The sequence below is a fragment of the Cupressus sempervirens genome, chromosome 7 (assembly GCF_028749045.1).
Source record: "Cupressus sempervirens isolate cs-2001-9-10 chromosome 7, ASM2874904v1, whole genome shotgun sequence".
Taxonomy (NCBI): Eukaryota; Viridiplantae; Streptophyta; class Pinopsida; order Cupressales; family Cupressaceae; genus Cupressus; species Cupressus sempervirens.
Genome location: NC_143124.1, coordinates 671,782,320 through 671,854,408, shown reverse-complemented (window position 1 = coordinate 671,854,408; position 72,089 = coordinate 671,782,320). Strand labels below are relative to the sequence as shown.

Below are 72,089 nucleotides of genomic sequence, written 5' to 3'. Positions count from 1 at the left end.
ACACTGTTGTATTCACTTCTCTCCAGAATGTTTTAGAAATATCATCAAATAGCATCGCTCTAGCTACCTCTGCTAAAGACTTATTTCTACTCTCAATAATCCCATTCTGCTCAGGTGTTCTAGGTGTAGATAGTTGTCTTTTGATTCCATTTTCTTCACATAATATGTTAAATTCTTGAGAGGTAAATTCTCCTCCTCTATCTAATCTCAAACATTTAATCTTAACACCAATTTCATTCTCAAATCTATTTTTAAATATCTTGAACTTCTCAAAAGATTTTGGTTTCTCTTTAATAAATGCTACCCACATCATTCTATTAAAACCAACAAGAAAAGTCATAAAATAATAAAATATCTTTCACCATAGAATCTTTTTGTTCTTGCAAGACCACTCAGATCCATGTAAACAATCTCCAATTTCTCTGTAGTAGAGGAACTTCTTTCTATGAAAGGACACTTTCCTCTATTATCCAAAATACATTCCTTGCATACAATGTTAGTAGCCTTAACAATCTTAGGTAGATCTCACACTAAAAATGTACTACTAACCTCCACAATATTATCAAATTTTATATAACAAAATCTTCTATGCCACAACCAACTATGATCAAATTTTCCTACCAAACATGTCATCTCAGTAGGATTCAATTGAAATGTATTACTTCTAGATCTAGTGCTAGCTCCAATTATCTTACCATCTTTGTCTTTTATAGTGTAGGTCTTCTCAGTAAACTACAATTGATAAGCTTTGTCCACCAACTATCCAACACTCAATAAGCTATGCTACAATCATCAACAAAATAGACATCATGAGTGTTAGCTTTACCATCAAGAGTAATGGATCCAATTCCTATAATATGATAGGTTGCATTATTACCAACTCTAACAATTCCTCCATCATTATTCTTGAACTTAACAAACTTATTCATCTCACCAGTCATGCCATGTGAATAACCACTATCCATTATCCAATTAGATTTCTTTTCCACTTGGGTAACTACAATTTTGTCTTCTCTAATTTCTCTACAAGATCATCTTCCTTGATAGCCAAAAATCTTAATTCATCATGACTTTCACTTTTACCTTTATCATTATATTCTTCATCTTCATTTGTATACGAACAATTTCTATCTCTATCTCTTCTAGGGTTAAACTTTACTTTATACTTTTTCTCTCTCTTACGACATTTAGATGCATAATGACCAAATTCATTACAAGTCCAACATTTAAATATTTTCTTACTATCTTTTTCTCTTCTCACCAAAAGGGCTATTTCTTCCTCAATCTTCTTGTCCTCATTAACTATATTGCTACTAGCAAAATCTCCATGGGTGGTTGCACTCGTGAAATTAGGTCAAATGTTTAGGGCACTAAAGACTATTTTGACTCTTGCAAGTTCACCAAACTATCTTAGATATGCTTCTATTGGTTTAAATCTTCCAAGTAATGTTTCCTTGGTGACATCCTTAGTGTAGGGCATCACTAGCTATATCATCTGAGCTATAGGTTTGAATGGTGGTGTCAAAATTTTCAAAATATTCCATATAACTTCATCATCATCTTTGGTTCCACCATGAGATCAAATTCCTACAACCATTTTTGTTATTCTACCAATATAACTTCTTATAGATTCATCTTTCATCATCTTACCATCTTGATATGCACATATCCAACTTTGTAGCATCATTCTTTTAGCATGATCATTACCTTCAAAAGTAGATTCTAGTACTTTCCAAATTTCATCAAATGTTTTGAGAGACTTTACCTGACTATATTTATTCTCTGGAAGGGCTAATAGTATATATTCTCTTTCTCTCATGTTACACATGAACATATCTCTTTCTTCCTCACTACAATCTTCTAGCTTTGATTCTTCAACAATTTTCTTCTTTCCTTTTGTCAAGATCCAATATCCCAAACCCATGCACAATAGATGAGTCTTCATCTTCTAATTCCAACTATCATAGTTGGCCCCATCAAATCTAGGACTATCCTTTCTAAAAAGATTAACCATCTATCTCCCAAATTTTTTAAGCTTATTCTTCAAGGACCTAAGGCTCTAATACCAATTGTTAGAGTATATAGTCCACTAATGGTGGGGGGGGGGTGTGGTGTGAATCAATTGTCCAATTAATATCACAAATAAAAAATTTAAAAAATCTTAACCATATGAGTAATGTAAACTAAAACCACAACAAGATACTCATACACAATAACATCAAGTATGTTAACTAGGGAAACCCTTGATCAGAGGAAAAACCCCAGTGGGGATGGTACCCACAGATGATGTACTAATATAAATATTCCTTGTTAACAGATAGACCCTATTAGGAGTCTGTTACAACATTCAGTACATATGAGTCCCTATTGGGAGACTTTGAATCCCTATTAGGAGATTCCAACCTTGTTAGAAGTTGTGGAAGATAGCTAGACTCACTACCCAAAAAACTTCAACGACAAGACCAATGAACCCACTATCCAAATGATCTTTTTATTATTCATTATAGAATAATAGAACTAAATTGTACTTCCTTTCTCTATATTTTTCTCTTTCAACCAAAATTCTACTCCCTCTAATCTTGTAACCAGATCATGAAATGCACATCCAATAATCCCTTGGATCATTTACATGCATTCAATCAACACTTTGCTCCTTTTCAAATTTTGCAAATACAATGCACAATAGATACTTGATACACTTACAATGAAAGAACAAATCTTTCCTTTATACCATACCTTCATAATAATTCCTTGAGTTGGCCTTAAGGCTTTCAAAATTAATTAAAATAAGATATATAATTAATTACAATTACAATAACATTGTCAACTCACAATCTATATAAAACTTTACATGTGCAGCTCCATGTCTTGTGCACTCACTGACATCATCACCTGACTATCCCATGTCACTGGCTGACTATACATCAGCTCTTTATATCTTGGCTAAAAGATATAATTCAAACATTCAAAACTACCAAACGAATGCTTTATTTCTATGTTGCTCACAGTAAATCAAACACAACTATCATACATCTTTGATTCTGACTTCGTCCTCTCAACAACATCATCAAGACACTCTCAAGAACATGTTCTTAACTATGTATCACATAACCCTTACTTAGTTATTGCACAACATAATAACTTTGATTTTTATTCTTCCATTCTCTATAGAAACACTGCTATTTTGACATCAATGACAAACATAGTCATGAATGTAACATATCAATACTCTTCAATGCTTAGGATACTCCCTCAATATAGTATCATCAGCATTCATGCTAATAATAAGTCCTAAATATGAAATGAGCATATATATATGAGTCTAAAACATGAAATAAACATGTACACATGAAGTCGTAAACATGAAATGCACATACATGTATATATCATTTATATATAATGAGTTTATACGCATATAAGTCCTAAACATGAAATCATCCTTTCTACAATGCAACGCAATAAATAGTAACTTAGTCCTACATTTCAAGACTCAACTATAACTACAAAGACATCCCTTGCACACAAGAAATTTACACACATATTGGTGAGATCTAAATTGTACAATTTTGACTTTAAAGTACATACACACTAATTATTTAAAAAAATAAAAAATACTTATCAATTTGAACTAGTCCAAAGATATAGTCACAATCAATAGAAATCAAAGTAATTACATCATAGATATCATCTTCATCTCTATTAACTATATCAATAACAAGAAGTGGTACCAAAGTCCATGGACCTACATATCCATGATCCTAATTGATGCATTATAAATGATTCTCAACAATGCAATAACAACATAAAATGAATATTTCCTCATGTTAAATGTCTAATTATAATAATTAGTACTCATAAAAAATTGTAAGGATCATGTTTTTCTATCCTCTTGCAACCATACATAGTTTTTCTATCCACACCCGAACATAAAAATTAGAGACAAATAATGAATAAAGTACATGTATAACTTTTAAAGAGAAATTTAAATATATGTATTTAAAAATATACATCTGTGCACATGTGTACCTATTATCTCTCAAAAAATTCTATATGGTACTCCTTGACTCGTTCTTGATGATGTGCCAACTGTTAATTTAAGATATAAACTAAGAATACAAAAAATAGAAGAAGAGATTGGATATATCATGGTTCACCACAACTGTGGCTATGTCCACACTAAGAGTAGAGCAAATATATTAAGTAGTCATTGTAGCTTGTAGCTTACATACATAGGTCTTTGCCCTTATATTTATGCAACAGTCTTCATCAAAAGATGAAGAGACGAATAAGAGGAATATGAAATGAATAGACATGACAATTGGACTTCACATCCAACAATCTCCCATTTGAAGTTCAACTCATGCCAAGTTCATATTTGAATATCCTCCCACTTAAACTATGCTTTCCCTTACCAAATCTCATGGTAAGAAAGTTGTCAAAAGACAATCTTCATAGCCGGAATGCTAATCAAATTTAACTATCCATACAACATTAGTAGATTTATAATCACACAACCAGCCCATACAATAACTCACCAAATATATCATCTTCCAACAAAAATCACCAAAAAAGTCATTGATGTGCAAAAAACTAGAAGACCATTATAGAGAAATTTAAATTGCATGAGTAATGTCAACTATAAGTTGACTCAATCTACCAATCAACACATAGAAGGCATGGCATTAACTTGAAATGATCTACAAGCTGCAACCAACCTACTTCAAAATGACATCTTCCAAGTCCTCATGAAAATGCCACATATTATTGTTAAAAAAAAATGAAGTACAAAAACAATAGATGACCTTAAAAAACTCTTGGAAGGAACACTAACACAAATCATAACTCATTCTTCTACCAACACCATCAAGTGACCAGCTGTGTGAAGTATGATCTCCTTTACCTCCCCATATGAGAACATTTACAACACCCAAACACCATGAATGAAAGCTCCTATAAACAAGAAGATCAAACTCCAAACATTCCAAAATTAGGAACAATATCAACCATCTCCTAACTACATAAGGAGATAAATTTTTCGAATAGACCAAGCATGGGGAGTGAGAATGCTCCTCCAAGATACACCAAGTCTCGATGACTCTTCTCCAAGAACAATCTCCACTAAGTCTATAATGAACTCATGCCCATCCACAGTTGTAGGCTATTTGGACTTCATGCTAAAACCTCCAAAGAGAAATTATCTCAACAAATGTTCTCTAAACCAAGAGAACTATAGCCTCACCCAAGCCTCTTAGTTCTCAAGAGCACCTCCATGCTCAATCTGCCAAAGTACCTAATACCAAGAGTGCTAACTGAGATCAATTGTAAAAAATCCCACTACACGTCTACATAACCTAGGAAAACAACATGACAACTTGAACTCCACAAATTAGAACCTCATGCTCTAAAGAGCATAACCTACCATGAGAACCTGTATCATGTCAATGCTCTAATCTAGAATCAAGAGCTCACCATGACAATACATCTCCAATCACATGGAGGAAAACATCTCATGACAAAAAAATTATTTTTATTTTAAAAAAATCCCATTGCATGATGATAGTAAACTTTCCATGGTATCAAAAAATAATAAAAATGATACCAAATATCACACTAAAGCTGTAATTTCCCCATAATTTGAACAAGCATAATGAAAACTGACATCTCCCATTAAAATTTTGAGAAGTCTCCCTTAACTATCTCCTTATATAGGGCTACCTTGTTTGTCTTCTTTGTGGTTCAAGCAAACATTGTTCTTTCTTCTGTAGTCTTCTTTTCAACAGACTTCATTTCCTTTTGCTCTACTCTCCAGAATCTTACATGTTCTAATACCAATTGTAAATTTAAGAGACAAACTAGGAATACAAAAAATAGAGACAAGAGACAAGATATATTGTGGTTCACCACAACTATGGCTACGTCCACACTGAGAGTAGAGTAAATATATTATTTAGTCATTGCAGCTTGCAGCTTACATACATAGGGCTTTGCCCTTATATTTATGCAACAGTCTTCAATAGAAGACGAAGAGACAAATAAGAGAAATATGAAATGAATAGACATTATAGTTGGAGTTCACATCCAACACCAACCTCATTTGATGTAAAATGTGTCTTGCACCATTCAAAAAAATCATGTGCATTGTTTATGTGACCTCCCTTATAATTCATTTGATACTTTCATAGAGCGTGTTTGATGCAAGATCCAACACCATCATGTTCATATTTTCCATGTCCACTTTAAAATAAATTCCATACATGCAATATGTTTTCACTATGATGATATCTATGAAGTTCATAAAATGGTCTAAATAATTTGAATTGTGCACTATTGGAATTCTTTAGAATAACTAGGGGGTGGGGATGAATCAGTTATCCAAGGTCCAGATGTCAGATGTACAAATAAAATTTTTCAATGCTTAGTAGATCCATATCCATAAAACCTTGTCATGGATGCATCCATTAGATCATACAATACTTAAAATTTGTAGATTATTGTCCTAGGTCAAAACAACTTTGCAAAAATGTAAACATGAAACATAACAGATTCAACAACACATTTGACACAAGGATTTTATGTGGAAACCCAATTTGGGAAAAACCACTAGTAACATACTACTAATTCTCACTCTTCTGAAGTAATCCCCTATGAAAGGCCAACCTTGCTAAAGGTTGCAATACATACTGTTAAATTTGACGTGGTTAAAGGATTTCAATCACCCTATTAGGAGTAAGCCTTGTTAGAGGACTTTAGACCATTCCATTAGAATCTCACCCAATTAAAGGATTTACAAATGACTGTTAGGTCATGTAATGCCCTGCTCGAGAACCCAAGAGAAATAAACCTAATATGTTACAATGTTTACTGAACTATTTTTTTTTTAAAGTTTAAACAACATCAAGATAAAATTAATGTGGAACCAATAAGAACGTACATATCAAATACACATTTGCAATTATAGATACAGTTTCAATTCCTCAAGGATTCCTTTACGTTGAGTCACATTTAATAATTTTAAATTAATTAGTTTAAGTTCCAAGTACAATGTCTCAAGACCATAAAGGAATAATAGATACATAATCGCATAAGCAAATACATAAGTATAAACAATACAATGAAAGTATATCCAATTAATAACATCCACTACATATGTCATAGGGTATGTGAGAATAGATACAATACATCAGAATACATGATAACATATATACATCATCTGAAAAGAAGTCTCTGCGATAAGAAATAAGAATGATAAAGGTACATATTTTGCAACGAACATCCAATAGCTAGCAATGTGAAGGGGAACCCAAATGGTAAGAAGACACTACCTCCTGATCACGTGGTTACCTAGTCAGGCTTCCACTCCCACCGTGCAGGGAAGATAATGAACGATCCACATATGGCTAATCAAACATAAAACATTCCTAGGCAAGGTACCCCTAATAGCCAAAACTACCTCAAAGGTAACACATACTACTCAACAAGATAAAATAATCCAAAAGTAAGAACACTCACTCCAATACCGACACCACATAATCAAACATCATACATGAACCAAGTATAAACCAAATACCAAGGTCATAAGATAAATTCAACAAAAGATAATCACCTCAAGTCAAAAGCCACACATCAAAAGCACAACATCATGAATCATCAATCCTCATCAATGAAAGTAAATATCCATTATAAACACAACCAACAATAAGTACACCACCAGAGGTACACATAATCTACAAAGGAGACTCGGGCTACATACTAGGGAGTGTCATCACATGGCTACTTGAGTTACCCTAGATTGATCTCTTAATAGACCTTGGACCCTCAAGCGTTGGGTTACCCTGGACTAGTTACTCTGAACCCCGAACCCTCAACATCACACATATGGAAACCAGAAAGCCCTCTCAAGAAGACGAGGCACTCATCTCATTCCCATCCTTAGTCTATACAAGCACTCAACGCATGGGTGGATCAAATCTCTAACTTATCTTTTTAGTGTGTCCCCCTCCCCCCCCCATAAATTTTAATTACTAGATTATTACTTATTACATAACTTGCATTAGGTTACCCTGGCACTGACCACTTTGGTTCCCGGACCCCTATTGTAAGCCACTCCCAAGTCACGTACCTAGACAACCTCTCCTAAGCACATAAAAACACAGTTGTGTCCCATACCACAACACCCATAAAGAACAAACTCGATTCCTTAACAGGCAACCTAATAATAAGATGGTTCTCCCATCCAAATACACATAAATGCTCCACCAAGTAAACGTCATAAACATAATTTTTAATTTGAATCACAAAACACATCATGACATCCAGCCATGTAGATGGTATTAAAGAAATCTCACAAAGCCTCTGGTGTACATCCTAGACTGGTCAACATCTAATCAACTCGTAAATCCCAAAGCATAGTCAATACAAGCAAAACTGAATAGTTCATAGTTTGGGTTGCAAGTAAAGCTTCAATTTTGTGTTCAATGTACGTTTCCAAGTGTACAAGATTCTTAGCTTATTAAAGTTGTTATTATCGATAATTTAAATAAGTTCAATACATGATTCAGATATCTTTCTTTTATTAATTAACCTTAGTTAAATAAGACTTTAACTAAATTAATTAATACATATATATTTTTAAACAAAAACCATTCTAATATTATTTAATTATTATTTACTCAATAATATAAATGACAATACTTGTTAATTAATTATTAAAAAAATTATAAATTTTTATAACATTTATTAATCAAATTCATTAATTAAAAATTCACTAAATTTTATTATAATTAAAAGTAAAATTATTTATTTAATAATAAAATTTTAATAATTAATAACAATATAAATTTCATTTCATTTAAAACTTAATAAAAATGATTTAATTTAATTCATAATATAAATTTAATAAAATTTATTACCTAACAAAAATTTTATATATATAAAAAAACGCAATCTAAATTTTAATGCGAATTGGTTAAAACAATCGCATGCCTTTAATAAGGCCTCTGTCGGTGGCAGGCCTGCGGTAGCTCGCCTACGCAGTACCTACGTCAGCAGGGACTACCGGCGACCGTACGCCAGGGGCAAGTGGCGGAGGTCATGGCCCCCACTTATATATATATATATATATATATATATATATTTTTTTTTTTTTTTTTTTTTTTTTTTAAAAAAAAATTTAATTTTTTTTTAAATAAAACAAAAAAAACCATTCCCCCAATACAATTAAATTTTAATAATATGTGTATATATATATATATATATATATATTTAACATATCTTGCAAATATGGTCTAATGGAAGAATTTCTATTAACCATATATATAATATAATTTACAAAGTTCAATTTCAATTTTCGATTTCTTCCCAAACCATCCGATAAAAAGGGTTTGTCTAACATTCAAATTTCTCAATTAAAATTTACTTTTAAACTTCAAACCCTATTTCAATTATCTAATAGATTCTTGTATTGTTTGATTTCTTATTCAATCTTATGCAATCCTCTAAAATAAATTCAACGAAGTATCCATCTAAGCCATGTACAGATATTTCTCAAACAAGAACAATATTACATACCCGAAAAATAACACATGCAAAAGACACGGAGCAGACAGAAACTTGAAGGGTGAAAACCACTATACAGTTAAGCCACGAGATCCTACCTGGATCTTATGCTAACCTCTGACAACTAGATGCAAATTCCTACCGCAAGCAAAATCTTTCAAGCCACATAAAATTCCTTTCTTCCCAAACCCTTCGAGTTGCTCTCCATAAACTTGTGTGTGCCCTGAAACCTCTATGTGCAATAATGACCCGAAAACCCCTAATATAGAATCTAATTACCTTTTAGGGTTTCTATCTCCACAATCTCAAAAATTATAATTATTTATTTAATTCATTCATTCATGCACAATTAATTTTCTTTTTAATTAAGATATTCTTTTATTATTCCTTTCATGCACGTTAAGTGAATCATTAAATTACTTTATTTAACTTTCCACTTGACTTTGCTTTAATAAATTTATAACTTTAATCTCATGTGCAATTTATTAAAATATCTTGATCAAGTGCACATATTTTATCTTTTAATTAATTTCTTATATTTTAAACTCATTCATGCGAACTTAAAACATATTCATAATTTAAATATCTTTTTATTTCTTAATTTATTTTTGAATGTTTAATTTGATAAATATTTATTAACTTAAATAACAATAATATTTAGCATTTATTTAAAAATGAACTCTAAATATATTATTATTAAATTAAATAAATATTATCATGTTCTAAATTTAATCTTATAGCTTTTATCTTCCAATTCAATTCTTTATATTTAATTAATTTCTCAATTAATTAAATAAAATTAAATATTAAAATGTCATAATAATCTTTATTAAATTAAATCATTAATTTAATCTTTTAATTAGACTTAATTAACAGAAAATTCACCAAAGACTCACAAAACAACATACGCAAAAAATACTCACGGGTTTTAAAAAGGGTAGACAGTCTGTTACGAGTCCTCCTTGCAGGACAAGTATTATAGGCTATGGCTAGGATTGGACCCGATCATTATCTTCCCATTCTCACCATTTGAGTATTTGTAATAGGGCACGCTCATCCTGGCAATTCAGGGAAGTCGATGCCCAGTACCTGCATCCTGCATAAAAGACAAGCATGTACATGTATATAATATATCTAAACTAAATAGACAATGGCGGGGAGTGGTTCATCATGTAGATCTCGACTAGCAGGTGACTACGACTCCCTCCCTTAACCACATCAAACATGTCAGACAGAAAGATAAAACCACACATGCACCATACACATGCAAGTATGGGGTAAGTATAAAAATCACAAATCTAAGATGAAATGCATACATATAATAATGCATCTCTATCAATACAACATAATCATCATTAAAGACATCATGTTAACATTTTTATGAAAGAAAACACATTTACTAACCAGGATCATCAAAATATCATTAACAACACATGAATGAAATCAACTAAGCAATAATAACTGATACATTTGTAATCAAAGTCATGAAATAATATCATAATATTACAAATCTAGTATCTCTAAAACTGATGCCGAGTATGCAACAAAAGCACCAACTCTTCTTCCAACTCCGATCAGCACCTTAAAATGCTTCCAACCTCTAAACAACAACTAGGCCTTCTTCCAAGGTTAATGACTGACCCAATGGCTTCTAACATTGGTAGACTCTACCTCAAAGTGGACTCCACTTCACAAGCCCAACCCTCAAACATAGGGTTCACAAACAACTTGGGACAATCACACCTATTATGGATTCCCTAACACCAAATAGGCTTAAAATAGAAGATATTTCTTAGATTTGGTTAGAACTCCATTCCTATGATAGAAATGGTTCTTACTAACTCAAAACAACAAGAAAAACCCCCACTTTGAAGTTTCTCAACACCCAACACTGAAAATTACAAATTGTTACCAGCACTTTTATTAGAACAATTCCTAGTTTCAATGGTCAAACTCCCAAAAAATACAAAGAACAATACAATATTTTCACATCACCAAACACCCTTCAACTACTCCTATGAGATTCCAAAAGATCAATTACCAACTCTACTCCAGCATCAAGTTATGCCCGTTTTGTGTCACAGTCCTAAATGGCTAGTTTAGGTTGGGTTACAAGGAAAGCATAAATAAATGGGTTCAAAGACTTGGTTAAACCCCTTGGATATCTTCTACACCTTTTATTTTTCCTTCTACACCCTTCACTTGGGTCAAATCAATCAACTTGGGAGCGTGATCCTTCGTTTTCCTTCAAAACTAGACTAGACATAAGACTACGTTCAGCCTAGGGCTTGCTGGTAAAAATAAGTGCCCAAATCCTACAGCCCTGAAACTCTTCCATATTTAAGTCACCTCTCCTAACTTGCATTCCACAAAGCGGCATTTAAATCCCATGGTGGGTTTGCAAGTTAGGAGGCCATCTTGTTGAAACCCTCAATGTGCAGCAATTTCAGACCTACCTCTACTAAAACAGGTATAACTTTTAACCCAGAATAGATAAAAATTTCACACCAATTGAATTAGAATGCTGACTCAGTCCTCTTTCCAAAAATATAAGATTTGTACCACTACCAATCCGTACAGTCCGTACGGAATTGAAAAAATAGAGAAAATTATAGAATTTCTGAGTTTTATTCACCAAATGTTGTCCACCCGTCCGTACCATGGCCTTCCCCACGTGTGGAGACCTTAAATAAGTGTCTTCAAACAGTTATAACTTCCATTTGGATGGTTGGAAGACCATACAACTTCCTTTTTTAAGTTTGACAACAAATTTGCAAAAATTGCTCTTTAGCAACTTTTTGCATTTTGCAACTTTTTGCACCTTTGCATTTTTTTTACACACCTTCAATTCAAACGTGTCCTAATGACTCAAATCCACCTAAAACATCCTAAAAATAGTAAAATACTCAAGAATTCATAAATAATGACTCCTTGGTTACAAATGGTCACTTGGCTTATAACCACACCAATGTGCCATTGTACCTTACAATTGAGTCTTCATTACAAATATGGACCAAACTTCATTCCTAACAACTCTAACGTACTAAACACCTTGAATTCATGCCTAAGAGCCTTAGGTTCCCTGCACCATACTCCCTAGGCCAAAAGAAACTCAAGTCTCTTGAGTTGCTAATGTGAACACGTTGTATCCCATCTTCTTTATAGTTGATTTAGGCAGCCAACTTGCATCTTCAAGTGGTCTACCTATCCATTTGATGAGGTAGTCCATGTACACCTTCCTCCTAGTCCTTTTTCCTTCTCTTTTATCCAAAACACTTTCTATAGTGACTACCCCTGCCTTGGGAAGAGAGTTCATGATCTCTTTATCTACTGTGGTTGATTCAATGCCACTGGTTTCAGTCTGAGAACCTCTATAAGGATATAAATCAGAGACATTAAATGTATTGGAGAGCCCTATGTCTGGTGGCAACTCCACCTTATAGGCATTGTGTCCACATTTTTGCAAGATCCTAAAAGGACCTATTTTCCTCATCATCAACTTAGTAAACTTACCTTTAGGAAGCCTCTCCTTTTTAAGGTTCACCATAACCAGATCTCCTATTTCAAATTGAAGATCTCTCCTCTTAGTATCTGCTGCTTCCTTATACTTCATTGTCATTTTTCCTAGCCTATCTTTGACCTCTTGATGAATTTCCTTCATCACCTCAGCAAAATCACATGCTTGAGCACTGGTTCTTTCCATAGATTTGACATCTCTGACCTCCATTACCCCTCTAGGATGAGTGCCATAAACAATTTGAAATGGGCTCAATCCGGTTGTCCTATTCATTGAATCATTATAAGAAAACTCTGCTTGTGCTATGACTGAGTCCCAAGATTATCCATGTTCCTTAGTAAGGCATCTTAATAGGTTGCCTAATGATCTATTAACCACCTCCGTTTGGTCATCCGATTGTGGATGGTATGCTAATGAAAATGAGAGGTTTGTACCAAGTTTTCTCCACAAAGTCCTCCAAAAGTGCCCAAGAAACTTAGAATCTCTATCTGAGACTATGGATAATGGTAATCCATGTAGTCTTACTACTTCCTTGAAAAAGATTTCTGCAATATAAGAGGCATCATGACTGGTTTTACAAGGCAAAAAATGTGCCATCTTGGAAAATCGGTCTACTACAACACAAATACTATCATAGCCTTGCTTGGTCCTTGGCAATCCAAGTATAAAGTCTAAACTTACAGCATCCCAAGGCCTATTTGGTATTGGTAATGGGGTGTACAGTCCTGCATTAGAAGTCTTCCCCTTTGCCTTTTGACAAATCACACAAGTCTCTACAAACTTTCTTACATCAGTAGGCATCCTAGGCCAGTAATAAAATCTTCTTACTAGTTCAAGGGTCTTGTCCAATCCAAAATGACCAGCTAGACCCCCACAGTGCTTCTCCTTTATAATGTTCTCCCTCAAGGATCCTCTAGGGATGCATAGCTGACTCCCTTTGAAGAACAATCCTTCTTGCAGCATGAAATCTGCATAAATGCTATGGTACTGCCTTGTCATATCCCTGCAGACTTGATGAACTTCTTTGAAGTCTTCATCACTTTCATACATGTCTTTTATGGAGTGGAATCCCACATTCTCCAACCTCATTTCTTGAATGGTCAAATTCCTTCTACTAAGGGCATCAACAACCTTATTTGCCTCCCCTTTTTTTATGCTTAATAGTGAAGGTGTATGATTGAAGGTACTCCATCCATTTCACATGCCTATGGTTCAACTTTTCCTGTCTATTCAAGAAACTCAATGCATGGTTATCTATATAGACAATAAACTCCTTGGGCAATAAATAATGTCTCCATTTTCTTAGAGACTGAACCATAGCATACAATTCTAAATCATATGTAGAATATCTTTGTTTTGCTTCATTTAACTTTTCACTAAAGAAGGCTATTGGCTTACCTTCTTGACTTAGGACTCCTCCTATGGCCCTATTACTTGCATCACATTCAATAGTAAATACCTTCTTGAAATCAGGTAGAGCAAGGATGGGTGCCTCTGCAACCCTTTTCTTCAATTACTCAAAGGACTGATCAGCATCTCCTGTCCATGCAAATTTACATTTTCTTCCACCCTTGATTGTATCAATCATAGGGGCACACACATTACTGAAACCTCTAATAAACTTTCTATAAAAGCTTGCCAAACCATGAAAGCTCTTTACCTCACTTGCATTCCTTGGTGTAGGCCAGTTGAGGATTGCTTCCACCTTTTCTGGATCCATCTTGAGGTTGCCCTTGGAGATGACAAAACCTAGGAACACCAACTCTTCTTTCATGAAGACACATTTATTCAAATTTATCTTCAATTCCTTCTCCCTGAGTTTCTTCAAAACCAATTCCAAGTGTGTTAGATGTTCCTCTTTAGATTTGCTAAAAATCAATATATCATCAAGATATACAACAATAAAATGATTGATGAAAGGTTCCAAAACTTCATTCATGAGTCTCATGAATGTACTAGGGGCATTAGAAAGGCCAAAGGGCATCACCATCCATTCATAAAATCCCTCATTAGTTTTGAAGGCAGTTTTCCATTCATCTCCTTCCCTTATTCTGATTTGGTGCTAACCGCTTTTCAAATCAATCTTGGAATAGTACCTTGCCCCTCCTAGGTGATCCATCAAATCCTCCATCCTAGGCATTGGGAACCTATATCTGATGGTTATCTTGTTTATGGATCTTGAGTCCATACACAACCTCCATGTACCCTCCTTTTTGGGTGCCAACAAAGCAGGGACTGCACAAGGGCTGATGCTCTTTCTTATGAACCCTTTTTCAAGCAACTCCTCAACTTGTCTTGCTAATTCCTTGTTTTGTTCTGGTGTCAACCTATAGGCAGGCTTATTAGGCAATGTAGAACCTGGAAGAAAGTCAATACAATGACTTACCTCTCTAAATGGTGGCAAGGTATCAGTAGCAGGGTCTGAAATAACTTCCTTGTATCTATCCAAAAGCTGCCTCACTTCCTTGGGTTCCACATTCCTTATTCCTAATCTGCCTTCATCCTTTTTATCCTCTTGTCTTGGCTTTACTAAAATGGCAAAGCATGGGGTGTTCTTCACCTTGAGAGTCTTCAAAAACTTCTTCTCCCCAACCATCATTACACTAGATGCATGTTGGGTCTCCTTTCCATCTTCTAGCAATGGTGTCATAGTGTACTTCCCATTTTTGGTGATGATGTAGACATTTTTCCTCCCATCATGCTTGGAATTGACATCATACTGCCATGGCCTACCTAACAACAAATGACAAGCATCCATATCTACAACATCACAAACAATTTTGTCCTTGTACTCCCCAATTTGAAATTCAACATTAACTTGTTCATTAACAACAACTTGCTGCTCCTTACTTAACCACAAAACTTTGTAAGGGTTAGGATGAGGTGACCTCTTCAATCCAAGCTTATTTACCATCTCTATTGATGCAATATTATCAGTTGAACTGGAATCAACAATTACCTTACACACTTTACCTTTTACCTTGCACAAGGTCTTAAATAAGGTCTTCCTTTGGGGAGGTTCTTGTTCTGCAACTGTCTTCAGCAGGGTTCTATTGAACATTAAAGATTCCCCTCACTCTGGATCAGCATTCCCTCTTGCTCCTTGGTCACTTTGTGCATCCTCTTCTTGAGCCAAGTGGATTCTTCTATCTCCTTCTTGACTGTTGTTGCCCCCTTTCTCTAGACACCTAGAGGATCTATGCCCTGTTTGATTGCAGGTAAAACACCTTCCAGTGAATACCCCTGGAGTCCTTCCTCCAAATCTTCCTCTCCCATTAGGTCTCCTACCTCTAAATCCTCCTCTAGGATTGGATTCTCCATCTGATTTTTCTTGACTGCTGCTAGGTTCACCTTGAGATCTATTAGATGAACCTCTGCCCCCAAATCTTCCTCCACCTCTGTTATTTCCTCCTCTCCCTCTTCCATGGGAATCACTTCTCCTCTTGAGTTTCTTCTCAATCTTGAGGACCATTTGATAACATTGGTGGATGGTCTTAGGATTGAACAAAACTAGTTCATCCTTGATGGAGTACTTGAGCCCATTCAAGTATCTTGCCAACTTTTTCTTTTCACTTTCAAGAACTTGAGCCCTTAGAGTGAGTTTATGAAACTCCTCTGTGTATGCTCCTACATCCAAGTCCTTTTGCCTGAGACTTTGCAACTTTTGATGCATTAGGACCTCATAGTCCTCTGGTACAAACTATTTCTTGATCTCTGATTTCATTCTCTTCCACGTGGCTATGGGTGCCTTCTCTTCCTCTATTCTCTCATTTTGAAGAAAATTCCACCAACTAAGGGCAGATCCTTTCATCTTAGACTTAGCCACCTTTATCTTTTGGTTTTCCGGCACATTATCACATTCAAAGTGATTTTCAAGTGCTTCAATCCACTCCATGCATTCTTCTGGATTCAACTTACCACTGAACATAGGTAGGTCTGATCTTTGATCCTTTCTTCCTACCCTTTCTAGGGCCTCCAACATGGCTCTTTGATCTACAGGCATTTCATCTCTAACCTGCCTAGGCTCTCTAACTTCAGTCCTTTCTTCTTCTCCTTCAGAGTCTTCCATGACTCCTCTAGCCATCTTGCCCTTCAATTTTTCCAATTCTCTTCCCTTACTGCTCTACTTTCTGCCATTTGTTCTTTGACCAACTTGGCCAATTCCACATTTGTGATCCTAAGAGGTATCTCCCTCTCTCCTTCCTCATTATCTGACATCTTTCCTCTCTAATCAGACTCTTAGTGGCTCTGATACCACTCTGATGCAGAGTATACAGCAAAAGCACCAACTCTTCTTCCAACTCCGATCAGCACCTTAACTTGCTTCCAACCTCCAAATAGCAACTAGGCCTTCTTCCAAGGTTAATGACTGACCCAATGGCTTCTAACATTGGTAGACTCTACCTCAAAGTGGACTCCACTTCACAAGCCCAACCCTCAAACCTAGGGTTCACAAACAACTTGGGACAATCACACCTATTACGGATTCCCTAACACCAAATAGGCTTAAAATAAAAAATATTTCTTAGATTGGGTTAGAACTCCATTCCTATGATAGAAATGGTTCTTACTAACTCAAAACAACAAGAAAAACCCCCACTTTGAAGTTTCTCAACACCCAACACTAAAAATTACAAATTGTTACCAGCACTTTTATTAGAACAATTCCTAGTTTCAATGGTCAAACTCCCAAAAAATACAAAGAACCATACAATATTTTCACATCACCAAACACCCTTCAACTACTTCTATGAGATTCCAAAAGATCAATTACCAACTCTACTCCAGCATCAAGTTATGCCCGCTTTGTGTCACAGTCCTAAATGGCCAGTTTAGGCTGGGTTACAAGGAAAGCATAAATAAATGCATTCAAAGACTTGGTTAAACCCCTTGGATATCTTCTACACCTTTTATTTTTCCTTCTACACCCTTCACTTGGGTCAAATCAATCAACTTGGGAGCGTGATCCTTCGTTTTCCTTCAAAACTAGACTAGACATAAGACTATGTTCAGCCTAGGGCTTGCTGGTAAAAATAGGTGCCCAACTCCTACAGCCCTGAAACTCTTTCATCTTTAATTCACCTCTCCTAACTTTCATTCCACAAAGCGGCATTGAAATCCCACGGTGGGTTTGCAAGTTAGGAGGCCATCTTGTTGAAACCCTCAATGTGCAGCAATTTCAGACCTACCTCTACTAAAACAGGTATAACTTTTAACCCAGAATAGATAAAAACTTCAAACCAATTGCATTAGAATTCTAACTCAGTCCTCTTTCCAAAAATATAATATTTGTACCACTAACAATCTGTACAGTCCGTATGGAATTGAAAAAACAGAGAAAATTGAAGAATTTCTGAGTTTTATTCACCAAATGTTGTCCACCCGTCCGTACCATGGCCTTCCCCACATGTGGAGACCTTAAATAAGTGTCTTCCAACAGTTATAACTTCCATTTGGATGGTTGGAAGACCATACAACTTCCTTTTTTAAGTTTGACAACAAATTTGCAAAAATTGCTCTTTAGCAACTTTTTGCATTTTGCAACTTTTTGCACCTTTGCATTTTTTTTACACACCTTCAATTCAAATGTGTCCTAATGACTCAAATCCACCTAAAACATCCTAAAAATAGTAAAATACTCAAGAATTCATAAATAATGACTCCTTGGTTACAAATGGTCACTTGGCTTATAACCACACCAATATGCCATTGTACCTTACAATTGAGTCTTCATTACAAATATGGACCAAACTTCATTCCTAACAACTCTAGCGTACTAAACACCTTGAATTCATGCCTAAGATCCTTAGGTGCCCTGCACCAAAAACTAATCAAAGCATAAAATCAACCTAAAGCAAATTGACAATGATAACAGAAATGCGAACTAGGGGCAGGCACTACAGGTCAACCTTAATCCAAAGGATTTACTCTAGACTAATACAATGGTTAGAAAGTAACAGTAAGGCTTGATCTGATAATAAATTACAACTCACTTGTAGATTAGAGATCTCTATTTTAGTCCTCCATTTTGCTTGGCATTCACACAATTCAGCTCTAATAGCTTGTTCACTCTTCAAGCATGCATACTCTTAATCCTTCTTTCTTTGCATGCCAAGTGCACTCACTTCTATTCAACCACTAAATGAGTCAATACCCTAGGCTCCTTTTCTTCCTTAGGTTCTCACATATGACAACCTTTTCTTATAACCATCTTTATAAATAGAGAATTAAGATCTTTTTTCGCTCAACCACAATCATCCAATTTTAGGGTTAGGTAGGATTAGGTAGGATACAATGAATCTACCCACTTTTCCATTTGGTTCCTTTAGAAACTTCTTCTTTAATCTTCCTTGAATTTTTCACAAAATTGTTTACCTTGAATTCTGTGTTGCCAACTCATCATAGTTATCTTCCACGTGCTTTACACAATTCAAGAAAACAAAATAGTCATCTTAGATCCATCAAATCTTTGATTTAACATAGATAATGGTACTCAACATCAATATGTTGTCACTCGCTTCTATATTGTTTTTCCACTCAGCCAACACTAGTTCACTCAGTGAACACTAAAGTAAACTGATCCTTGACATCAACTAAAATTTACTTGGCATATACTGACAATCACTCAACTTGCACTATTTTTCATTGGTGCTTGGCATCTCTAGATTTTCACTCGAATTCCACTGATTTTTTATTGGCTTGCACTAACTGCTTGACAAGGCTCAACAGACACTTTTCATACTTGATCTTCTTTCAGTCATAACTTGAGTAATCTTTTGTTTCAAACTTTAAGTAGATAATTAATACACTATAGTACCAATTTCTTACTTGGTCTTAGTGCTTCTTTAACATACCGAATAACTCAACCTTTCTCTAGGTGTTATTGTTATCTCCTCTTCTCAAATCCTCTTCATCAATAAGCTAAATGATATCTTTTAGACCAAAAGAAATTGTCTCACCAGTAGGTATTAGGTTTGACATCATTGAAAAAATAATTATTTTTCCATTGTAGGTTCTTCACTTCAAAAAAATATTATATCAACATACATCACACCCATTTCTTGAAATAGTATAGTACATAATAAATGTCATGTTATTTATCATCACTTATGTAAAAGTGATATTCTTTCTTGATGACTCATGCTTCATATGTGCTTTGTATACCATCCAAATCTAACTATACATGCCCATAATACACTTTTACCATAATAGTAACTTGACCTAAACAAATAGTAATATGATTGAATAGGCTTTTGATGAATGAAATAATAGTTTTTTGTAAAATCAACAAGTGATCAAATGGTTCCAAGTGGACAATTATCTCTAAGTATTTGAAATTTTTGTGCTTGTTACTTTGCAAAAAATACATGATGAATACATGGTTGAATGAAACTTTTAAATCTATCAATAAATACTCCAATACTTATCTTCTCTTTAGCATATTCTAATCTTTTCAATTCTTTCCCAAATTTGGTTTCATTCCTTACATACTTACATAACACTTGTAATTTGTCATTTTTATGGCATCAATATCTTCATTTTTCAAAGGAAAAAGAGCCAAATTATTACATGTTTCACATATTCCCTTTTAAACAATTTATTTGACCAACTAGATCATCTCTTTTGTCACATAATATAGATGAGATGAACTCATTTTGTCTGCTATCTAGGAGGAGCATTTTTATAACCAAAAGTATCTTCGAGAAAATTTTGGTAAATCTGATAGTGGAGATCAAATTTAATATGATAATGACAATAATACATTTCAAAAACTTTCTTTCTCCTAACATAATATGGCTTCAATCTTTCAAATAATGTTTGTCCAAACTTTAAACCATGATTTGAACTACAAAATAAACCATACACTTCATTTTATGTTGTGTCCAACCAATATTTTGTATGATTTTCATAATGATTAGCTCCAACCCCGTGTCTAAGAACTTCTCTAGTATTTGATGAAAGACAAGTATTATCATTCCAAAATAATATTACCAAAAAAATTATTCTATATACCATCAATCCTATCACAAAAAAGAGCTCTAGACATAATTGCCCAATTTCCTTCCAAAGTGTTACCATCCAAAATCATTCTCCTCTTAACATATTTGTGATATTATTTTTCTACTAAAATCAATTTGTGATGAAACTCAAGATATTTTTCTATTTTAATGGATTCCAACATAACTCTTCTTGTGATGGTCTTATCTTTACTTCGAGTGTTCTTCCCGATACATCTTAAACCTTTCCTAGAATTTTCAATAATATCACTTTGCATTTTAGAAAATTTTCTCTTTTTTGATGTTGTGTCTACACCCAAGAATTTTAACAACTCTTGCAAGTCTTTTTCCAAAAGAACATGAGAAAGTACTTGGCCATTTTCAAGTGTTTCTAAACCATCAAATTTTCTTGTTATTTCTTTTACTATCTTATTAAAATCTCTCTTTTTGGAAAGACTAAGTGTTTGATATCAGCAAGTGATTTCAGTTTATTCATATCCATTACAACTAAGTGATCTAAATTTCTGTTGCTAATATTTTTCTTTACATTTGTAGCTCGTATTATTTTTTCATCTATATTGATTGGAGCAACTGATCTTGACCCTTCTCCAATTTTCGTTGCTTCATGTCCTCAATTATCATGTCCCAAATCTTCTCCAACATCTATTTTCTCATCTTGTGATTGTTTTTGGCAAGATACATGCACATAATTGAATGAAATTATAATATTATTTTTAAAAAATATGAAAATAGACACATATGAATGTACATGTACATACCTTTTCTCCTTTGGTGATAATTTACTAATGTTTTTTAATGATTTCTCTATTTTACAATATCTTATTAGTTTCTTGTCAATTTACTTTGTCTTCCTTTCTTTTGTCCCATCTTTGTTCTTTACAAAACTATCAAATTTCCTATACAATGAAAAATTCCTATATTTTATAGTTTCCTTCCAATTTCTTCCAAAATAATGAGTTTGAATGTAATTTTGAGTTGATTTAAAAACTCAAAATTGATATCCATTTATATCATTCACCTAAAAAAAAAAAACCTAGTAGATAGGGGCTTCGTACAAAGCCCCCTTGGGCCACCTTCTAAAAATGCAGTCCACTGCCAAAAATTTCCCTAGGGGCTTCATTCAAAGCCCTAGGGCTACATGCATAGCCCAAGGAGTCTTTGAAAAAATCCCCTTTGTTGGAAGCCTATCCAAGGGCTTCATTGGAAGCCACCTTCATTCGAAGGTCTCAAAATAGAATTTTTTTCAAACTTCTTGAAATTTTTATTAGATTTTTCCTTTTTGAGGGCACAAACAAGGGCTAAATACATCCATATTTTGAAACTAAATATACCAGATTGTTGTACTTTGAATAAGATTTCTAATGGCTATAATTTTAGTAAATATTGATTTTATCGTGATGTTTTGTTCTTAATTTTATTAAATATAGGTTGTTTTCCCATTTTACAAATCTCTTTTTGAAGCTTTGGGAAAATGCAAAATGAAAGAAATTTTTTTTTTTTTTTAAATGTGATACAAAGGTATATGTGTTACCTTTCTAACAAAAAAATGAAAAAATTCATTTCAATTTACATAAATGAAATTATATCACTCAAAATCAACCCATGTCAAAATTATCGTTAACGTCACTTTATCATTGAATAAAATCTAAAAAATTTAACAAAATTCAATGAAACTAACTAGAGTTTCTAGGTATTAATGTTACTATTCTATCCTTGAAAGAATTTTTTTATTATCATATTTAAAAATAAAGTTATGTTGATCAAAAGAGTCATCACTCTTTAAAAATCTTGATTTTCATATGAACCACTTGTCGAAGGAGAAATAAAAATGGACTTCAATCACTTTGGCAAAATAATTTAGAAATAGTGTTAGAAACTAGAAGGAAAATCATTCAAATCACTAGTTTACATGATGCTCAAATCATTTATGATTTTTTAGTAATACACATTTGAAAGTAAAGTTTTTTTTTTTTCAAATATCTCTTTTAGTGTCAACATGGACCAAAAAGTGAGAACTAGTAGAAGTAGAGATTATTTACATTCTTCTCATAAATAGGTACACTTCCTTCATTTCTCAAACCAGTTAACTTGTGAATTAGATCATTGGTTATCATAATAGGAATATCTCCAATCCATAGCATATCATCATGAATTCTACTAAGTATAACCCTTGTCCACTCAAGCTTCTCAACTTCCTCATTAAACATGTGTTGTGTGATATTCAATTGACCTAAATGCTCATAACTTTGTTTGGATGACTTATCATTTTTGTTAAAATAATTCATTTCCTTGTATATGTCACTATCACCAATTCACCTTAATTTATAGTGTATGTAAGCATGCATGTCCTCTACATGCAAACCCATATTCAGAATTTATGAAAATGTACCTGCACAATCATCTCTCAAAGATACAACTAGGTGTTTCTTAAATTAATACCTAGGATGTTCTCTTACAATACATACTAAAGATGTAGCCATATCTCCAATTCAATTCTAAATACAAAAAAAAAATTATGACCTTGAAGATAATATAAATACCATTTACTTGACGATTAGGGATTTCAGAAAAAATCATCTAAATTCACAAATTTGCCTTCAAATTCTTTGGCTAGGTCTTTGATCTCTCTTAGTGTAAAAATGGTGATAATTTCATTTATTTCTAACCCTTAAATATTAAAAATATATGATCTACAATAAATACATAATGCATACAACTAAAAAAGTTGATCATTATACTAGTAACCTTCAATTCTTTTATGCTGTCACATATGATCATAAAAATTTCTATGAACTTAGATATAGACTTTATATAATTGTTCCAAGATTATGATAACCTTGCAAAAATTATTTCCACCATCTAGGAGTCTAATATATTTATGATGTGATATCCCTTGCTTAGGCTTAAATAGAGATAGTTCATGCTAATATGGAGGGTTCAATACTTGGTACTATTCCCATCTTTTCTTCTGGTGAATTTGTTGTCTTTTCCACCCATACTTGAGTGTTTTCTTTCGTTCCTTCTCTTACAAATGTCTTAACAATTCTTTCTACTTTCTTTTTGTTCCCATTCTGATCATTTCTTACATTTTTCATGTCCCTTCTCATATTTGGTGTTCTCATGTTAGATGTCCTCATGTTGTTGTTAAAACTATTTAATATGCAAAATCTTGTTGTATGTCCAAAGTTAATACAAATATAGCATGCCATAACTCTGTGTCCATATCTTGTTCTAAATTAATTAGTATATAGTTTGCAATCTCTTGCAATATTTCCAAAGTTGCTACACTTGTAACACATAACTCCATTGGTAATAATGTTATTCATTCCCAAAGGTCTACTTGTTGCATTGTTAGTCCTTTCATGCATTCTTATATTTAATCTTGAATTAGGTTTTCTATATTCAATAGATATATGCCCATCAATAGTGCAATTATAACAATAATGAGAAAAGGGTTTAGAATACTTACCTGTGTAGTCCTTCATGTGTCCAGGTTGGTTGCATGCAAAACATATTCCATTGAATCATCTCCTTGGCTCTCTAGGTTGTTCAAGTTTATTTGGCACTTTATTACTCAGTTCTTATTGTTGGCTAGGTTTTTTATTCACAATTCATGTTATTTTGTAGCTTTGGATCCTTTAGATGATTCTCCTTCAACATATCCAGTTCTTGTCTTATTTCTAATGGGTATTTGTGCCATAATTTATTCACAAAGTTTCTTTATGCTTGTTTACAACTTCTCAATATGTTTCTTGGTTTTCCTAAGCTCTCCTTTCACAATAATATTATACTTCTTAAGTTTTGCAAACTTCAATTTTATACTCAAGTTTAGATGTTTCCTTAGTAAGTTGTGATCTCAAATTTGAATTCGCATATCTCAAATCTAATTGATTCTTTTTCTCATCTTCCATCATGTTCATCTTTAATGATACAATCTCTAATTCATTCTTCAAAATTTCATCCTCATTATTAAGACTTTTAGTTGACTCATAATCCTTGATTTGTTCAAGTGATTCCTTTTTCTTAGATTTTGTTCTCTCAATCTAATCTTTCAACTTTTGAATAAAGTCTTATGCATCCTTATGATTGATTTTCAACTTGTTCCTTTCATCATTGACTGAATCTAATTCCTCAAGAATTACTTCAAGATTATTCTCCAAATGTACTGAATCCATTGTGGTCACCCTCAAGTCATTAAAATTCTTCTGAGTAATTGTACTAAGAGAGGGGAGGGGGAGGTGAATGAACTATGCACTTAAAAAAAATTTCTACCCAACTATCGACATCATTTACAAATCATAAACTTACATATAAAAGTAAATTGAGAAGTAAAACCCTACCCAACATAAAGAAACTAAAAACACCATATTTTCTTAACTAGTGAAACTTTGACCAAGGGAAACCCTAGTGGGAATAGTACATAGAAAATGATCCACTAATCAAAAGAATCTTGTGAAATATGTCAACCCTATTAGGAGTCTATTACATTTGTATAGTGTATCTATCCTTATGGGAGGACTAGTCCTTGTTAAAAGTGTCAACCCTATTAGGAGTTGTTGTTACAATAAAAAATATAAGCTAATCCCACCACCAAACATGTGTATACAAATTTACAAGTTATATGTATAGATACAGAACCTTGACTATGTTGATATCTTCAATAAATAATTTTTCCTTGTACTTCTCCTTCACAAAACATCACACAACTTCTCTTCTCTTTTGATATCATCAATATCACATCTATATATTACATACAAAGTGCACATATAACAATCATATCATTACAATATAATTCCATTTTTGAACGCTAAACAAAAAGATCTTCCTTTATACCAAAAAGTTTGAGCTGATGGTCTTATCCTTTTCCACATGTTACAAACCATTACATAAATTTCTTCCATGCAAGAGGTAAACCTCTAATATGTTGTCCCAACATTATCAAGAAATTATTTTGACAACTCAAAATAATTCCTTAACCAAAAACTTGATATTCTAAATGTTATCATGTTCTGTGTTGTTAACCCTGTTACTGAAAAACTTCTCAAAACATACTCAAATCATAACATAAACTTTAGTGGCCTTTCACACATCATCAATGATATCCATACTACCTTTTGTTAATCTTGCATAACATAATGTTCCTTTTGTAAATCTCAACGAATGAAACTATAATACTATTCCTTGTTTACCAATATTATACTTTGATAATTTTCTAAGTATTCTTTATACCAAACTTTATCATCTAACTTATCTACCTCAAAAATTGTGTTATGTTCCCATTCATGAAAACCCTAACAACTATCCTTAGCCAAATTATGAAAAAAGTCTTAAATTCATATTCGTATTTTATTTTTTGGTTATTATAGTTTGGATTAATAGCATTTGATTTGGAAGTTGAGCTATTTCTAGTGTTGGTATTCTCTTTGGTTTTGGTATGTGTTTTGTATTTGGTATATGGTTTTGGTATTGATTGTTTGTTATTATTTTGTCATTTTTTATCTTTTCTTTACCAATATAGTTTGTGGTACCCTCAAGGAAGAGATCTTTCAAGATCCTTGTCTAGGATTTGTTTATGTGATTTGATATCCATATATGGATCTTACATTATCTCCCCTACACAATGGGATTGGTCCTGACTAGGTCACCATGAGGTCGGAAGGTAGTGACTTCTTACCATTTAGGTTTTTCCATAGATGAACACAAACATTGGATGTTCTTTTGATGCATAACACCATTATCATTGTTATTCTTGTCTTAGAGACATTCTATTTAGTTGATGTGTTTATGTATCTTGTACCTTCTACCTTGAGATTCTACAAGATGATGTATTGTACTTGTATATTATTAAATTACATACCCTAAGATATATGCAATGGATATCATTTATATGGACGTACTTCATTGTATGAGTCCTACTTATGTATTTGCTTATGGTTCCCGATTATATATCTACTATTTCATCATGGTTATGGACATTGTACTAATGATTAATTTTAATTAATAAAACTTTAGTACATGTGATTCAACACAAATGAACCCTTGAGAAGTGGAAACTATATTTTTATTGCTTATGTATATCCTATGTGTACATGTAATATTGTTTTTGCATTGTTATCTTGATGTTGCATAAAATTTTAAGAGAAAAATAATGTTTTAGTAAGCATTGTAATATAATATGTTAATTTTTCTTGGGTTCCCTAGTGGGGTGTTACATAATTCATATTTTCCCTTTTCCATTTTTATGTGTTGTTTGGGAAGAGATCTTTGTGGCCTTAGTTTGTCTTAAGAACCTGTGTAGGCTTTGATTCTATCTCCTTGCTTAAGAGAGTGGACCCCAATGGTTTTACGTGGCTGGGTGGAGAAAATGTGAAGATATTTTTGTGGTTTCATAGATGACTTGCAATCAATCCTTGCTTGAAGTTGTTGAAGATCATTTCATTATATCTTTCATTTCAAAATTTGAATTACAAAAGTGATGATTCAATGTAGCTTCTGAAATGATGATATCTAATGTAGTCATTATGTGAGCTCTTGGAGAAGGCTATACACTCTATGTAATTTGTAAAGTTATGGGAAAAGGGTATCCATAGGAAAAAATAAATGGATATAATATAATATTTAAATATGCATTATCGAATGATGATTCAAGAGGTAGTAGATCAAACAAGGAAATGAGCTTCGCTAGGGTTTGTACAACCTCCATCTAAATCCTTACTAGTTTGCACCATCTTTCATAAAATATTTACTACAAGAATAAGATTTCATTTATAATGAGTTCAGCCTTCTCTAGCCTAGTAGTTGATGCTGGTGTTAGAGTTTCTATTGCTACTAGAGAGAATGGCTCTGCCGACCAATTGATGCAAGTTTGTTCCCAAAGTGTTTCATGAGGTAATTCCTCTCTTGATATTATTTTGAATGTTAAGGAGTTTGATAGTGCATGCACATGGCTAGAACAAAAAACCCTCATTGGGTATTTTTTTGGGTTGTACTCCTTCTGAAAGCATGCTCCAAGAATGGGTTTCCAATGTTTGGACACCTTAAGGTGTTCTCCTTGAAGGCGTTCAAAACCTTACCAAAGTCTTTTCCCTTTTTTTACTTTGGCAATGTGGGCCAAGTTGAACATGTTTTTTTGTAAGGCCCCTAGACTGTTAGGTCCTCCCTCTTGGTTTTTCAATGTTAGTCATGAGATTTTACTATTTTAGATCATCGAAAGCTTAAGGTACCCATTTGGGTAGAGTTCCCTGGGCTTCCCAATCCTTGCTAGTTTTTTTTACCTACTATTGTGAAAACTGTCGAGAAGGTTGTGTGCCTTGAACTAGACAAGTTTTTCAATGCTCATCCCCAACATAGGGTTTGTATTGAGGTCAACCTATCTAGGGACCTCAAGGATAAAGTGAAAATCTGGATAAGTGTTACCACCTTTACTTAGAAGGTGCTTTACCTTAACCTTCTAAATACTTTCTATCGGTGCTGATTGTGCTTTGTCTCTAGGAAGTTAAAGTTTTTAGGTTTCTTCTTACATCAGATTGTTGCATTATTTGGTTAAATAGTGCCATTTTTTCTTGTTAGTATAAAACTAGTTGAGGTGGTGTTGTTACTCTTCTCTCACCTCATTTAATTTCCTCTATTATTTTGCATGGTTCTGACCCTCTGCACAAGGTGGTTTGGATCTTGTTGCCTTTTCAAAATCATTCTTTTGGCACTGTTAACATTTATGCTCCCAATTATGTTGATCATTCATGCCTGTAGCATGCGTTGGTGGATCATTTGCCACCCATGACATGGCTTTTTCATGGGAATTTTAAGATGGTTGAGTTGGCCTCTAAAAAGAAGGGCCTTCTACCCTTTAGATGAGGAGATGGTGAATGGGAGGCCTAGTTTTACATGTGGAACAAGTTAGGCCTTTTTTATCCTAATGCCAATCACTGCCACCCAGATGGGATTTGGCATACTTGGTCCAATTTTTGAGCTAGGTCTGACAAGGTTTTCAAGAGACTTGACAAGCCTATGATTTTTGCATAGTCCTTATTTTCCTTTTCTCAAAAGCATGCCCTATCTATCACTCCCCTACTTGATGTGACATTGTTAGATTACTTCCCCCATTCACTTTTCTATCACCTAGTAGATAGCTTAGCCTTGCCTAAGTAAAACCCAATTTTACCTCAACACTTCCTTGCTGTCCTATCTACCAACTATTGCATGCATCCTATGTGTCTAGAATCTTAAGCCTCAACCCCACACTCATTCAAGATAGATTCAATTTTGGAATGACAATATCCTCCATACTATGAGATTTCTTCGCATTTACAGTAGACAACTAGCTATTTACCTTAGGAGATCTTATGAAGCCACTACTCTCAATTTGCATCCAGCCTCAAAGGCACTAGCCATGAATCCATTTGATATAGATCTCTAGGTTTAGCTTACCAACCTTTGGCACTAGAAATAGGTTGTAAATAGTTATGCTTCTCAGGGAGCTCAGATCAAGGTCCATCTCCATTAGTTGGAGGTCGGCAATCAAGCTTCCAAGGAATTTTTTAGTGCTTTGAGGGCTCATCACTTTATGATGGGTATTAAATACATTCAATAAGATTAGTAGGTTTTCACCAACCTATTGAATATTCTCTAGGCTTTTTTATGTCATTATGAGGAAGTTTTTACGGCTCAAGGGCCCTCTATTGCACACGATCAAGTGTTACAAGCCTACCTTGATGTTACTTCTAATAGGCTTGCTCCTAAACAATATGCCTATTGTGAGAAAAATCTAACTCTTGTAGACCTAAGGAAGCTATCCTTTACATGACTAATGACAAAACCCCTAGATGTGATAGCTTCCTTTGTGAATTCTACAAGGTGCTTTGGGATGACATTGGCCCTAATTCGCTTCATGTTTACCATGAAGTATATAAATCTAATTCATTGGGAAACATCATTTTAAAGGGAATATTAAATTCATACCTAAAGTTGACGATCTTGAAGAAATTTGCAACTGGAGGCCCATTGCTTTGTTGAATGTCTCCTACGAGATCATTTCCAAAACCCTCTCTCTTAAAATTTGACATTTTCTCCTCAGATTGTTGGACTTGAACAAACTGGCTTTATCAAGTCTCACTATATCTTGGACAACATCATTGTTGTTTGGGAAGGTATGGAATAGGCCCAACAATCCAAACAACAAACCTTATTCTTGAAGATTGATTTCTCCAAAGCTTATGATCGAATTGAATGGCCTTTTATTTTAGCTATGCTTCAAGCTTTGGGTTTTGGCCCAGTCTTTCAATAGTCAGTGTAGATTCTTTTTGGGGATGCCTCTACTTGCATCAGTATCAATGGTCAATATTCTAAATCTTTTGGGTTCTTCATGTCTATCCATCAAGGTTTTCCTCTTGCCCCTTCTCTCTATGTTTTGGCAACTTAGGGCTTTGGCTATCTACTTGCTAATGCCATTTCACAAGGTCTAGTGTATGGCATTTCCCTACCTAATTCGACCACTCAACTGGTTAATGGTCATTTTCTAGATGATTCTTTCCTTACTTTGATTGAGGATGAGGAGAACATTGCCAATGCCTTGCAGTGTTTGGATACTTTTTTTCTTGCTTCAGGGTCTGATATCCAATGTCACAAAACCCTTTACTACCAACAATCCCTTTTGCTAGGCACACAAGGCTTGTAGCAATATGTGTGGAAATGGGTCCAACATGGTGAAAAAAAAAATTAATTTTTGGACATTCCCTTTGCTCTTCAAGTATCTCCTATGGAGTTGTGGAATGATGTGCTTGCTTGAATTGAGAAGAAGCTAGAATATTGGCTCACTAAGCCCCTTTCCCTTGCGAGAAAGTTTCAAATATACTCTAAAGTGATTATTGCTATGCATGTGTACTATTCTTCACATTGGGCTCCCTCTAAAGCCTCGTACCTTAAGTTTGAATGTCTTCTCTGGGACTTTTTTGGGCCTCTAATACTATGCATCATTGCTTTCATAGAGTTTCCTAGAACGTCTGTTGTTTGCCCAAATATTTTGATGTCCTTGGATTGCTTTCCACCTACAAGCAAGGAATAGCCTTTGTGTCAAGTGGATCATACAGGCTCTCACAAGAGATGAGGCTTGGAAAATTTTGTTAGGAAACTACATTTCTTTAGGATTTCTAGTTAACCGACCAACTTGGAAGGGGATTGGCTTTCAAACCCTTCTTGTGATTTCTGAACCTATTCAGATTCAGGGCACTTTTTTTGCTAAGAGCATTTAAAAATCCTAGGAATCCATCAAGCCATGGGTTTTTTGGTCTAGTTGTGGGTTCAAAGATAGACTCTCAATGAGCCAACAAAACCTTTGGTGGTCACCCTTGTTTGCCACTCAAAGTGTGCCTTTAGCCAAGATTCAAGGAGCTAATGCTTTGCATTTATTTTGTAGGGGTATTAAAATGCTCAAATATTTATTCTCAATAGTTACTATGAGTCTTCTCTCATGGGAGTATCTGTAGGTGCAGTATAAGCTTATCCATTTAGATCGATAGATAATTGATCTTCTAGTTTATATGATCCCTCCCAATTTGTTACACAAGCTTGGAATTCACTCATCCTACCCTTGGTGGAAAGATTGGAAGTGGTATCCTATCACTCCAATGACTAGTTACAAGCCTAGGCTAGGGTATTGGTGGCCAGTGTCCCATCTTCCAATGGTTGATACTCTCAACTAGGATTGGCATTTTCATTCTTCTCATAAGACTTGGAGTCTTAAATTTACCACTGCCTGGCATACCATCATAGAGCCAAAGATTGCTCGCTTTGATTGGTGTCTCCTTTTCTAGGGCTTTCCTTTAGGTCCTCAGCTTTGACGTCTGGGAGTTCCAAATCCTAGATTTTATGTTTGTGGTTAGACTAAAAGCTTCCTACATATTTTTTGGTTCTATAGATGAGCACAAAATTATTGGCTCTAGATTTATGATTTTTTCAAGCCTTTTCATCCAGAGGCTTTCACTTGGCCTATGGTAGTTATGGGTGATGCTCCTAGACTCCCTTTAGATACATGCTCAGATTTGGCATGCTTTTATAATGGAGATATTGTTTACAATTTGAAAAGATCACAATGTTGTTTTATTCTCTCACAGCTTTCTTGATATTCATGTTGCCATGTACTATAAAGAACATATATGTAATAATGGAATGATGTAGATACAAGTACAAACTAACAAAGTCATGCTGGAAGTGGCTCACTTGTAGGAGGTACTTGCTTACTGGGGAAATGTCCCTTGTACAGTTGCCCAAGTGCCTCAAGATGCTTTATCTGATGATGATACTCCTCCTCATGGTCACCGATGAGGCTATAGAAGTTTTTCTCACCACTCGTAGACCCCCAAGTCATAGCCTCACACCACTCTCCTAGTGGTGGTTTTTGTGGTCATCACTGCTCAATCCTACCTCCTCAAAGGTTGGGATTGAGTTGGTCCCCAGTGGCTCACCCTGCTACTACTAATGCAGGTTGGTCGTATGCTCATTGTAACCCCAAGTGGACTTTCCCCTAGCTAGATTTAGCCATTTCTCCACTCAGGACTGAGGAAGATAAAGACAAGGATGCTGATAAAGATGTAGCTACTGCCGATGGTTGGGCTCCTCCTGAGCCAACCAATAACCCCAAGGATTTATGGGGTTTTGATGACAAAGACCCTCCTTCTACTAGCACTGCTCTTGCAACTTGAAGGTTTTATGTTTTTGCTTTTATATATTTTTTGATGAAAAGTTGATCTTCGACCTTGGGCCATTTGAACTCACAAGGTGATCTTGTATCCCATAACCCCTTTTTGTAAATATGTATCTTTAAATTTTAATTAATGGAAAAGGTCAATTCATCAAAAAAAAAGATGCATTATCTAGATATTTTCTTTGAAACTCTTACATGATGTTTAAATAATTCAAATGAAGTAAATATGAAACAATGTATGCTATGAAGTCCTTGTATAATTTGCAAATATAGACTTGAATGTTGTAGATAGTTTATGGCAAAATCTTAAGCACATTTTATTCAAATGTGGGATTCAATAAGGAAAGACAATAATGGTTCCCTAATAAAAACACTAATCTATAAGGAAAATAAGTTGAGTATTCGCACATGTAATTTAAGAAAAATAGGATAATCAAATATTTGATCAAGAATATGTGATTTAAAAGTTTATAATCTTTAATAATCTCTTTCCCTATAAATATGTGGTATGTACATGGCTACGAATGCATGAGAATATTACTAGTCATAAAAAGGATAAGAAAAGATGGATAAAAGTAAATAATGAAACCTGTAGATGATGACTTCATTTATGTATTGAATAATGTAGTAATGAATTGGATAACTTATAAAAATAGTTTTGATAACAACATTAGGGAACCTAGAGGGATATAGTAATACCTAATCTTAAACTTGAAAATGTGATATACATATTTAAGTAAGTAAACTTTAGAAAAGGAAAATTAGTTATATTCTTAACAACTTTTTGACCTTAAAGCCTTTTAAGATGTTACTAATTATTCTTAGAATCAATCATAATTTGTAATTATATCATAGTATCTCACTTATTCTATTTTTTAAAATTTTATTCTCAATTATCTTCATTTTTATCCTTTCTCTAATACTGTATTGTTTCTACTCCTTGGTCTATCCCCCAATTATATTATACTTTTTTCCATATATGATATATAGAATGCATTATTAAGACCAATATCATGATCCACCCCAAATTTAGATATTTATCTTGAAGGTATACCTTGGGAATCAACACAATGTATGGTTACATAGTGTTTAATGTTTACAAGTAATGTATACTACTATCCAAGAAAATACGTGTCATTAGTTCTAACATGGTTCTATGTACAATCATTGCTATAGTGTACAAGATTTGAAAAAAATAATAATAATAAAAATGGCACAAGTGTCAAATAGTTTTCATATTGATCTAAAATAAATTGAAAAAAATATATGCAGTGATCAATATGTAGCAATCAATTGAATATTTTAGACACAGTAACTTGTGCAACTTCTAATTACCTAATTGTAATTATAGTTTTGAGGTCCTAATCTTGAATATATGTGTGTGGTGACATGAAAAGCCTCAAAATTGATTTCAATACTATTATAATTCTTGCAAAATCAATTAAAAAAATAGAAATTTTAAAATAATAAAAGAAATATGTTTTTGATACAAAATTACTAAATTACACCTTAGATACTCGTACATCACATATGATAGATATTGATCATGGATTTTATGCTTCATAGAAAATAAATTGATCTAATAATTACATATACTTACATATAATATATGGCACCCTCTATCTTCTCAACCATTATTTTAGGTTTTAATGGAGGATGACGTGGTGGTGTGTGTACAATTCCCTTCCATATTTGAGTAATATGAATCAAAATTTCTTAAAATTACACAAAAACTATATTTAAAAACAATTCAAATGCAAATTGATAGATTAATTATTTTTTAGAATTAGACACATTACTAAAAGAAACAAGAAATATAACATTAAACCCAAAAACATTCTTTATACTATGAATTAGAAGTAATAAATTTATAAGTTGTATGCCTATGTTATATAGTAAACTTGATTCATTTAGCTCATGGGTGAAAGAACATAAGGTGAATTTCATTTCTAGACAAAATACTTTAGTCTGAAAGTCATAGTTTTACATAAGTGCATAGGTGAAGCTATTGGGATTTCAACATTATGACATAATTACAAAATGAGAACAAATAAATTATAGTTTATTTATTGTGCCAACACCACATGCATATTTAACTAGAGGGAAAATATAAAGCCAAAAAAGTACCTAAAATAATATTTTGTATTAACATGAAGATGTGTAGTACTATTTACAAGAACCAATTTCTTTGTCTACCATCTACATTTCCACTTCATTTTGTATGAAGTGAAAATAATCAGCTTACAATTTATCATTCATTAAAGCAAACACCAATGTAAAAATAAGATAATATAATACAATATAGAGCAATAAGACACAATTACATCACCAATTGCCAAAACTCCATTGTTACACACTCACCTAATTCTTCCACTGCAACAATCTAATCTTATTCATTATATGTACATGACTTAACTAAGTTGCAACATGGAAGTTATATATTTCAACACTCTAATACATTGAGTCCCCAATCATGCATCCAACATGACCTTTATCCTAACTAGTAGGGGTTTGGCTCTAGGTAGATATTGTGTAGGAGATCTTGATACTAATACAAGATACCAATACAATATATCAATGGACCTTAGTGGACAAATATCACCATGACAAATAGATGATAATACACTCAATTGTCATGTAATGATTACATCAACTAAAGTTAGAGCATTGATCATAAAAATAAGATAATATATTAAAATATAGAGGAATAACATGTAGGAAGAATATATAAGCAACTATCTTCATTTGATAAAAACTCCATAATTGTAAGTAACCACATATATTCATTCACTCTCTACTCATTGTTAAGAAATTCAATTTATATTCTCACGCAAAATATTTGTAGGCCTTAAGTAAGATGCAAGATGACATTATAATTCTAGTTTATAGAGTTCTCAAATGTGCCTATAACATCACGAATGTCCTAGATGGTAGTGTTTTGATTGTAGGTACAAGTTGTAGAAGGCATTGCTATACAATAGTACAAGATGCTAACAAAATATAATGATAGATCTTGATTATACAAAAGTCACCATGCCAAACAAGATTGTATCACACATAGTTTTGCCAAAATGACATAGAATGATAGATCTTGATTGAAAAAAGTCCACCATACTAAATAAAATTGTCTTACACATAGTTTTGTCAAAATAACATAATTTAATGATTAAAAAACTAAAAACTATAATTAAAGCCTAATTTCTTCTTCGTGCTATGTAACATCACAATCTTTGACAAATGGCTCAATACAAAACACTATTTTAAACCTTTCTTCTCATTTTCTTTTAAATGTGGTGTTTTCTAATTTAATTTAATTAAATTAAAAAGTAAATAAACAAATAACATAATTGAAATATCTTTTTAGACTCACCATAGAAAGTAAAAACTAGAAACTTAATGGTTAATAGAAAGAAAATTCCAATGAAAAGGTGGTGGCCATCTTTACAGTTCCCTATTTTCATGTGAGAAAACCTTCTTTATTAAACAAACTACAAAAAGAGTCCCAAAAAGTAAAAACCAGAAACTTAATCGTTAATAGAATGCAAATTCCAATGAAAAGGTGGTGCCCATCTTTACAGTCCCCTATTTTCATGTGAGAAAACCTTCTTTATTAAACAAACTACTAAAAAAGTCCCAAAAAGTAAAAACCAAAAACTTAATTGTTAATAGAAAGCAAATTCTAATGAAAACGTGGTGCCCATCTTTACAGTCCCCTATTCTCAAGTGAGAAAACTTTCTTTATTAAAAAAACTAAGAAAAAAGTCCCAAATCCCTTACCTAAACAGTAGAGTTCAATGTTAGTAAACTCTCTTAACGCAAAGATGTGTAAGTTTATTCTATATGTTTTATCTGTTTATCAAGCATTAGTGAACAATGGAGATAGAGAACACAAATTAAGACAAGTGATTATCAATGTGGAAATTAAATGACACGAAGGCTAAAATTTGATGTCTTTTATGATATTGCTACATAGTTGAATTCTGATAGTAATATCACAATTTAATTTGTTGTGGAAAAATATCTTCTCATTATCTAATGATGTCTTTTGTTTTATTTTTTATTTCTAAAATTTCTAATATAAGATCTACAACCCAATTGGTGTAATTATAGATATGAATTAAAGAAATAAATAGTAATAAAATGTCCATTCATGAAAACCATCGTGTTGTTATTGTAAGGAGCAGCAGAAAGCGTTGCGCCAAGGCTCCATCACACACCTCAAGAAAGCTTTTGGTTTTCCTCTTTTAATTTTTGGCCATCCTTAAACATCACACACTAAAAAAATTAAGCTTACAAAAACAAGTCAATTTTGACTATTTAACAGTTTTAACTTAGAAATTAAGCCTTAATATATAATATTTAAATCATCTAATTTCTAACAACTTAATCACAGGAAGGGCCATCATTTTTTATATAATACCTTGCTGAATCTCTCATAAACTTAGCATCTTTTGCCTGTTCATATGGTACCGTGTGCAACACTCTCCAGATTTTAGGTTTTCAATCATAATCGTGAGAGATAATAAGTAAGAGTCAGATTGTTCAGTTTTTTCTCAACTACAGTATTTTTGAATTCGACAGACCGAACTCTTTGATTAAATTTCTAGAAGCATTGCTTCAGCCCAAAGTAACTTTAAGATTCCTTCATAAACATCTCGATCAAGGCAACTTCTACAAGTAATGTTGAAATGTGGAAGTTTCTAAACATTGTTTAGAATTTAATGGAATTGCACCCAGCATAGTCTAGTAGAGCATGACGCTTTTTGCTCAAGGGCGCTCTCAAAACAATAAATTTCCATTGTACACCAAATTTATTAATGTAGTAGCAGCTATGGTAATGCTATGTTTTTTCAAACTTTCATAAACAAAATTTGCAGGTGCTATTGAACTTTCGAATCAACATTTTCTGATGCATTCTAGTGGGTTGATCTGCATGATCAAATTGTAGTATATCAGACTGTTATTCAACATATATAAGATCTGGGTATTTTAATAACTGAGGATTAAAAATGTGACTCATCATACAACTCAATCAAATAATACTAATGTAAATAATGACTTTTTAAAAATGTGACCCAATCTGTTCCAAATCAACATCTTCACTTATATTCAAAGTGCGTTGATTCCAAATGCAAACATGTTATTCTAACTCACGTCTTAACTAATACTCAGTCGTACTCAAACTGGGTTGATCTGCAGTAAATTATTCCCAGATCTCGATTGGTGGGCTAATTATAAACATTTGAATGGATGAAGTTGATTGATATCTTTGTGTTTTGACGTGGTGATCTTATCGGGTGCTGTGATGGTGGTCTGATTAAACTTTTACGACGTAATCAGCCTCGAATATATAAATTTACTTTATAGAAGCTTACAGGGCTTTACAAATATTATAAGCTCTTCTCTTTACCCATGCTAGGGTTTGTTTAGAATGTTTACTACGTTGATCAACTGCAAACTAAACCAGACCATAATAAACTTCAGATTTTAGATCCCTTACAACGATCTCTAGGTTAATAATATGTATACCATTGGGTAATAAACATAGAAATAAGAGAGTATTATAGGTCGATAAATAATGTATTTGAAGACATTGTTTTGTAGGGTGCACTTCTGATTTGGATGATCAATGCTGGTTGATACAAATAATTGTTAATATGAAGTTGATTACAGTAGCAATTTCTTAAAGTGGTAAAGATCACGACTACAACATTACACATTAATGAGAAAATTAAGTCAATTTTAACTATTTAACAGTTTTAGCTTAAGAATCGAACCTTAATGTACGATATTTAAGCCGTCCTAAAGCTCATTATGCTCTGGTAAAAAATTTGTTTGTTATCTATCTACAAAGTGCTCAATGAAGCCCTTGAATGGAACAAGGAAGAGAAAATATCATACTTCATTAGAGATTCAAGAACCAGATGATTGCAGCAAAATCTGTCTCTATTTTGTTATGTACAATGGTTCAACACTGGATGATCATTTCAAAGTAATGCAGTCTCGATGAAGCGCTTTTTTGCATAATCATTTTTAGACCCAGTCCCAGATTAAAGGCTATGTGAGAGACAAGAAGTGGATATAAAGTCTATAAGCATTTAATTTGCAATTACAATGACATTGCTGCTGTATATGTTCCTTGTCTATGAAGCAGCAACCAAAACACTAACCCTAACTAACAACATGCCGAGTTTCAAACATAAGAACAAGTAGAATGAAGAGGAAAACAGAAGTTGCTATGATCTCATGAGCAATAATAAAGAGAGAGTTGAAGTTACCAATGTTGTATTAGATGAGTGCATGGTGAGGGGTGAGTCTCCAAGCAGAGGCGGTGAGGAGAGACAGATCCTTCCAACCCAATTTGAGAGCACCATGTTCCTCCACAAGCGTATATCCCTCACATGGAAACATGCCGAGGAGAAGAGTGGCCTGAGTAGCAGCATTCCCAGCAAGGGAAAGAGATCTGAATCCAGCCTGCCTCATCTGATCCCTCCAATTCTCAAACTTGACTTCACCAGTTCTTGCTGGTCCACCCACTGCCAATATGTTCTTTATCTCCCTTGACAACAGCTGCTGCTCAACCACATGCCTCTCATGGCTGTCATCAGGGTAACATGCACCAAGAGAATCAAACAAGGCAGAGTAATAATGTATGGCTTCCACAAACCTCTCAAGAAAAGACCCAGCATGGCTCAGATCTTGTTCCACAATAGTGATGACTTTAGGACAAAGCTTCTGCAAGAGCCAAAGTGTGTTCGTATCAGAGCCCGTCACATCATATAGAGAATGGTGTAGCCAGTGTACTGCCAAGGCATCTCCTTTTCTAACTTTGAGCCTTTCAAGATCCACGTTTCCTACCTTGTCTGCAACAGGGTGAAATTCAAATGGCAGATTTAAGGTCCTTGCAAAGTCTGATAGTCTTTTCCCCGTGGCTTCAAGTGATTCTAGAGATGTACCTAGGCCAGTGATTTTCACATGGGGGGGACCTCCTGGCCTAGATGCTAGAATATGGAACAGACCGGGCCATTGGAGGCCTTGCATTATGTCTAGGTCAATGATATGCACTCTATGTTCTCTCTCAAAGGCTTCTTGTATTGCCTGGTTTGCTGTGAAATGAGAGAACTTGACAAATGGGCTGATCCCATTGAAGACTTGAAAGGCAGTGATAATCTTTTGGCCTTGAGATGAATGCATGCGAGAGAGAGGAGAATACATTCCAACACATGAATTCACTAACCTTGCTGACATGGCCTCTGCAAAATAGGCAGCCACTCGTTGTACTGAAGTGCCATATGGAGTTGAGAGCTCAGTGATCTGAGGAAGTATTGCATTGGCTTCGTCAAAATTGTCTGTAGAAACTGCCTCAGCACATTGTAGCAGGAGGGCCAAGATATGTAGTCCTTCTTCTTCACCTCTTGGAGTTATCTCAGCCTGATGAGAGCCTCTAGATTGTTCTTGATTGGGAGGGGCTGCATCAGCCTTTGGAGCTTCAGGAACAAAATTATGATTGTTGTTGCTATTGTTAGCCACCACCTTGAGAGGGTCTTCATGGTGTTGTTGCAATGATAAAACCGGCTGCTGGTGGGTGTTGTGATCCGTTGGCCTTTGTATCCACATGTTGTTGGTGGTGTTATTATTCACCATTAGAGGCTCTGAGAATTGGTTTTCCTTGGAGCTGTTCCATTGATTTTCATTGTAGCAGTTGCCTGAGGATGAGGAGTTCAAATAGAGCTTAAGGCCAGAATCTGGTTGTGGGTTGTGTTGCAAATCATGAGAATCTCTTGTATTATTATGCATCCTCAATCCCAACTCTGCTACTCTCTCACCATCCATATGCTCATCATTAGCACTTTGTCTTGTTCCATTAGCAGCATCAATACTCTTCCAGTCCACAATAATCTGCCCATTCACATCTCTTCGGCCATGATCATGATCAATCTGGTGCTGATCTAGGCTTCTCTTCAAACCTCTTGCAGTATCAGAAGAGTTCATACCGACATTCTGACCACCACCTTGAAACCCTAACTCACCTAGGGTTCTAAGTCGGTACTCGAGAATGGATGCCACATGAGGGTTGGAGGGATAGACAACTTCTTGGATGTTTTGAATGATCTGAGCGAGGGAGGCATTGGGAGAACATTGCATCAAGTCCTTGATGAGACCATCAGCAGTGGATTCATCCATGGATTGAATTGCATTCAAAGATGATGATGATTGTCTTGCACTTGCACTTCCATCACATCCTAAACCCACATCAGGCTGCCCCCATTTCCCCCAAGAGTTGGCAACTGCCCTACTATCCATATTTGTAGTGTGGAATAAGGGCAGACTAGAATAGGGGCCATTTGAAGAACAAAATGGTTGACCATGAGATTCAGGAGACAAGATGCTGTTGGACAGCCCTGAGCCAGTACGGGATGTAACAGTGGAAGTTGGTGAAGGTTCAGTTGCTCTATTACCACCACCATTATTATTGCTATTCTGATTGTATTGCTGCCATCCCAAGGGGATATTAGGGTTGGGGGATTGGTTAGAAGTAGAACTCACACTATTCCACTTGATTTGCCCGTACTCACAACTCTCAGAAGGGCTAATCCTTCTAAACATAGGTGCACTCAGCTCCATCCCTGCCCTTTTTCTCTTGTTCTCTCCAACTCCTTCACCACTAGAATGACTAATTACATCACCATTGCCATGATGATTTGTTGTTTCATTACCTCCTTCTTCTCCAGACCTTGCTGGTCCAGTTGCAGCATTATCTCCACCTCTAAATCTTGTATTAAGTGCAATACAAGCTGCCATATCTTGTCCTTAGATCTCCGCTAATCCTCCAAACAATGCGACAGAGCACTTGATCTACAACAGCTAAGCTTAGGGATAACTGGTCCGTGAAGAGTAGTGAACTGGGTCATGCTGGTTTTGGAAGGGTTACAAGTAGTAACCCTAGAGATTCATCTGGTTAACACCAACGAGGGCTAAAACACATGAATGAATGCACAAACACACCCACACATAGGCAAACTGTTCATCATTACCGGCTCCTCTTGTGATTCCATATTCTTCTTGATCATCATCCACGCCTCCTCCTCAGCCCTGCCAGCACACCCTTCAAAACTTACCCACTCCACCAAACCCAATTAAACAAACCCACAAATTCCTCCATTCTTTTGTTTTTATTCACATTCTCATCACACAACATTTCAATGGCTCAAAGACACGTCTTTTATAGTTTTTAAGGGGAGCGAGACAAAGAAGACCATATAGACTAATCCTTATCTTAATGTACATAAAAGATCTCAGTGAAAGTTTAAGCTAACTAGAGTAATATTTCTTTCTATCTCTCTTGGAACCTGCAGAATCTCACGTGATGAATAAAACAGGACATCCTATTACGAGTGCAGAGATCGAGTAGAGAAGAAGATCAGACATAGAGAAAGCGAAAAGAAGTTGTATTCCCAAAGGAGATCCCTCTCTCCATTACCCGTGATCACCTGCACAGTTTCGTCGTTCTCTGTTTGACTTAATACCTTTTTTTTATATGTTTTAACTTAGGACTGGAGTCCGCGAGGCCTCTGTCTCCTGCCTGTCAATTTTATCAAACAACTCTCTTGCAAATTGTCTAGATCTGTGGGGACGCCTTCAAATTTTCTTTCCCCTCATACGCATCATCTTATTTTTCTTTTTGTTATTCAATAGATATGCATCTGGATCAGGATGTCATGTTAATTCTTTTTAACTGGGTTTTAATTTTATATTGGGTTTTGACTCTCTATTAAATTTTTACAATTCATTAGAGATATTAGTTTGTTTTCTGAGTTCAATTGTGTACACATTTTTATCATTAATGTTTCCCATCACACTCTTTGATCCATCATTAGAATGCCAGATTGATCCATCAAATGCCAGAAAAAAGAAGGAAAAAAATATAATGATAGATCCCGAAATGTAATCATAAACATTGATAATAAAAATGCTAACAAAATAAAACTGGAAAAACAAGCTAATACCACTAATTTAAAAAAAACCTAAAATTAACAACTTAAATTCAAATTTCAAATTTCAACCATGGGACATTTTACCAATAAGTCAATTACCAGAAAAAACTGTAGCAGCCTCCAATCCAATCCCGAAGTGCTGGATTCCACTGAGCAAGATTGATTGGTGGATTTTAAAAACTACAAATTATGTCTTTGCATGGATGTTCTTTTCAGCCTCACTTGGTCTATTTATACAAGTTTCCTTATAAAGCCATTTTTAAGATCTCTAAATTGAGCACCAGGCTATAATTTTCTCGTCCGGACAACATTTGTTCTGCAAATTTTGGTGACAGCAGGTTTCCTTCGCTCAATCGGGCAAAAAATGAAAACAAAAGGCTGATATATATCGGAGATCTATTCATACAACAGAAGCGAACTATTGGAACAATATAGGCACCGTTTCTTGCAGATACTGTCGATTTTGCCCTGTTAATTGAAACTACTCTGTGCATATATTTGATCAAACTTTCAGAATAATCAATCATTCACAAATTCTATTTCTAAAAATGGCCTTTTGGGTTTAGTTTTAAATAATTTTTTTAATTTTTAATAAATGTTTTAAATCATATTTATAGATCAATCATCTACACATTTTCTTCAGTTTACTTTTGATTACTTTCAATCCAAAGAATCAATCATCAACAAACTGTTCTTTTTGAAAATAGTCTTTGGGATTTAGTGTCAAGTTTTTATGACATTTATAATCATAATCAAAATTAATCTTCCCCAAATTGTTCTTTTTCAAAATGACTTGTTCAGATCATACTTAAAAATCAATCATCCCTAAGTTTTCGTTCTAAAACTGAAGAGGGTTTTGTTTTAACTCTATATATTTCAATGCAACATCTAAAATTTTCTTGTGTAAAACCCAATTGAGTTGTATATTTGTCAATCAAGTTTTCCATCAACTAATCGTCGTCATCAAAATATTCTTTCTGGAAATGTCTTGTTGGGTTTAGTTTTTATTATGTATCTTTTTCATGGGACATTTTAGATCATAATAAAAAATCAATTATCTTCAAAATCTTCTTTCTAAAAGGTTTCTACCAATCCATGATGTGCATTCATTTAAACCAAAGATGAATCTACAGAAACTGAGTTTGTTACAGATTCCAAACATTAACAGAAATCCAGTGTACGTTGCCATGTCATTTGACCTGTAAAATCTGATCTGATCTGAATTAATGTACGTATGCATGGACATGGACGTCAGTGGACAAATCATTCGTCAAAAAACTTTTACCAGGTTTAAATTTCGAAAGCCCATTTCCCTGAATCAACGTACCCACAAAGGACGGTGTACATTCATCCTAAACTGTCAGGAACGAATCTGCACCGTCCATCACCCTACCTTTTTATATATAAGCCGTCATGATCCATACTGATCATAATGACACATCGTAATACATAAAATAAGAGCAAATCCATCTCTTTCATACGTGCATATGAAGGACCACATGTTTGGAGCAGTCATACCAATTTGACCAAATTACAATACATTATATGGTACATCACCATTCACCGTCCTTCAAAGCAAGAATTGTCTTTTCGCCCACTTTACAGAACCTTTTGAAGGTCATGATGTTGTTAATTATTTAAGATGCATATGGCCCATGTTCTGACTGTGTGTGTTTATTGGGGATAGCGACGCCTACAAGACTCGAACTTGTGACCTCGGAAGCACAATTTACCTACCTAAAACATGTGGGTGTTGTGGGAATGGTGAATCTCTCTGGCATAAACAAAAGTACATCTAACTTTTCTCAATTCAGAAAGTCCAGACTCTTTTTCGCTCTTGTTCCATGTGATATGCCTTCCTCTTTCTTCACACACACGGCCATTTTTATATTGTCCTGGTTATTTGTAATTTATGCAACCTTTTTTTGACCTACTGTGACTTTGGTCGGACATTGAATAATATATACCCAATTCAAATCAGACATGCAACAACTCAAGTTTCAACCCAAAGATAAATAATTGATTGAAGTGGTTTTGAAATATGCAATTTCATTGATGGACGTATTGATATTTGGTGGAGAGTAATTCCTTTTGTTTGAATGGAGTGAAATTGTGTCATTATCTGCAAATATATTTTTTGTATATTGGAAATGCCAAGACAGGAAGAGAGTTATTACAAAGAATCAAGGAAGGCAAAGCCAACAAGAGAGAACAAAAATGGCCATTGCTAACTACTGCAAACAAAATGATAACAAAAAGGGGAATCTCTTACTGAGGAATCATTCTTTAGTGGTAATGGTGTTGTGATCTACTCTTGTTTTGGGTATCCATATCACCAACAATATTGTGGACGGCATGAATGTTTGGTAACCGAACTTCCCTTACAGCCTTCCATTCCTATTGACAGAAAGTACTACCTAATGAAATTATGCATTCCTTGATAAGCTTAGTGAGTTTCTTTTGCTTAACAACAAGCCTAGAGATCTGTGTTTTGCAGGATCCTCAATTGTCATGGTAACTCAATATTAGGTTATACTTGAGAAAACTATGGGTCATCTTTGACAAGATAATATAAAAGGAAATAAAAGGAAATAAGAGTTAGTAAAGTTTTATTCTTTTCATTTTATTTTAGGGATGGATATTTATGAGTAATTTAAAAATATTAATATAAAAATTAACTATAATTAAAGAAGGGAGCATTTTTTTGGAGTCAAAATTCATGTCTCTTACCAATTTTTTGTTCTCGCCAAAAGCTTCTCGTTACTAAGGGAAATGAGTGTTGAATTTTAAAGATCATTTTTTGCAAATGTAATTACATTGCCATTTTTATTGGTGTGTTTCAAATGTAGATTTTAATAACTTATAAATATGAGAGGAGGAAACATGTCTCATGAAGAGACATGTCTATATGGTTAATCATCATTAAATAATATATTAACAATAAGAAATAAGCCATCATAGTCTAGTAACATTGTTAGGCAAGAGGGGAGGCAAAAAATGTTGAGCAAGAGTAGAAGCGTGAGCACAGTGTTGCGTGCAGCTAGGGTTTCAAATGTTGTGTAATCCAATGATGAAGATGATGAGGATTCGAAAGATGTTGAGATAGATGGAAGGAGGGCCTCCCCTATGCCTGCCCCTTGTCGGGTCGTTGTATGTTGCTATGAACTATGGGTGGATTTCACTGTAAAGTGGCGGATTTGGTTGTCATTTCCATCTTAGCCCTTTAGGGATGCCCTTTTCTCTAGTATGTTACTTTGTCGAGAGGGATCTCATTTTATCATTGGTGGGTTTACCTATGGACTATGGGGTGTTTCCCTTGGTGATGGATTCTTTGTCTATGAGCTTGGAACATTTGTTTTATGCCTCTCCGTGTTGCATCTAGAAGTGTTGTGTTGTTGGGTTATCCAGATATGGAGGCATGATGTTGTTTTACTTGTTGGTAGGGTTGGGTATCCCCATTCTTCCTTTGGAGTGGTTTTCTTGGTAGTTTTTGGTTCTCCCTTAGAACAATGGGTATTTGTCCCTAAAGTTATTTTATCTTTTGGGAAGACTATTTTTTACCACTTCTTTGTTCATCCGACGGTGTTCTACTTCTAGGTTTACCATATTTGGGGGTTGTTTGGTGGTTTAGTAGTTGGAAGTCATGGATCTCTCCACTTTGCCTCCTTATCAAGCTTTGGTGCTTCTTTCATGATGTGTATTACCCAATTTCTTAAGTGGACTCTATTTTTGGGTTTTCCTGTTAGCTACTAGTTGGTTTTTGTTTCTATTGAGATGAACTCTCATCTTTAGTTTCAAAGGAACCTTTAGTTGGCCCTTTGGTTTGAGGACTGGTTCATGCTATTGTACATTATGAACACAATTGTTATTGAGTTGGAGATATCATCTATTGAGGTGGTGATATATTGTGTGGATGTTGTTGATAGTAGGCTCAACAATACTCCTCACTTGTTCAATGCTAGGAAGGTGGAGTGGTCTTAGAAGAAGATTTTCTTGGGGTTTATTTTCCTCCTCATTATCCCTATTGAGGTGGGGTTCCTTTTCCTTAAGGGAGAAGGAAGCTATACTAGGAGTGTTGCTTTGTCTAATCTTTGTTTATGGATTTGGAGTGTTCATCCAAAGTGGATGTGGAATTTGTTGGTTGAATTGGGTCCTCTACAATCTTGAATGTGAGATTGACTCCTATAGAGGTGGAGTTGATTCTAGTGTTTTTGGTGGTGGAGGTTAGTTTATTAAAGGGGATAGCACCTAGGTGGCCACTAGAGATAGTGTGGATGTTTGAGAGTTTCTCTCCTCTAGCATTATATTTGGGATCTCCCCCCTTGTTATTGAAGAGGGCCCCTTCACTATTGAGGTGGGAAGAGAGTTTGTGGGGTAACAAAATATTTTTGATATGACTCACTTAAACTAGTGGTTCTGTTGGTTGTGGACCTATAACTATAAGGGTGAAAGAAGAACATGCTACTTGTTGCCTGTGATTGGTTTTTGGGCCTACTAAGGATGATTTTGTCTCTCCCTCTTTATTTCTTCTTCTCCCATGATTGGGTAATTGATGTTAGTTTTAAAGGGCTCACCTAGGTCCTTTGTTCTTGTTTTTGGGTTAAGAATGTAGCTAGTATGAGGGCTTGTCCCATGTTGACCCTTAGCAATGCAAACTATGGTTGGTGAATTTTCTACATTCAAACCTTTATTTTTGATAGAGGTAGACCTTAGTTGATGTCTCTTTGGATGTCTTGCACTAGTATTGTTAATTGCTTATTTAACAATTTCTAGTGTCCTTTGTTTGTACCTCGGGTCAGCACCCTCTTTTGCTAGTTTTTATATTAAAAAACAATAAGATATATATATATATATATATATATATATATATATATATATATATATATATATATATATATATATATATATATATATATATATATATATATATATATATATATATATATATATATATATATATATATATATAAAAGAGTAGATATAAGAGTATTTGTCTAAATGCTGATTTACAAATAACCATAAATGAATTATCTCTGGATCAATTCAATCTGACTAAAGCTACAACATTAACACTCCTTCTTAGCTATGGAGGATTGTTATAGAAAACATTATGCTCTCAAGTATATGGAGAGATGTCATCTCAATATGATATTTGTGGAATGAAATATTTAAGAATATCAACATATATCCATCAAATCAGATATAATCTGACTAATTCTATTCCATCAACAACGAGCCATTTGTTGCTCATGCATGCAATGGTGCCACATTAACAGTTACCTTTATCCCCAATTACTACCCAAAAAAACCCCAGTACCTACACACAAACATACCAAAACAAATCACCATGAACACCAATAGTCATTCACATTTTTACATTTTTAAGTTTTTTGATTACTGATTGGTCCATTTGTGCAAAAACTACTATGAAAGCTATTGGGGGCTCTTAGTGGTAGGTATTGGGTTAATGTTTTAAAGTGGGACTTTTAGACCACCTCACACTCTATGAGTTCTACAAAGAGCTCTATAAATGCAAGAAAGCCAAAAGGTTAGTTTTAAGCTCTTCCCTCACCCACGGAGGTTCACTGAAATAATTGAATTTTTTTTAGGACCTGTAATCACATGAAGTTAGCTTGAGTGGTTACTAGGTCATTTTCCCTATCACTCTTTGTAAAGTTTAGCCTCTTAGTGAACTACCTTTTTACTATTTTTTGTTCATCTATTTTGCTTGGAAAGCTTATATGTAAAAGGTTTAGGACCATCTCTCTTACTTTTATAATCAAAACACTTAAAATATTATCATTCATGAATATAAAAAACTCATGTTAGAAGTCTTAATTGGGAAACAAGGGGGGGGGGGAAGAGAGAGAGGGGGTGAATCAAGATCTATACAAGTTTTGTCCCTTAGAAAAACTATGTTGTATTCACCACATTTTCTATCTCATATCTAATACATGCATAACATAACTTGTAAAATCAAATGTTGTAACATGTAGATTTAACTATCAATCACATGCATGAAATGTGATGAGATTCATTTATGACCCATATTCATACCATCTTTTTACCATTTTACATACCATCATATTCATTTTCATATTCTGCTCTATTCCATTTCATCCATATTTATGTCATCTTATGCTGCATATGGTTAAATATAAATAAGTAATACTCAATGAATTTTTTAGATATATTAATAAAATACTATAATTGATTGATTTTACCAATCAATGTTGTTATTTTATGCACATATATTTATATATCTTGGAATGTATAATACAAGATATGTGGACTTATGGAAAAGAGAAAAATCTACGAATAAAAAATACCATAGTCTATTTTGCATTTCAATTTGTAGAAAAATGAGGATGAATTTTAAAAATCCACGGTTTGGGTTTTGTGTAGAATAAGGCCATTTAACTTTCCATGTAGCAAAATTTTCATACAGTGAATCATTAAAGAGTTGTCAATGATTTTTCAAAAGTAATAATGCCAAACTTATTATTACGGCTAGCAAAAACTCCACATATTTCTACAACAAACAAATAGATGTTCTATTCACTGGGATTATTCCATTTCTAGATATGGTGGAGTTACAATCCTATGTTGGAGAAGAACTACTTAGTCCTCATGTGGAGAAACTTGTAACCATATTTGGTTATGATATTTGGATTATTTTTCATCCACCTCAGCATTATGGCATTTACAGATTTGTGATTGGAAACTAACTGAAATGTTAAAGAGAACCAATGGTATGGATAGCTATTTAGATGGAGAAAGGGATGGTTTTAGCTAAAGATAATTTCAACTATTTTCTTCTATTTCATTATCTTTTCTTCCTAACTAGCTATACAAAAATTATAACAAAATAATCTTCAATTTGTGGTTGTTTCCAAAGGATTTATGTGAGCCATTCCATTGTGATATTTGTTGATAGCTGGAAAACAAACTATTCTCTTTTCCTTCAATTGGTTTTAGTTTGTTATTAGTATGATCTTATATATATGGTTTGCTGAAAACAAAGGTGGGTAGATTAATATCAAATATTTCAAACCTTTGTACGTGACTTTCCTATAGCAGTAGCTTGTGTAAACTCTATATCATTGGATGAATAAAGAAATATTATTATGATCAAAGTAGTGTAGAAGAGCATTAATTTTTCATCACCAGGCATATTGAGGAGGTAGGATCCACTTCTCAGAATGACAGGTGATTTGTTTTAGATTTGAGTGTATTTTATTTTATGTATGTTTTGATTTGATTTCTCATATAAAATTCTTATATTAGCTTACTTGTTTTAATTCATATTATTGTAATTAATTATTGATTCATGTATTGTTTAAGATATAAGTGTGCATTCATATTTATGTGGTTTCTTATTTATTTTATCCAATGTTAAATTATAGATTAAATTTTATATTTATAAATTTTTCTAGTGTTTAGAATTGTTTTCTTTTAGATTTAAAAGTTTAATTCCTGCCGTAGGAAGTGATAGTGCTTGTCACCAACTATGTTTTGATTTATTGTAGGTTTCAGCTTAGCTCCTGTCGCTAGGAAATGACAGTTCCTATTGCCAGTTTTGTTTTGGTTTGTTATAGATTTCCTTCCACATGTTCTAAGTTGCATCCATCCTCACTTGGCATGCTATCTTCATCCCTTGACAATATAGCCACTATACCTTTTCACAAGTTTATGACCTCCGATTGATATTTAAATGTGAGATGAATTGGATCTTAATCCTATCATTTATCCTTAATATTTGTTCCACAGTTTCACCCAAAAAAATTTGCACCATTGCTGGGGAAAGGTATTAAAGGTGTCAAATCATAGTAAGCCAAGTTAGGAATAGTGCACCTTTGGGAGTGTCTGATAAAGTGTCGACCTTGGTTAGTCTGGTACCATAGGTTTACATTGTAGTAAATCATAAATAGGTGCATTGTTTTTTTACTTTGCAAATAGGTTTTAGAAGTTAGATCTATTATGTATGTTATAATTTTTTGTTGTGAGTAATTGATAAAGAAAGGGAAATTTGAAGAAAAATGTTTAAAATGATGCATTTTCAAGGTAGTCCAACATCAAATTTGAAAACAAGAATTTGTGGAGGAATTGTGTCAACCAAAGGTGATGTTATTACATGCTCACTACCTAATGAATGCAACTTAAATGATCTTGATCTTCCATTATCACAGGGATGTCCAATTGTTATTTCTAAGTCTAAACAAGAGGATATAATTGGTGAATTTTTAGAACAATATGATTTTGAGAGTGACATAGTAACTACTTGTTGTTTTATTTGTCATAGACAATGTGATAAATGTATATGCACAAACAATAAAGGTCACATGGTGAATGAAGTACTAGATCTTTGTGAGTCTCACCATGCTAAGGATGTAAGTGAAAAATTCTTCCTTGTAAGTGGTGAGCAATTTCAAACACCAAATCAAGGAGATCAAGGTATGGATTACTCTATTGCATTGGAAAGATAACATGTTTCTTCAAAACATAAGTTTCCACCTAGTATGCACAATGAATATAATCATGCATTCTCACAACAACCTATATATCCATCTTATACTCTACCATCTCCATTATTCCCATCCTACTCATATCCACCTACTATATATCCAGTATAACCTTTTCCATAATCCTTATTCCATTTATTTCACCCACCATCTACCCTAACATATCCACCAATGGAATTCACAATTCCTAATAAAACATCACATAATAAGGTGGATCAAACTATATAGTGCTAAGATTTCACTGATCCTTTTTCATATGCATGAAATTGATGACATGGATAAAGAATGTGATTTTGGTTTCAAAGAAGTAGAGGAACATATTTACCAATTTAAAAATCATCAATTTAGTTCTTCTTATCTACTTCTTAAATCACAAAATTTTGAAATATTTCACACACATAAGGAAACAAACCATTATGATTTCATCATTGAAAACATATTTATGTGTGTTGGAATTAATCATGCCCCAAAAGATGGTCTATTGTATACCTTAATCATTCAAGTGTTGTGTATGATACCAAATGATATCTTACAAGACCTACCCTTTAAAAATGTTTTAATATTCAAATATATAGATCTTGGGAGGCCTGTGATAAAAATGCATATTCCTCACACACTTATTGATTTGGGTCTAATTGATTAAACAAAACTTGAAGGATTTGAATGCATTAATGACCAAATAAAATGTGTTACAAATGGATGAACATTATTCCTCATTTTGTATTCTTTCTATTATCCCAAGATGACTAAATACACTATGGATTATTCATTAATTTAACAAGAATAAAGGTATTAATATCTATATATTTCTCACTCTTAGTTGTTGTATCTTAAGATGATCATTCATAGATAATAGGTGTTGAATCACTTTCATGGTTCTTTGGATGATTCGAATGCCTATTCTTTCAAAATGTGACATTATGAAGAAATCAAATGAATTCTTGAAATATTTGATTGATTTATCAATCGACTAAAGCTCACAAAATACATAAATGTGTTATTAACTTTATTTTGTTCTTTGGATTATCTTAATGTTCTCATGACCTTGTAGCATGAAGTTAAGCTGGGGGGAAATCCCTCCAATTTTGAGGCTCTTGGCTGATTTACAATAAATCTCCATCAATTGTTTCATTGGACCTTCCAGTAAAATCTTCAGGCGTTGTTGGCCAGTTAATATCTAAAAACCATTTTTTGGTAGATATTAACTGAAAATAAATTCTTAATGGTGAAAATTGTTTTTATAGTGCCATTAAGCAGTAAGTGGTTGAAAACTGGCTTGCCAACAGTCACTTGTCGTTATCAAAATTTGAAAAAAATAAAAAATTAAAAAGTATAAAAATTTGAAAAAACAAAAACCAAAAAAAAAAAAAAAGCAATAAATAGTGTTCTTGGCTTTTCTATTGATCATCCTTCTCAAGGACACTCATTGGATTCTATGGTTCTGGGCACCCCCTGTTGCTCTCCAGCTCCTATTTAGTGTGGTCTTCCCAACTTTGATCACCCATAGAATGTGCTACTTAAGGTGTTTCCATGGACTTTGCTACCTCTTGTTTTTTTTACAGTACTTCAATTTGATGATGGTAGCTCCTCGAGTTGCAGTCTCTATTATACTTTTTGGTTCCTTTCAGTGGTATACTCTCTGGTGATTTTAGTTCAATGGAGGTCTTTTGTGGTGTTGTAGTTTCAATACCTCTCTTCATTCCTTATTGTTGATTCATCCATTTTGGAGGTGGTTGTTGCTTTGTTTCTCAATATTCCTGCTTTGGTCTCTCTGCACCTGCATGTTGGTAAAACAATCAATTTTGTTTTTTATTATTTTATATCTTAACTTTATTTATATTGCTTATTATGTTCATCATTATGAAACACCCCTCCCTATTCTCTCCTCATTTCCCATGGATGGTCAACCTTTAAGTTGGGTGGAGAAATGTCATCCTATTATCTTGCATCCATCACCCTTAATAATTCCATCACACTATCCATTATATCCATCATACAATAGCCTTTTCTTTGTCTATTATCTCTCCTATTTCACCCATTTAAGCTCCTCTTGTGCAAATTGAGATAAATTTATCCTATATGTAACCTTGTGAACCATGATGCTATAAAAAAAATGAAAAGAAAAGAAAAAGAAAATAGAAAAGAGAAACAACTTATGAAAATTTGAAAGAGATATCCCTATTGAAGAAGAAAAAATAAGAAAGCTGAAGAAAAGGATTTATATATGAGTTATCATGGCTTATGGTGGAGACAGTGTCTAAAGCCATAAATCCAAGTACTTCCATTTAAAACTAAAGACCTCTTGATCATAATGATTGCACAAGGACATGCAATATGTTAAGTTGGGGGGAATGATGAGAGTCATTTATGACCCATATTCATACCATCTTTTCACCATTTTACATACCATCATATTCATTTCCATATTCTACTCTATTCCATTTCATCCATATTTTTGTCATCTTATGTTGCATATGGTTAAATATAAATAAGTAATACTTAATGAAGTTTTTAGATATATTAATGAAAATCTATAATTGATTGATTTTACTAATCAATGTTGTTATTTTATGCATATATATATATTTATAATATATCTTGGAACATATAATACAAGATATGTGGACTTATGGAAAAGAGAAAAATCTGCCAATCAAAAATACCATCAATTTGCAGAAAAATGAGGATGAATTTAAAAAATCCACGATCTAGGTTTTGTGCAGAATGAGGCCATTTAACTTTCCACACAAAAAAATCTTCATGTAATGAATCATTAAAGAGTTGTTAATGATTTTTCAAAAGTAATAATTCCAAATTTATTATTTTAGCCAGCAAAAACTCCACATATTTCTGCAACAAAAAAATACATGTTCTATACACTTGGATTATTCCATTTCTATATATGGTGGAGTTACAATTCTATGTTGGAGAAGAACTACTTAGTCCTCATGTGGAGAAACTTGTAACCATATTTGGTTATGATATTTGGATTATTTTTCATCCACCTTAGCATTATGGCATTTATAGATTTCTGATTGGAAACTAATTGAAATGCTAAAGAGAACCAATGGTATGGATAGTTGTTTAGATGGAGAAAGGGATGGTTTTAGCTAAGGATAATTACAACTATTTTCTTCTATTTCATTGTCTTTTCTTCCTAACTAGCTGTACAACAATTATAACAAAATAATCTTCAATTTGTGGCTATTTCCAAAGGATTTACGTGAGCCATTCCATTGTGATATTTGTTGATAGCTGGGAAAAAACCTATTTTGTTTTCCTTCAATTGGTTTTAGTTTGTTCTAAGTATGATCTTATATATATGGTTTGCTGAAAACAAAGTGGGGTAGATTAATATCAAATATTTCAGACCTCTATACATGAGTTTCCTGTAGCAGCAGCTTATGTAAACTATATATTATTGGACGAATAAAGAAATATCATTATGATCAAAGGAGTGTAGAAGAGCATTAATTTTTCATCACTAGGTGTATTGAGGAGGCAGGATCCACTTCTTAGAATGACTAGTGATTTGTTTTAGATTTGAGTGTGTTTTATTTTATGTATGTTTTGATTTGATTTCTGATATAAAATTCTTATATTAGCTTACTTGTTTTAATTCATGTTATTGTAATTAATTATTGATTCATGTATTGTTTAAGATATAAGTGTGCATTTAAATTTATGAGGTTTCTTATTTATTTTATGCAATGTTAAATTCTAGATTAAATTTTACATTTATAATTCTTAGTGTTTAGAATAGTTTTCTTTTAGATTTTAACATTTAATTCTTGTCACAGGAAGTGACAGTTCCTGTTGCCAGCTATGTTTTGATTTATTGTAGGTTTCAGCTTAGCTCTTGTTGCTAGGAAGTGATAGTTCCTATCACCAGTTTTGTTTTGGTTTTTTGTAGGTTTCCTTCCACACGTTCTCAGTTGCATCCATCCCCACTTGGCATGCTATCTTCATTCCTTGAGCATATAGCCACTATACCTTTCATGAGTTTACAACCCTGGATTGATATTTAAATGTGAGATGAACTAGCTCTTAATCCTATCATTTATCCTTAATATTTGTACCATAGTTTCACCCAACAAAATGTAAACACATAACACAAAAAATTGGTTTCCCAAAAACTCTCCAAGGTGAAGGTAGAACTGGGGTGGGGATGACACCCATGGATCTCCACTACTACAGTAATAATGTTAACCTATTGTTACAATTTTGATCACTTTTGATGATCTACCTTGTGAGGGGTCTACCCTATTAAAGGTTGTTAAGACTGTTAGGTCTTACCTTGTGAGAGGATTTTACACTTACAATAAAGTAAGGACTCAGCTAAGAGCTTTACAAAAGGTATGTTAAAACCACTCTGTTAAGAGATTATCCTTGTCTCGATTATGATTTAGTACTTGATCCTTCAATATGCACTTCTGATACTAATTACAAATATCCTCTCTTCAATTTTGATATGATCTTCAATCTAATGTATCTTTGTTCTATCCTTCACTGCTTCATAAGGTTTCTATATCTATTCTTCACCACTTCTCTCTTACATGCAATATCAAAACTTAACTCATTTGCTTTCTTCATAATGTTTGCACTTTCACGCTTTGATATGCTATGTGATTGCATGCATATCTTGCTCATTGTTCTCTATGTTATAAAAAAATAGGTTTTAGATCTATCTATTTAAAGATTCCTAAAGAGTTTTCTAGACTCTTCTTTTTTCCTCTAATTGGTTTTTCACCACTCATAAGGATATGTGATCCATGTCATAACGTATAAAAATCGCTATAACAACCTCTAAAAATATTAAATGTTGCATCTATGTCATCTTGAAATGGTTTACCTCAAAGTTTGTATCATTTTTTACTTGAATGTCAACTCTATGTTGCTTGGCACTTACTATCTCTAATTCTCAGTCATCACTATTCTTGCTATTGTAGCTTGGTCTTCTTGGTCTTAATCGTACTTGACATCAATGTGCTTTGTCTTCTCGACATTCACTAGGCTCGATTTATACTAAAAATAGTTGGTGAAAAAAGACTTTCTTGGCTCCTATAGAGCTTGACATGTACATGTTTATTTGTAAGCCATCATATGACTCGACCTATATAGAGTAGTTCGGTCATAGTGATGACCGACTAACTCTATCTTATAGAATACTAAGGATTTGACACTAATAGAAAACAAGATTTCTAGAGACACCAACTCTCCCCCTTTGATATTAGTGGAAAAAACACTTTGTCATAATTACATCATTATAACTTTTTTTTTAAAAAGAGTACTCTCCCTAAGCCTATGACTCAGTTCTTATAGAACTTCAAAACTTTTGTTGACTAAACAATCAATGAACAAAATAAGAATACATATGGTATATGATTCTAAATAGTATGATTGTGTCTATGTTGCCTCGTAGGTCTAAACCTTCCATAAAAAAAAAATATTAGTATGATTGTGTCTATGTCGTACCATGTCTATCTTTTGAATTCTGACTCTTGTTTTACTTCATGATTTCCTCATTATCCCATTCAATATGTAATCATCAGTATTACATTCCCACTTTTTTTGTCACTCATGGCTTTTGCTAGGGTTGAGTGGGTGGAATCAAACTATATTTTTCAATAAATTGTTTTTGTACCTAGTTGATCATGGAAAGAGCATGATCCTATGTGGTTCTAGTTGATTCCAATACATAAATCTGCAATTCCAATCTTGTTGATAAGTCAATTAAACTATCAATAAATTGAAATATTATGATCTATCTAAATTAGATCCTTTGTTGATTTTAGTTTACGTTGCATAACCTCAAGATGAAATATCAACATTGGATGGATTGAGATCAGTTTGGCCTGCATACTGGTGTCAACTGTTTGTAATTTGACCAATTTTCCTTGTGCAAACAATAGCTTATTACAATGCATTGTACTAGATTCAGTTGATTGTGAAATAGAGCTGCCTATTTGCTTCATTTTAGTCTAAATCTACTAAATGTTGGCCTAGAAATCATTTGTTAATCTTGGTGCATCACATAAAATATTATACAAATGTTATATCTTATGTACAATTTCTGTTGTGTTCTATACATGTGCCTGCAATTCAACCTTTTGCTCAACAATGGTGGTATAGATTTTCTCTATAACCTTATTTTCAAATTTCTTTATTAAGCATGCCATTAATTTCTCATTTTCTTCAATATCACCAACATTTATTTATTCAACAATACTTACAATCTTAAGAAATAATTGGGGCTTACCCATCAATATTTTGTACATCAAAAACATCAACGAATATGTCCTTTATGTCATGCAACACTTGTTTTTTGTTGTTGTTCTCTTCTCATTTCTTCCTATTTATTCTTCTTCACCAAAATCTCGTACAAAATGATAGTTTTCTCCAAAGTAAGGTTTTCTAGATCTCATTTTGGCATCTCAATGATGTCATATAGATTTAAAAAAATATCTAGAGAATTTTCCTTTATTGCTTTTTCTTTGCTAGGGGATGGAGTGCTATTGCTTGACATTGCCTTTGTAGGAGTAGGTGATGGGGTGTCACCACTTGGTCTTGGCTAAAATTTAGTGCTTGAGACAAAAATTGTAGCACTTGGTACTATATTCTTTTCTCTTTATTATTTTTCCTTGCTTCCCTCAATGTGATGTATTGAAACATTCGGTCCTTCTTGACTTGTGGTAGAAGGTTCTACACTAGTTTCTTTTATTGATTGCTCTACCTCTTTCTCTTCTTCTTTAACATCTAAGGGATTTTTTTCCTCACCAACTGGTGTGTTAGATATGGTGGCATGAATATGTGTAATGTTTCCTTGAGGGTTCAACACACATGAACTCTCCTCATCATTGTGATCATCTTTGATGGTCACAGTCTCTATTACTTTCTCCTTTTCCACTCCTTTAGTGGTTAGAACCAAAATGTAATAACTCATTTTGTTATCCTACAACTTTAATATTATTTTGAAGAATCATAGAAATTCTAAACTTAGGAACAAATCGGCTCTTATGCTTGTCCAAAAATGTTGACTTTTGATCTTTTGACAACCTAGGCATAATTTTGGTTAATGTGCCTTCTCTTATTTGTTTCTCTACTTCAAATGCATGTTGCCACTTCCTTTTTAATATATTACACAAACCAATTGGAATCTTATTTTCAAATTCATTATTGAGGTGGAAAGAGAATTTGTGGGGAGACTAAAGATTTTTGAGACGAATGACTTGAACATGTAGTTTTATTGGCTATGGACCTATAGCTATAAGGGTGAAAGAAGAATAGGCTACTTAATGAAGGATGCTCCCCTTAATACCATAAACTCATAACATAAACAAAGAAACAATAACAAATGCGATATCAAAATATGGACTTCTTATTTGTGCCACAAATGCAGAATTATAGAATTCATAAGTACAATATGCTAACCCACATGGGCACCTTCATTAGAGTAATCTACAAGACAAGTTGCAAACTACCACCCAGAGTTGTTCTAGAAAATGTTTGGGCCTTTTTTAAATAAGAAATTTTATGCCGCTCGGGAAGGTTTTAGATGCTCAAACTTAATACCTAGGGCTGACAGACCCTAACAATACATATAGAGTTGGCTAAATAGATTTTTGAAAATTATTTTAGAAATTTTGATAGCCCAACTTCGAAAGGCCATAACTCTCGAACCATTGCTTTGATTGGCTATTATAACCACTTTTCGAAAACACCAGCTCCTAATCTATAGGCTTAGAACAACACAAGTGCCTCTCCATCAATTTTTTGGACCTCATATGGGCACTCTAAGGCCTCCAATAGTGAGCCTAAAGATTTTTCTGTAAATGTTTCAACTGAAAATCCACAATAACTTATTAGATACTTATGCTTGAGCAATGAGATTTTTATTGTAGGATTTCAACTCTAAATGAACCTTCCTCTAGAAAATGAGAACATTCCGAGCTCATATGAAAAACTTACTAAAAATAGCAAGTTCCCATAAATTGTAACCACCCTATCTACTAGTCCTTATTAAAATAGAAAAGATTGAAAGTAAAATATTTTTGGGTGATGCAAGATTGGTCTTATTCCCAAGATGCTCTTGCATCAGACACCTAGGGTAATTTGAAAAGTGACTCTGTCATGTCTCAAGTGTTTAGAGGAAAACCAAGATGGTCAACCTCCTCCTTTGCTAGCCATGATGAATCCTCAACTAACCTCCCTTTCCATTTGACTAGATATTCCTCATAAGTTTTGTTCCTAGTACTTTTGCCAACTTGATTATCCAATATCTCCTCAATCTCCTTTGTAGCTGAACTAGCTGCTAGAATACTCCACTACAGTTCTGCAACTTCATCTCCTTCACCTCCTTCATAATACTCTAGCATTTATTTGAAATGTTAAATATTCAATTTAGTAGGAAACTCCACTTCATAAGCATTTCCAAAATCATGCCTTTTCACTATCTTGCATAGTCCAAACTTCTTCATCTTCAACTTATTATATGTACCCCCTAGAAAATACTCCTTCCTCAAATGAACCATCACTTCATCTCCAATCTAAAATTCCTTATACCTCATTTTCACATATACCTTAGCCTTATATTGTGTGTTCATCTTTATAATGTGCTTCCTCATCTCCTCATGGATGTTCTTCAAATGTTTAGCAAAATCTTTTGCTTCAACACTTCTTATCTCTCCTTTATCCAACTGCCTCAATTCAGAAGCATTTTTGGACTACTCCCATATACAATCTAGAATGGTGATTTACCAATACTCCTATTTATAGAATTATTATATGCTTATTCTACCTATGGTAAAATCAGATCCCATCCTTTTGGCTTGTCTCCTATCAAACATCTCAGCAAGTTTCCCAAACTATGATTCACAACTTTTGTCTGACCATTAGTCTATGGATGATGTGACGAAATAAACTTCAACTCTATCTTTAATTTCTTCCACAATGTATGCCAAAAATACCCAACAAATTTGGTATCTCAATCTAAAACTATACTCTTTGGTACACCATGTAGTCTCACCACTTCTCTGAAAAACAATTTAGCTACATGAACAACATCACAAGTCTTCTTGCAAGGAATGAAATGTGCCATCTTTGAAAACCTATCAACCATCACAAAAATAGAATCATTCCCACATTGTTTCCTTGATAATCCAAGAATAAAATCCATGCTGACATCCTCCCACGAATTCTCTAGTACAAGTAATGGTTGATATAATCCTATATTATGCTTCACTCCTTTTGCCATCTGACATACTTTGCAACTTTATAAAAACTTGTTCACATCTTGCTGCAACTATGGCCAATAATAATTCTTAGTAACCAAAGCTATGGTTTTATCTCTACCAAAATATCTAGCCAATCCTCTACTATACTTCTCCTTGATCAAATTCTCTCTCATTGAACTTCTAGGAATACACTAGTTTCCTTTGAACAACATACTATCCTGAATCATGAAATCCAACCACTTTGTCTTGTCAAGTGTAATAGGTTATGTACAAGCCTTCCATGCTTCACCAAAATCAGGATCATCTAGATATAGATTATTGAGTTCCTTGAACCCAACAACCTCTATCTACATTTCTGTTAGCAAAAGTTGTCTTCTACTAAGAGCACCTGCAACTTTGTTAGACTTCCCACTCCTGCATTCCAAAAAAAATGTATAACTCTAAAAAAATTCAACCCACTTCAAATTCCTTTGGTTCAATTTTCCTTGACTATTTAAATAGTACAAAGCTCGATGGTCAGTATACAAAACAAATTCCTTAGGAAGAAGATAGTGTCTCCACTTCTTCAATGCTTGAACTATAGCATAAACTTCCTAATCATAAACATAATATTTTCTTTTTGCATCATTCAATTTCTTACTGAAATAAGCAACAGGTCTACCTTCTTGGCTCATAACAACTCCTATTGCAATACCACTAGCATCATAGTCTACCTGAAAAAATTACTCAAAAATTCCTTTAGTACCTCATTCATGAGCCTCATGAAAGTGCTTGGTGCATTGGTTAGCCCAAAAGGAATGACTAGCCACTCATATAGTCCTTCTTTGGTCTTGAAAGTAGTCTTCCATTCATCATTTTCTCTAATAAAAATTTGATAATACCCACTCTTCAGATCTATCTTTGTGAAATACATAGCTCCACTTAAATAGTCCATGATATCATCCATCCTTGGTAATGAAAATTTATACTTGATTTTGATCTTGTTGGTAGTGTGAGAATCTATGCACATCCTCCATTCTCCATTTTCCTTTGGTACTAATACTGTTGGTTTAGCACATGGACTTAGACTCTTGCTAATCAACTCCTTCCGCAACAACTCATGAATTCACCTATTCAACTCTTCACTTTCTACTAGTATCTTTCTATATGCTACCTTGTTTGGTAAATTGGCTCCTAGAACCAAATCTATTTGGTGACTGACCTTCCTCATTGTGAGCAATCCATCAGGGACATTATCTGATACAATATTAGAAAAATCACCCAACATATCTTCAACTTAACTATATGTACCTCCTCTATTTCTTCTTTACTATCTTTTGGAATTATAGCAAAACACACATGATCATACTTCATACCTTTGAGAAACTCTTTTCCATCAATAAAACATATTCTAGCAACACTACATATCTTTTCTTCTTTATCCTTCAATAGTTTCAACTCATGTTTCACTCCATCCTTGGTCAGAGTGTAGGTATTTGTTTGCCCATCATGTATAACATGCTTTCCAAACTACCATGGCCTGCCTAGAAACATATGACATATGTCCATAGGTATGATATCACATAGTACCTCATCCTAATAGCTTCTAATCTTGAACTTCACTAAACATTTCTCATTGACCATGACCTTGTGGTCATGTTGCACCCTAGCAATACAGTATGGATGTGTGTGTTTCTATCTCTTTAGCTTCAACTTGGTGACCATCATTTTTTACACCAGATTGTCATTACTTCCATCATCAATGATCACATCACAACACTTATCTTCACATCTGCACCTTGTGTGAAACAAGCTCCTTCTTTGATTAGGTTCATTCTCACCACTTAGTGAGACTCTTCTGTTAACTAGGACTTCTCTTCTTTCAAAATCTTTAGAATGTGAGGATTTGGCATCTTCATCAACATGTGCAACTTTTGTTCTTTGATCTATCCTTCCTTGGAGCTAGGTACATTCAAATGCTCTATGCCTTTCTTCTCTACAATGAAAACATTTCCCATGGAAGCCTTCTCTTCTAGATCCTTATCCTCCCTCTTCCTCTCTTATCTCTATTGTTCTAATCATGGAAATGAATGGAATTGTTTCCCCTTTGTTTTTGATTGCTACTTGTAGCTTCATCCTTGTTCTTCTGACCATCATTATGACCTCCATAAGATCATCTGATAGATCTTCCACCGCAACCTCTTCCACTATTCTTGTTGTCAAACTTCTTGCTCAGCTTCTCTACTTTTAGGGCAAATTGTTATGCCTCCTCAATACTGTTCATTTAAACTAGACTCATCTCGTGTTGAATTCTTGGCCTAAAACCATAAAACCATAACTTCTACATGGCTAGTTCTAATGAGAACTTAGTAGAGCTCTTTGGTATACTATTGAACAAATTTTCTCGCTTGCTTCAACCCTTGCATTTTCTTCAAAAGATCAAGCTCATAATCCACAGGAATGAATTGTCACTTCAATTTAGCTACCATCCATTCCCTTCAGGTGATTTTCTTCTTTCTCTTTCTATTTCACCCCAACTGAACCTCCTACCACCAAATCTTCACATATCCCTTCAATTTTGCCTTCACAAACTTGACCCTATCAGGATGCTCAATATCTTCATACTCAAAGTACTCCTCCAATTCATAGATTCAATCAATCAACTCCTCTAGGTTAAGATTTCCTAAAAATGTGGGAAATTCAAACTTAGGTCTTTTTCCAATCTTGGAGATGGCCCTAAAGAGCCTCTCTTCCTTTGGGTTTAGAACGGCCTTTGCTCTGACATTTTCTTCTACTTCTTCCTCATCCTCGCTTTCATCTATTACAAGAATATTTATTCCTTTGCACATTTATTCTTCCAATGCTTGCATTTGTCTTTGGAGGGCTTGAAATCCCTCAGGTGTAACACCTATAGCTCTTCTACCATGCTCTCTTTGTGGAGGCATTTTCATGCTTCTACTGAAACCCTAGTGCAAACTACCTCATCATAAAAAATCTTTCTACATGCTTAGCCCAAACCACGGACCTAGTGTAAACTGCCTCACAATCGGTGATCTATCCGTACACTCAAGAACTCTAGCTTTGATACCACTTGAGGAAGGATGCTCCCCTTAATATCATAAAATCATAATAGAAACAAAGAAACAAGAGAAAATGTGAGATCAAAATATGGACTTCTTATTTGTACTACAAATGCAAAATTACAGATTTCATAAGTACAATTTTCTAACCCACATGGGAACCTTAATTAGAGTAATATGCAAGAAAAGTTGTGAACTACCACCCAGAGTTGTTCTAGACAATGTTCAAGCCTTTCTTTAATAGGCAATTTTATGCTGCCCAGGAAGGTTCTAGATGCTCAAACTTAATACCTAGGGCCAACACACCCTAACAATACATATAGGGTTAGCTAAATACATTTTAGAAATTTTAGCAGCCTAACTTTGGAAGGCCATAACTCTCAAACTATTTCTCTGATTGGCTATTATAACCACTTTTTGAAAACATTAGCTTGTGATCTATAGGTTCAAAACTATACAAGTACCCTTATGTCAAGTTTTTGGACCTCATTTGGGCACGGTAAGACCTCTAATAGTGAGCCTGAAGATTTTTCTACAAATTTTTCCACCAAAAATTTGCAATAACTTCTCCAATACTTATGCTCGAGCAATGAGATTTTTATTATAAAATTACAACTCTAAAATGAACCTTCCTATAGAAAATGAGAACATTATGAGCTCATATGAAAAACTTACTAAAAATAGCAAGTTCCCATAAACAGTAACCGCCATGTCTATTGGTCCTTATCAAAATTGAAAAGACTGAAAAAAAATTATTTTTCGGTGATGCAAGATTGCTCTTACACCTAGTATGATCCTACATCACTACTTGTTGCCTATGATTGGTTTATGGGCCTACTAAGAATGAGTTTGTCTCTCCCTCTTTGTTTCTTTTTCTCCTATGACTAGGTGGTTGTTGTTAGTTTTAAAGGGCTCACTTAGGTCCTTTGTTCTTGTTTTTGGGTTAAGAATGTAGCTAGTATAAGGTCTTGTCCCATGCTAACCCTTAGTAACGTAGACTATGGTCGTTAGATTTTCTACATTTGAGCCTTTGTTTTTTATATAGTTAGACCTTAGTTGATGTCTCTTTAGATGTCTTGCACTAGTACTATTAATTACTTGGTTAACAATTTCTAGTGTCCTTTGTTTGTACCTTGGGTTAGCACCCTCTTGTTGGTTTTTATATTAAAAAAAAAAGATATGTATTATATATTATAATATATATAAGTGGATATAAGAGTATTTGTCTAAATTTTAATTTACCAAGAACCATAAAAGAATTATGTCTAGGCCAATTCAATTTGACTAATGCTACAACCTTAACAATCCTTAGATACATTATGGAGGATTGTTATAGAGCACATTATGCTCTCAAGTATATGGAGAGATATCATCTCAATATGATATTCATGGAATGACATATTTAAGGATATCAACATAAATCCATCAAATCAGGTATAATCTGACTAATTCTATTCCATAAAAAATGAGCTAGTTTTTGCCCATGTATGCAATGACACCACATTACCCATTACCTTTCCTGCACAATTACTGCCCAAAAATGCCCGGTAGCTACAAAATAAAACATGCCAAAAAAATCACCACAAAAACTAATAGTCATTTGATTTATTAGTTTTCTTGATTGTTGATTGGTCCATTTGTGTAAAAACTAGTATAATGGCTATTTGGGGGTCTTAGTGGTGGGTATTGGGCGAATTCTTTAAAATGGGACTACTAGGCCACATTACACTCTACAAGTTCTACAAAGATCTCTGTAAATGCAGAAAAGCCAAAAGGTTAGCTTTAAGCTCTTTACTGACCTATAGAGGTTCACCAAAAAAATTGACAATTGTAGGTGCATGAAGTTATCTTAGGCAATTACTAGGTTGTTTCCCCTATCACTTTTTGTAAAGTTTGACCTCTTAGTGAACTATCTTTTTAGCATTTTTTGTTCATCAATTTTTCTTGGAAAGTTGACATGTAAAATATTTAGGACCATCTCTCTTACTTTTATAATCAAAACACTCATTTGGAATATTATCATTCATGAATATAACAAACTTATTTCTAATATTATGATTATTAAAGATTTACCATTTAGGAACATTACAAACAAGATATTTAATTTTCTTAGTATGTTTTACAATAAGTTATTTTTTAAGTTTAACAAAATATTATGTAAAATATCAATACTAAAAATGCAAATATTTTAAACTTAAATTTGATAATAAGGTTATTGACTAAGATCAAGATGTCCACCAAACAATATTTTTAAGTAACAATAAAATGTTAATGAATAAATTTAGACGACATTACATGAATTTTTTTTTAAAAAGTATATATTTATATTATTTTCAAATTATAGTGTAATAAATTCTTAATTTGTATCATATGCCTATATGATAATTATTTATTTTTAGATGATAATAGAATATCATAGTAATTCACTTTTTAAAGACTATTTATTAAGGAATATTTGCATTTGTAATGTAGCATTGTGACTAGAATCAAAGCCTATTCCTTTTTCCATTCATAGATAAAGATATTTGCACTTGGGTTTTCCTAAAACTTTCAATCAATCTAATTTTTATTGCAATCCTAGGAATGTGAATATAAGTTGAGAAAAGTTTTAAATTGTCAAATTCCCTTATATTGAAGGTATCTCTGATCAAATATCCTATACCCTTAAAGAAAGGGTCTTGAATATGATTTTAAACAAAATACCTCAATTAAAAGCATCATCACTTGATTATAAAAAATATAGACTTAAATTTCTTCTTTTTTAGGGTTTATAAGATTGTGCATGTCAAGGAAACTCCCTACATAATAGAAATAAGTTATTTTATTAGAACATTTATCAATAAGTAATGTGATATATTTTTTATTAAGAAAATATGTTTCGAAGGGCCCTTGAAACCATGTACAAAAGATCCTAAATATTAGACATTAAGCATGCAAGACAAAAGAGGACAAAAGAGAAATAGAGCCAGTAAATGAACAAAACCAACAACAAAAAAATAGCACCCCAACCACTAACATAAAGTACAAAATAAACAAAGAGAACAAGGACAACAACTCAGAATAAATATTCAATGGCTATGTTACCTACTGCTCAAGCTTGTCCATCTTCTCAACAACCTTCTTAATTGATTGATGTCTAAAGTGGTAGCCATGACCATCTTCCTCGTATTAGCTTTGGCCCTTCTCCATTTTGAATCCTTTCTCTCAATCACACCACCTTTATACCCATGCACAACATTAGCCTTCCCCCCAACAGTGTTTCCCAACTTGCTAATCATAATCTTAATGTGCTCATTGGAAGCTTTGAGAATCTTGTAACCCTTATCAACAATGCTTTTCAAAGATATCACAATTCCATTTACCTTATTGTCTAATTCTAACACCTTTGCCTCCATGCTATAGAAAGCCACCATATCCATCACAAAACCCATCATGGAATTATCCTTATCATGAACCCTAGGAAGTTGTGGTTGTCACTCCTTTCCTCCATAGAGCTCATCCTATCCTTCAAATCCATGATTTGATGATATAGCCACTTAATAGACCTAAAATTTTCCAACAAGTTATTCCTAGCATTGTTGAGCACATCCATGTTCTCCTCTTTACTATTATCACTAAGGATGAGAAGGGAGGGGTCAACAAGTTCTTGGATGTTTGCCATCCAAGGTTTAACCTAACCAACCATGAGGTCAATTTTCTCCCTGGCTATACCCAACCTGACCATGTTCATATTCATGTTTTTCTAGGCCATTCTCCTAGCCTTAACATGGGCAATGGGGTCCTTTATAAGAGTCTTATTCTGATTAATATAAAAAAATTTAACCCCCTCATTTGCTCCCTCCATAGGAGAATCATCCCCACATTAATCTTTAATGAACTTTAGAGCGAAATCTAACCCTTTGATTCCATCAATATTATTCCTTTTCTCAACTTTCTACTTTTTCCTTAAAGGATTTTTGTTGATACTTTCCTCTTCAATGTGAGTGCCCATGTCATCACCCTCCTTGTCATACTCATTAGAGGATATGACAACTTGTTTCTTAGACACAAGGGTTCTTTGATGCTTCATAACTTGGACACTCATCTTATTCTTCCTATAAATCCCCTTCCCAAGCTTCTTCCTACTAGACCCAAACCCCTCAATATCACTCTCCATCCCATCATCATCCTCAAAAATTAATCTTCATCAAATTCTACAACCTTCTTAACCTACTTTTTTCCTTGTTATATCTTTTTCTTAGTAGGGGTCTTCACAAGAGCCCTATGAACATAACCATTCCCCTTGCCTTTTTTTAGGCTCTTCCTCATCCTCCTCTAAGTGCATTCCCTTGTTATCTTTAGTGTTAGAAGAGTCTTGAGAGTCCTCTAAAACCTCATGATCTTCATCCACCACCCCTTCACCTCAATAAATTTACCAACATAATGAGATTTAATGTACTTATATATGAGCAATATTAGATTTTAATGACAAGAGGGGTTGGTAAAAACTTTCTCCCTTAGGCCATTAATACAAAAGTTCATAAAAGAGTAAAGATAAAAGGGAATGGAAATAATAATGTCATCCCTAAAATGGTTTAGGAGGGGAAAATGGTGAGAAAAGACCTTAGAAAATCTTCCATCCAATGTAAAATAGTAAATAGTTATACATGACACAAACCTCCAGAGCTTCTTAATACATTTAGGCTGGTAATAGGTTTTACCTTCTTATTTAGCAAGGGTCTCATTCTCACTTGGCTCTTTAGGAAACTCCTCGATAGCTGCATCCAAAAATCTATGGTCTCTATAGAATTTCTTGCCCACTATTGGAATACCAATCACTTTGGAAATGATTTCGTTAGTGATGGTGAAGTTTCAACCACCAACATTCAAATTTATCTCATTCTACTCCCTCAAGAAAAGTTGGGTGGCTTGTGGATTCCCTCCATAGAGTTTCCCCATGAATGTAGTCAAGCCACCTCTTTCTAGACTCTCCCAAATCTTTGTCCCCCATCTCTTATACTAACCCCCCATTATCTTCTTCTTGCAATCACTAAACATAGAACTAAACTAGGCAAGAATAACAATGATGAGAAGAGATTGAATGCAATGAGAAGCAGAGGTCCCCAAAAACACCCAAAAAGGATGTGAAAGAATGGAAATATAATTACAAATATTGTCCTTTCACCCCTTCCTATTTCTTGAAATCAACACTTGGTCACTTCTAATTACCTCCATTTCCTTTAATAATTGCTCCTCCTTTTCCTTTAATAATATTGTAATCAATGCATGAAATGACATTGTTAGGAAAATATGAACTTCCTTGCCATGTCACCCTTTGGTCACACCTCACTGCCATGTTCACAATAGAATTAAAAACTATGTGTGATTCATGATAAACATGGGAAATATTTTAAAAATTCCATATAACTAAGGATGTCAATGGTTTCCTTAATTATGTTGTCAGTAGTTGAAGAGGGACTAGAATGGCCCTTAAGACAATTAACAATTCTCAAAGAATCACCCTCTAGCCAAAGCTTAGAAACACCTTAGTCCTTAGCCAATTTTTTAATTTGAAGGGTGACCATTGCCTCAACTAAGAACAATTAGACTAAATTTTCAAGGAAAGTGCCACTGGTACTATGTAGTGCCCAAAATAGTTTCTTATCAATCCACCTAACCTAGCCAGCCCAAGGTTACCCTTTATTGCCCCATAAAAATTAGCCTTAAAACAACCTTTTAGAGGAACATGCATTTACTCTCCAACCTCCCCTTCTCTTTGGAGTTCCTAAAATTCATGTTCTCAATAATCATCCTCAAATTAGGACCACTAGATCCTTTAATATTTAGGTTGAACTCCAGTATAGCATTCTTAATTTTGGAGAAAACAACCCTAGGGGGAAGACCTCATCCCTAAAAATTATATTATTCCTCTCTTTCTAGATTCCCTAAAGAATATGAGGAAGAGAGAAACCACAATTCTTTAAACTCCTTGGAAGAATGAAAGTGAGAGGACCATTGGAAGAAGCATTCTATGATTTCCTCAAGGAAGATCCAAGACAAATTGATCCTGGTCATAAAAAGAAACCAAATGTGTCTCTCATAAAGAAAATGAATAAAAATGTGATTCATTGATTCAGTGTCCGAGCATCAAAGGATACACATATTAAGGAAAATAGAAACCCCTTTTACTAAAGTTATCAAGAATGAGAATTCCATTTTGAAGGAGAATACAAAAAAAAAATTCACCTTATGAATAAGACTAAGAAATCAAACCTTAATGCAACAAGAAGGAACACCCTAGGCTCCCAAGGAATCTTGATAAGTTGAAGCAATAGAAACGTCTCAATGGTTGTTGCAGTCCAAACTAGAGAGTCACATTTTTCATTCAAAATAACATAAGAAGTCAAGGGAAATGTAGGCTTAAGAGCTAGGGAAAATTCCCACAAATTAATCCATTTACAACAGTTTCCAGTTTCCATATCATGTGCTCCTAATTTGGCTCCATAGATCCTTTAGGTTGTTAAATGTAGACCTCTTCCTCCATAATTTCATTCTAAATGTAGAATTGACATCTATTTGATAGAATTTTAATCCTTTGTAAGATTCATATGCCAATAGTGTTCTCACTCCTTCAAATTTTGCAATAGGGGAAAGAATTTCTCCATATTCAATTCCTTCTTCTTGTACATAACCTTTACATACAACTCTAGCCTTGTTTCTTAAAAACCTCTCCTTTCTCATTCAACTTGAAACTAAAAAGCATTTAGTTCCAATCACATTTTTATCTTTGGGTTTCGATACCAGATTCATTATTCTTCTAAATCTTATATATCTCTTCACTCATAGCATTGATCCAAACCTCATTTTAAAGTGTATCTTTAATATTTCTAGGATCAAACTCATAACTCAAGCATTTATTGTCTATTAACTTACTTCTTGTCATGACTCCAACATTCTCATCTCCAATGATTTGATTTTGTGAATAGTGTCTTTTGACCCACTTTGCTAAAATAGGTCCAATTCAACATTCTCCAGCACTATCACCACTCTACTGGGGCTCAACATTATGCTTGGTGTGCTTTGGTTGTGGCTTGGGTACTATAGTTTGTTGCTCAACTACTCTTTTCTATTGTTTAGTGTATCACTATTGTGATTTCATTATGTTCTTGGGTATAGTATCAGGTGCTCCATCTTGTACTTAGACAAATATGTTCTAATCTTTGAGTTCTTTCTTACTCTCCTCACTATTCTTATCTAAAAACTCATCAATTCTTACATTTTTACTTACAACCATGGTATCAATTACTCTTTTTAAACATTTATATGTTTTTCTCCTAGTAGGGTATCCTAGGAATATACCTTCATCTCCTTTTGAATCAAACTTTTTATTTCTAGCATCTTTATGAATATAAAAATTACTTCCAAAGATTTTGAAATAACTTACATTACATGTACATGTCCATACCAAAGTTCATATAGTGTCTTGTTTGTGGCTTTCTGCAATTGAACTCAATTGAGGGTATAAACAACAGTTCTTATAGCCTCTCTCTAGAACATTTGTGCAACTCTTTTTTTAATCTATAGTATTCAAGTACAATCAATAATAAATCTATTCCTCCTCTCTATAATATCATTATGTTGTGATGTTCTAGGTGCATGTACTTTCCTTTTAATGTTGTGCTCAATACAAATGTTAGTAAATTCATCATACATGAATTCACCTCCTCTAACAGATCTTGAATATTTCACTACTTACCAATTTCCTTCTCAATTCTTTCCTTAAACCATTTGACCAATTGAAATGTATCAGATCTACCTTTTAGAAATATATCAATCATAATTCCTTAGTAATCATCAAAAAATAGAATGTAAGTATCTATCACCATATTAAATTTCAACTCTCATAGGACCACAAAATGAGTATGAACCAACTCTAAGATAGCATTAGATGAATGAGACTTTCATGAGAAATTAGACTTAGTCATCTAAGTTGACATTATTTAAACATGGTATTATCAGGCTTATGTAGGCTTAATAAACCTCTGACTTTCTTCTTTTTACATACTTTAACTATTTTATCAAAGTTACAAGACAATCTTTTATGCCATAACCAAAGACCATCAACTTTTAGCAAATAGATGTGTATTTATAATAGGTTACTTCTTGTTTGTTCACCAATTCCACTTAACTCTCCATCATCATCAAATATTTTCACCTTTATGTTCTACAACTCCAATATATGACTTGTATTATTCAGCTATGCAATGCTCAACATATTGTATTTAACACCCAATAAGCATCATTGCATCTAAGATTGTCATTCAACACCATTTGAATTTGAATCATTCTCATGTCTAATACACTTATCTTTTCTTGAAATTTTAATAGTTAGTATTTTTTTGAAAGCATTCTCAACCTTAGGGAGACTATTAACAAGGTTACTCAACTCAAAAGTAGTTAATCTTCCATCCAAAGAATCAAAAGTAAGACATTACCAGGAATAGCTCTAAATT

At 33.7% G+C, this 72,089-nt stretch overlaps 1 pseudogene across 1 annotated transcript; it reads right to left on the bottom strand.

The window, feature by feature from the left end:
• Positions 1 to 37,199: 37,199 nt before the first annotated feature.
• On the bottom strand, positions 37,200 to 41,981 carry LOC149548454 (protein SCARECROW pseudogene; annotated as a pseudogene). Its single transcript, XR_016354446.1, has 2 exons — positions 39,067 to 41,981; positions 37,200 to 37,717 (listed from the first exon to the last, which is right to left on the bottom strand). The product of XR_016354446.1 is annotated as a protein SCARECROW pseudogene (transcript).
• Between the last annotated feature and the right edge of the window lie 30,108 nt (positions 41,982 to 72,089).